Consider the following 72,089-nt stretch of genomic DNA (forward strand, 5'->3'; position numbering starts at 1 on the left):
TGTTTTCTTGTTTTTTCTCTACATCTTTTGGTATAGGTTACTTACTGAAAGTGAGTGAAAATGTTAGTTGCTCGGTTGTGTCTGACTCTTTGCAAACCCATGGACTGTAGCCCACCAGGCTCCTCTGTCCATGTAATTCTCCAGACAAGAACACTGGAGTGTTTAGCCATCCTCTTCTCCAGGAGATCTCCCCAACCCAGGGATAAAACCCAGATTTCCTGCATTGCAAGCAAATTCTTTACTGTCTGAACCATCAGGAAAGCCCATGTTACTTACTACTAGTATATATTATGATACATTTTGAATCTTGATTCTTCTTAATCTTCTTTGGTTTCCGGCACCTTTAATTGTCTCTTCTTCTCAACAATGTTTGTTCTGCTGAAAGAACCTTCCCATGTATTCTTCTTCAACTAGTTAAATTATGCTTTTTCTAAGACTGCAACTCAAGTATTATTTTCTTAGGGAAGTCTTTTATCACAAACTCAAATTATGCTGTGAGAATGTATCCTTCATAACACCTATCACAACTGAAATTTTGTATTTCTTTGTATGAGCCTTTAATCTTTGATTAAAGTCACTTTCTTCCATTAGAGAAAAGCTAAAGAAGAGATGTAGAGACTTACTTGGCCAGCTGTTGCTTAGCAAAGAAAAGATTATTCTACATTGATGTCACAGAGAAGCAACTACCAGAAACTCACTGCTCTTACTAAGGCTAAAATTATATTCTTGCTATCGATCATAGGGAAATATGGATGGATCTGACACTAAAAATATCAGTTTTCTTTTTTCTGTAATTGTCATCACTATCCTTTCTGCAAGAGTATAACTTCCAGGGAATATTTTATTATGCACATTTACTGAGTATAGAAGCCTTCTTTATCAAATGTCAACATCCTAGATAGGAGGACACTGCCTTTCTTCTCTAAGCCTCGGATATATATTTGAATCCCCTAGTTGACTTGTAAATTTAAAGTTTCAAAAATGTCTGTGAGTGAACAATTTATGCATTCAATAGCACTGAAGAGGTGAAACAATGCCTCATCTAGAATCAGACATACTGTGTTCAGTGGCCATTTAAGTAGCTATACATTAAAAATATTATCATTCTCCCACCTAAATTCCCATCTTTAAATGGAAAAATTTGTTTCTCAAAATTCACATCAGGAATAAAAGGATAATAGAAAAATAAGCAGCAGTACTGTCTACTAGCATCCATCCTTGTAATTTTTCAGGTCATTTCTAAACATTTCCTTCAGATGGGTGACTGGTAAGGTAGAAAATCGGCTTGATTTCAAACAGACAAAACGAGTCCTAAAATGAACTAACATAACTCAAAGTGTTCCTTCAGTTTTGGCCTTAACTTCTGTGTGAAATGATGAGTTTAATGGCAATTAGACAGAAACAAAGGAAAGCACTTCAGGCACAATTATCAAACCGCTAATATCCTTAGTGATGCACAGCATGATTCGGTTGTGTTGCCTTGTTCCATTCTATTTGGCTACAGTCCCAATTTTTCCAGGCATTCATATATGGCTGAAATCAGTGAAAATCTCATGCTTCCAGATTTTTCTTTGTTCTTCTTTGTCTAATACAGCACCTGCATTCTTAGTGCTTTCTTTTCAGATATAGAGAGTCTGAGAACTGAAGTATGTAGGCTCCTTTCTATTCTGATCCTTAAAGGTCATTTTCCTTCCTGTTTTGCTCAACTTTCAAATTTATTCACCATTAAATTTAACTCTACCTATACCTTGTATTTTGTGCTGTTTGCAATTCTACAAGAGCTGAAATCTTTTAAAAAATATCTTGGCTCTAACTACAGCTAATTGAATTAGCATTTCCCATCTAAGAAATAGTTTAATAGAAATGTTATTTAGAAATACTTCTATAGCACAGAGTAACATCCACTGAAAGGAAGCAAATACAGAAGGTCACACTTTCAACTTCTCTGATTTCTCTTTTCTCTTCTTATTCACTCTACAGTCATTCCACTGAGGAAGAAACTTTAGCCAGCTCAATTCAGTTCACATCATTTAAATAGGTAAAAGGCCAACTGAGGAGACACAACCAATTTCTAGTTCAAACCTTCCTTGTTGTTGTTACTTCAAATATCTCTGAGAGTCAAAAAAGTCTTGCTCAATTTTTGGATTCTTGTAGAAAATGTAAAGTTTAAATATGGCCAGAATCTAATACTGACTTCAGAAGCATGCAGGTCAAACATACATATAAATGATGCCTGAAAATGAAAATGAAATATACAGAAAGCTTTTGAAAATTATGAAAGAAAAAAGCTGAAGGGAAAGTGACAAGACAAAATTTTAAAATTTGTATTATAAATATGTTACAAATCTTCTCTGTTTCTCATTATATATATATAATACACATTTTATATATTTGTATATAATATATAATCTTTACATCAATGCAGTGTTACAATTAGGAAGTGCAGAAAGTTAGATTCAGTTTTTTGCCATAAAGCATAAAATTCAGATATACAAGGTACACAGAATGAAGACTCTAGGTGGGTGCAAAAGTTCATGCTAATGGTTCCCTTAAAATTAGAGATACCAAAGGAACATTTCATGCGAAGAAGGCCACAATAAAGCGCAGAAACAGTATGAACCTAACAGAAGCAGAAGATATTAAGAAAAAGTGGGAAGAATACACAGAAGAACTACAAAAAAGATCTTAATGACATGGATAACCACGATGGTGTGATCACTCACCTAGAGTCAGACATCCTGGATTGTGAAGTCAAATGGGCCTTAGGAAGCATCATTATGAACAAAGTTAGTGGAGGTAATGGTATTTCAGCTGAATTATTTCAAATCCTAAAAGATGATGCTGTTAAAGAGTTACACTCAACATGCCAGCAAATTTAGAAAACTCAGCAGTGGCCACAGGACTGGAAAAGGTCAGTTTTCATTCCAATCTCAAAGAAAGGCAAGGGTAAAGGATGTTCAAACTACCACATGATTGCACTAATTTCACGTGCAAAGTAATGCTCAAAATCCTCCAAGCTAGGCTTCAACAGTATGTGAACCAAGAACTTCCAGAGGTACAAGCTGGATTCAGAAAAGGCAGAGTAACCAGAGTTCAAATTGTCAGCATCTGTTGGATCATAGGAAAAGCAGGAGAATTTTTAAAAAAAGGAAAAAAACATCTACTTCTGCTTCATTGATTATGCTAAAGTCTTTGACATTGTGGATCACAACAAACTGGAACATTCTTAAAGAGATGGGAATACCAGACCACCTTACCTGTGTCCTGAGAAACCTGTATGCAGGTAAAAAAAACAACAGAAGAGATCATGAAACAATGGACTGGTTCAAAATTGGAAAAGGAGTACATAAAAGCTGTATATTGTCACCATGCTTATTTAACTTATATGCAGAGTACATCATACAAAATGCCAGACTGGATGAAGCACAAGCTGGAATCAAGATTGCAGGGAGAAATATCAGCAACCTCAGATGTGAAGGTGACACGACACTTATAGCAGAAAGCAAAGAGGAACTAAAGATCCTCTTGATGAAGGTGAAAGAAGAGAGTGAAAAAGCTGGCTTAAAACTCAACATTCAAAACCTAAGACCATAGAATCCAGTCCTATCACTTCTTGGCAAATAGATGGGGAAGCAATGGAAGGAGTGTCAGACTTTCTTTTCTTGGGCTCCAAAATCACTGCAGATGGTGATTGCAGCCATGAAATTAAAAGACACTTGCTCCTTGGAAGAAAAACTATGACAAACCTAGACAGCATATTAAGAAACAGACCTTTGCCACAAAGGTCTACAAGGCTTCCCTTGTGGCTCAGCTGGTAAAGACTCTGCCTGTAATGCAGGAGATCTGGGTTGGATCCCTGGGTTGGGAAGATCCCCTGGAGAAGGAAATAGCTACCCACTCCAGTGTACTGGCCTGGAGAATTCCATGGACTGTATAGTCCATGGGGTCACAAAGAGTCAGACACAACTGAGCGACTTTCACTTTCACTTTCCATATAGTCAAAGCTGTGTTTTTTACAGTAGTCATATATGAATGTGAGAATTGGACCATAAAGGAGGCTGAATGCCAAAGAATTGATCCTTTCAAGCTGTGGTGCTGGAGAAGACTCTTGAGAGTCTTTTGGACTTCAAGGACATCATACCAGTCAGTCATTGGAAGTACAGATACTGAAGCTGAAGCTCCAATACTTTGTCCACCTGATGCAAAGAACCAACTCACTTGAAAAGACGCTGATGCTGGGAAGATTGAAGGTAGGAAGAGAAGGGAGCGACAGGGAATGGGATGGTTGGATGGCATCACCGACTCGATGGACATGGGTTTGAGCAAGTTCCGGAAGACAGTAAAGGACAGGGAAGTGCTGCAGTCCATGGGGTCACAAACAGCTGGACATGACTGCGTGACTGAACAACAACAACAACAAAAGGTCTCCTTGTGTTGCTTTAGGAGAACTTTCTTAATTGAGGGAGCAAGGTGCTTAAATGTCCATATAAAATATAAAAATAAACACAAGAAGAAATTTAATTGTGAATTGATACATTAAATTTCTCAACATAACCCCAGCCTTGTAACCCCTATCAATCGTTCCAGCAAGAGTTATGGAAAGCTGAAAACAAAATGACTTTGAAAAGAATGTGTTTTAGGTAGAAAATATTCTCATTTATGGGCCTACAAGGGGCAGTACTGATAGAAATGGGAACAGGAAGGATTTCCCTCAAAATGAAAAGCAAATGAAAGAAGTGGAAGATTAAAAATAGATTTTCAGATTAAATACTTTGAAGCATAGTATCTGTTGGGTTTTTAAAATGCAAAAGACACATGGCAGTATTTTGCTTTAAGCTTGATAAACTTAGGCTAATTTGGGACACCTGTCCCTACTTCTATTTAATATAGAACACATAACTTGAATATATATGCAGAAACCTGAAAAGCTTAAGTAAATTTAGTATAACAAACATTTTGTAAGATTCTAGATGCAGGTGTTATGGTTAAAAAAAAAGTTAGCTTGCGAAACACTGACATGAGTAAATAGAAACTGAAATGATCTTGTGCTGTTGGAGTATAGAATAAAGCTACTGATTACCGTACCTGGCATTTTCTCTTAAGCTATAAATTTTTCATTTATGAGAATGCAAAATTAGCTTTTCATATGTTTAGGTGCATGAAGCCATTGCTTCTGAATGCCAGGTGTTAGTCACTACTATGATTATATCCTTGTAATAAACATTTTGTCTCTAAAATTTCCCTGTATTATCCTGCACAGAAAATAGAATCACAGTATAATAGGTGCCTGTTTTATTGGCATTGCCCTCATTGCCAGGCATGCATTCAAGCTTATTAACCTTATTAATCATTAACAAGTTTATTAATCATCCCACTACTGTCAAATCTTGTGTTTAGCCAAAGACTAGGTTGGAAGAGCAAACACCTGGATTCTGGGGTGCTTTCTTTTACCATTTACCAAAATTACCTGGGGCTTCGTTTTTTTACTCTCTATTGTTTCCAAGAATCTGAGCCATTTTGATCTCTTATTATGACAAGATATCCATGGCATCTGAAATATTTTTCTCCCCACATATTTCCAATTTGTCAGGATTTTTAGTTTCTCTGCTACTTACAGAAAATTTCTCATATCCACTACTTCATTTTCAAAACACATATTAAAATGTGCAAGAAAAAAATTCCAAAATCAGACTTTTCAGTATAAGCTTTGACACCAGACACATGCACACACATACACATAGCACACATCTATAAAACTGAGCAGCTCATCATAATCCAAGGAGGCGTTCTCAGGTACTTTTAGTTACATTGCTCAGTAGAGCTGGAGGAAGAGATAGATGTATTTATATCTTTTCTAAGTGGTTCTTTATAACTATTAAGATGTCTTTAAATTAGAAAATGTAGGAGTTGGCATTTTAGAATTCATTCTGCCTTTTGGGTGATTTTTCTTTTACACAGTCTTTGGGAAAACGTATTTCCCCTAAAGGAATTTAAGGGAGTTGATGGCAACTTAAAATAATAGCAATCCTATGTCAATCAAACGTTAGTTCTACAATGAAATTCCATTCAGCAGGTTTTACAGTGGGCCTAATTACAGTACTGAACTAAATTGGTATAATTTGCAGAACTTCATCAGATGGTAAATATCACAGACAAATACTGCCTAATGCACACTTATGAATCCGCTATAGGAGTACCTATCTGTGTTCTCATTACTAAAAAGAAAAAATACAGAAAACTATATCTCTGTATAATGCATTGACTACAGATGTTAAAGTTTACTTTGAGAGAAAATTCACCTCACAAAGAATTTTTAAAAACCATATGGAAATTAAGTAATACATGAGTTAAACTGTCTTCTTAGATAAAATTCAGTACTTAGGTAAGGACATTAAGACCCTAGTTAAGTACCTAAGTCCTCATGGTGAAGACCAGAAGTTCAATTTTTAACCAATTATTTCTATATCAAACAATTGATTTTACTGTATATTTTCTAAATCCTCTATTTACACTGACATTAATTATGTCAATTTTTTCTTGCTGTGACATACTGAAACTTTCTGTCAAAGGATTATCCTACTTTCTTTATTTCTAATTCTTTTTGCTAATAATTAGTCATCTTCATTAAACATGATATCAAAAGAATTCTAAGACAATAGTCAAAAATCATAAGCAGGAATATGAGCTCTGAGCAGTAGCTATCAACACAGTTCTATGAAGTTTTCAAGACAGTCTATCAAACAGATTTAATTAATATGCTATTTTTGTGTAAAACTGTCCCCAAATTCATCAGTTTAAAACAATGACCGCATGTGTTTTTGAGATCAGGAATCTAAAAATGGTTTAAATAGCTGATCCTGTTTCAGGGTCTTTTGCAAAGTTTTAGTCAAGCTGCCAGCCAGGACTCTAGTTATGTTAAAGTGTGACAGGGACTGAAGAATCTGCTCCCAGGTCAATGACACAGAGCTCAACTATATATCACGTGGGTTCCACCATTGAACTGTGCTACATGGCAGCTGGCTTCTTCCCAAGTAAAGGATGTAAAAGAGGGAGATATACCAAAATGGAAAACACAAAGTCTAATATAAACTAATTTCAAAAGTAACATGCCATCAATCTGTGACATTCTGTTATATAGATCAACCTAGTATAAACTGGGAATGGAATACACAGTATATAAATACCAGAAGGCAGAGGAACAGTGGAAGCCATTTCAGAGGTAGGTGGCCACAGTGATGACCAGGATAAGCACATATTGCTTGTTATTTGAGAATTAAAATAAATTCCCTAAAAGTATCCTCCAATTAGCATACTAGGGTTATAGGTTAAAATACTACTTTAAAACCAGTTTTCAAAAGTAAGCATGTGTTACGCTACTTCCTATCCTTTTGGTTACCTCTGTTATTTCCAGAGCCTTTCTTCCATCTGTCGTCAAAGCAATCAGTGGAGAGTACATAACACTACTCAATTTGTGTAGTTCTGAATATTTAATATCCCTCTCCTATGCAAGATAAAAATTCTAAGTACAATTTCCCATATTTCCCCAATTCTAAGTTCCCCATATTTTATTTTTTCAGTCTGGTTATCCAGGTTCATCCTAGAAGCAATTTTATGTCATTTTAATAAAGTATTTCCATTCTTAATTTCTGTTTTTGCAACCAAGTACAAGAAATTTGAGAGATGTGTCTAAATGTAGATAGCAAGTATACACTTGCCCTAGATGGAACTTCTGAATATAAAGATTAAAAAGTCAAAAATCTATTGAAGCAAAGAGAAGGTTGAAGCACTCAGTTTACATTGCACCATTTATCAAATAAATATGGGTTTGGAAATTCTATGTCAAATTCATTGCATGATATAATATAGGAAGATATTATGATTGTTTATTTCTTTTCAAGTCTACTCTAAACTGTCAGTATTTTATGGAATAGTTGGTAGAAGTTGGAGCAGCATATAAAACATTGAGTATTGCAAGTAGATAAATCCTAGGGTTGTAAAAATTTGAAAAGACTTACTAAGGTTCTTTGTTAGATCACGAGCCAACTTTTCAGACTCACAGTGCCTGAGAAAATTGTATTTATCTTAGTAATGTGACAAGAAATGGAAAACAACAATGCCAAAAGATCAGACCTAAAAAAATGTTTTGCTGTTTTGTTCAAGAGAATATAAAACTTTGGCTCTTTTCAGTTGCTTTTTCTCAAGTTTCTTATTGTAAGTACTTGCCACCTATGCTTGATCTATAAATATTATTGTGCTCCAGGCTCACCTATGGGCTCATTTTTTATTTACACTTTGTCTTATATGATCTCGTCTAGCTTCATGACTTTAAATAGCATCAATATGCCAGTGCTTCCCAAATCTCCCACTGTCAGAACTTTTATTGGAATTTCAGACTCATATATATATATATAGCTACATACTTTTGGGTGATAGAATCGCATGAAATTGATGATAAAATCACATTAATTTTATTGTTTTTTAGGTTACCAATAAAAGACAATTTCATACATTTCAATCTAATCAATATCTTCACTTTGATGTTGAATAGTCATCTTTAGTCACAATATTTAACATTTCTAAAATTTAACTCATGACTTCCCATGCCTTTAACTCCTTGTCAAACTATTCCTAATCTAAGCTTTTCGTTTTAGTAAATGGCAAAACATTTTACACAATTTTTCATGGTCAAAACCATGGAGTGATTCTTGATTTGTTTTTCCCTCACGTAACTCTGGGCTTCCCCGGTGGCTCAGACAGTAAAGAATCCACCTGCAGCGTGGAAGATCTGGGTTCGATCCTGGGTTGGGAAGATCCTCTGGAGGAGGGCATGGCAACCCACTCCAGTATTCTTGCCTGGAGAATCCCCATGGACAGAGGAGCCTGGCGGACTACAGACCACGGGGTCGCAAAGAGCCGGACACGACTGAGCGACTAACCACAGCACAGCTCATGCCTCTAAGTATAATACATTAATAATAAGCTCTATTTTCTCTACCACTAACATATCCTATGACCACTTCTTTCCTTCACAAAGATTAAAATTCTGTTGAAAACATCATTACTTCTCATTTTAGCAGCTACTGCTTCCTCCTGACGTGCCTCTCTGTCACTGCATATGATCAGTTTTAGAAGGCTCATTCTAGTCATATGAGGCGGCAGGGGTCAGTTAATGTAAATTACATTATGCTATCCCTTGCTTAAAACAACTAACATCTTATCAAATTTAGATGGTAAATGTTGATTATTTATCATGGTCTATGAATAGCTCCACATTCTGAGTTCAGCTTATTTCTCTGACTTTATTCAGCATCATTTTTCTCTTTCTCATTATACTCCATTCACACTGATTTCTTTATTCCTCAACAGGCCAAGCTTGTTCTTCTTCTAGTATCTTACTGGAGCACTCATCTCAGATTTTTTCTGTAGTGGCATGTCTTGTCATTTATTTTCCTGTTCAAATGTCATGCCCTTAAAGCAGGCCCTGATAATTCTATCCCAAGTGCTGCCTTTAAAAAAAAAAAAAAGTGCTGCCTTTAGATAGAATCACTGTCTCACTTCACTGTTTTCTTTGCTTCGTAGCACTTTATTTGAACTTTTCTAAAGAACTTTCACTTATTGTCTGTTTTTACCCATTTCCCTCCCTTACTTTCCAGAATAAAGTGCTTTACAATTGGCTATCTTTCTTGACTCTCTTGATTGCTATTGTAAACACTGTGTATGTCAGGTATCAGGTAGTCAATCTATAAATACATTGAAAGAGTGAAGAAAATATATTCTATGAACTATTAAAATGGCAAATGAAGATTATGTTTATTTCTTAAGTGGGTGATGCACTGAGAGTTCACTGAGAATGCTTTAGAATAATATATTGTGAGCAATTGTAGAAATACTTTGTGGTATTTTTTTCAGAATATTTTATAATTTTATCATGTACTTTTATAAGTATGAGTTATTCTGTAAGTTATTGTGGATGCACTTAAAATGTAGGTCTACTTAAGTTATTGTTTAACTGCCTTAAGAGTTTGGTGTCAAGAATTAAGTTTAAATTGCAAAAGTTTGGGACTTGCTTGGTATTCCTTTTTAGCAGTTTAGTAGACTGGGCAAACTCTTAAGTTGAGTGTCTGGCCCCTCCTGTTACTAAGAGAGAGTACTATGTTTATTGAGACTTCTGGATTTTGTAGGTCACAAACACATTTGGGCTTGCTGCTCCAACTCTTCTACCACAGGTGTAAATAAGAATCTTTCCCATTACCCCTGGCGATACACTAGGGAGATTTTTGCTTTCCATCCTCAAGTGCCCAGAATTTTGGACTCTGCCACATACAGGCATTAGTTCCTATGGGAGAAGGCTTTACCAGAGACCTCAACAATGTTCCCAGTGAATTTGAGTTTGCTACTTGGCCACTTTGGACTTCTTCTGCAAGTGAATCATTGTTCAAAGAAAGAGTTACTCTGATAGCTGAGATGTTTAAGATGAGGGTTCCAGTGCTATTTTGGGAAATTAGGTTGCTCCTTCACAGTGGTTTAAGGAAGATTGTGTTTGGAATGTAGGTGATTCCCTCAAGTTCCTTTAAGTCTTCCCATATCCTGTGCATAAACAGAGTTTAAAACTATAACAACCCAAAGTCAGTAGGACTGTTCGTCACCCAGAACCTTCAGGAATAAAGTTTGACTCTCCTGAGTAAGACGCAACAGTAAAATACAACAGTTAAGGTGGTAAGTGCAGGCAGAGAGTCAGAAATAGATAGGTAAAGATAATAGCTATGACCACATGGACTGTTGCAGAGACAAGGACTAGATTTGTTATCTGCATTCCTTCCTTATATTGGTATGAACATAGTTGAGTATATAAAGAAAAACACTTCATTCTCTCTATCCTTCATTCCCCTCCTATCAAACTCAAGAAGTGTTAATAGAAGCTCAAATCATATCTTGATATTTCAGTTAAAATAAATCAAAGAAGTGTGTGGTTAAACTAGAGGAGAAGTATGTTTTACAATAAGATTGTCAAAATGAGTTTATCCTCTTGTGAGGATATGTTAGTGTGTTTTCAGTTGTTATGGTGCAAGGTTGCATAATTATAGTAAAGTATTTTTTTGCTATTGCCTATAATTGAAACTTCTGTAAATATAGTGCATATATCTGCCAAGACAACAAGGAATTGATTGTGGAGGCTTTAAAGTGTGCCGATTTATCTCAGCTCAAACTCTGTCTAAATCCTGAATTTCATTTCCTGTGTAGTTCTGGTGTAATGTTGACCTAACCTAGAGAAATTTACAGATTTGGAGGGCAAAGCAAAGCAACAGTCATGCTAATGCTTAGCAGGTAGAGTTAAGGTAATGTTGCTGCTCATGTATCCTGTTGAGATTATGTTGACATGCCTTTTAGGCCTGAAGAAGCAGCCAAGTTCCAGCTCCTTCCCTCCTGTCTAGTATCCTCTTTCAACTTCTCAAATCCAGGTCAGAGTTTCATGGTCAAGTGCATCAGCATTTTTGCAGGTCCCTTAAATTATCATATTGGAAGCTTGGGCTCCAGGTTTAACTTGTAGATTCCAGCTCATTCTTACACATTCCAGGTTGCTGCTGCTCCCTTCTTCTTCATATCATGTGTGCTTTCTTTCCAAACTGCAGATGCTGTGAGACTTTAAAGCTAGCCGCAGATGCAGGAGCCATGGATTTAGGCAAACTGCAGCACAAATAATTCCATAAGATTTAATTCCTATTATAATCTACTCACGTCACTCATACTGGTGGTGTTTCTTTGACTGAAACACAACTGACACAATTATGATCAGATGGATTAAATTAATCAAATTCAGTATTTTTTAAATTGCTTACATTCTGGGTTTATTCTAGTTTTTGAAGTATTTAAAATGAATAGGACAGTTTTAAAATACTACCTGAATTTAGCCTGGAAGACAGATACACATGTAATAATTCTATGATAATAGGGACTTATATGGGCTTCCCTGGTGGCTCAGACAGTAAAGAATCCACCTGCAATTCAGAGACATGAGTTTGATCCCTGGGTGGGGAAGATTCCCCAGAGAAGGGGATGGCTACCCACTCCAATTTCTTGCCTGGAGAATCTAATGGACAGAGGAGCCTGGCAAGCTAAAGTCCATGAGGTCACAAAGAGTCAGACATTACTGAGTGACTAACACTCAACTCACAGACATGTATATTTCAGTTCAGTTCAGTTCAGTCACTCAGTCGTGTCCAACTCTGCACTCCATGAACCGCACCACACCAGGCCTCCATGTCCATCACCAACTGCCAGAGTATACCCAAACCCATGTCCATTGAGTCGGTGATGCCATCCAACCATCTCATCCTCTGTCATCCCCTTTTCCTCCTACCCTCGATCTTTCCCAGCATCAGGGTCTTTTCCAATGAGTCAGCTCTTCACATCAGGTGGCCAAAGTACTGGAGTTTCAGCTTCAGCATCAGTCCTTCCAATGAACACCCAGGACTGATCTCCTTTAGCATGGACTGGTTGGATCCCCTTGCAGTCCAAGGGACTCTCAAGAGTCTTCTCCAACACCACAGTTCAAAAGCATCAATTCTTCAGTGCTCAGCTTTCTTTATAGTCCACTCTTACATCCATACATGGCTACTGGAAAAACCATAGCCTTGACTAGATGGACCTTTGTTGGTAAAGTAACATCTCTGCTTTTTAATATGCTGTCCAGGTTGGTCATAACTTTCCTTCCAAGGAGTAACCATCTTTTAATTTCATGGCTGCAATCACCACCTGCAGTGATTTTGGAGCCCCCCAAAATAAAGTCAACCACTGTTTCCCCATCTATTTCCCATGAAGTGATGGGACCAGATGCCATGATCTTAGTATTCTGAATGTTGAGCTTTAAGCCAAGTTTTTCACTCTCCTCTTTCATTTTCATCGAGGCTCTTTAGTTCTTCTTCACTTTCTGCCATAAGGGTGGTGTTATCGGCATATCTGTGGTTATTGATATTTCTCCCAGCAATCTTGATTCTAGCTTGTGCTTCCTTCAGCCCAGCATTTCTCATGATGTACTCATGATGGACACATATGTTTATGTATACATAAATTTTTGTAATAAAATATAAATGTACATATATCTATATTTTTAATCACCTTGCATGATTATTTCTGTATGATTATGAATATTACTGTATAATTATATACACACACACACACCCTGCATCATATACAGTGGTATGGGAAAACATATGAGCAACCAGATCTACTAATACCATTGTAAGTGGGCTGAGGGGAAGTTAACATCTCAGATAAAGAGAAGTGATAAATTAAGTTGACTTTTGAAGACTGGATAAGACAGTGCCAGATTGATTGCCAACAGAAGAAATAACACCAAGATCCTGGATGCAGTGTCTCTAGCTATGTCTCCAAATTCTGAGCAAGATCTGGGTCTGCCTTGATCCCTAAACAAATATATTGAATACAAAAAATTGAGATCCTGCAGTGAGCCATCATCACTGGTATGTCATAGTAAGGTAACATTCACTGAGCAAGTATGTAATGAACAACTATATAACTAGCATACAAAACTGAACAAATAAGAAGACTAATTTTCATAGAGCTTACTGTAGTAGGAAAGTCAAGCAATAAAATAATAAACTAGTAAACATACAATGTATTCAGGGTTTTTTTAAATTTTCTGTTTTACAGATTTATTGATACAAAAGTAACACATAATATTACTCTGTACAACATAAGTTTTGACATATGTATAGCTATAAAATAAAATCATCATCACAATCAAGGTAGTGACATTAACCATCATCCCCCAAACTTTCCTCCTACCCCTTTGTCATTCTTTTCTCCCATCCCTAAGTAATCGCTGATCTGCTTTGTTATTTTAGACTAGTTTGCATTTTCTAGAAATCTTACAGAAATAGAATCCTGCTGCATCTACACTTTTTTCATCTAGCTTCTTTCAGTCAACACAGTTATTGTGAGATTCATCCATATTGCTTACTGTATCAATAGTTTGTCTTTATTGATCTGAGTTATTGCACAGAGGAACCATAATGTATCTATTTACAAATTCATGGACATTTAGTTTTTTTTTTAATCCAGGTTTTGTTATTGCGAATAAAGCTGCTATGAATATTTGTGCACTAGTGTTTCCATAGACACATGATTTCATTTCTCTTGAGTAAATACCTTGGAATGGAACGGATATATCATTTTGTAACTGTATATTTAACTGTTTAAGAAGCCATTAAACTAAAATAGTTGGATCATTTTACTTTCCTATCAGCAGTGTACCAGTCTTTTTCAATTTTAGCCTTTCTAGTGAGTTTGTAGTGTTATCTCACTGTGATTTTAATTTTTATTCTCTTAATGACAAATGATTTTGGATATCATTTTATGAGTTTAGTTACCATCGGTATACTTTCTTGATTAAGGTATATTGTTCAAATCTTGTGTCCATCTTTAAAATTGAGTTATTTGGTTATTCTTATCAAATTGGAAGTGTTCTTCATGCATTCTGGTAATAAGTCCTCTGTTAGATACTGTCTGAATCTAATTATGAAGTCACAGTAACACTAAGGTGTTTTCATAAAGATAGATAACTTGATCATTGGAACATGATAGAGAGTCCGTAAATAAAAGTGGCACATTCTTTGTGTTTTTTCTAATGCAGTCACTTTTTTCATAATTTTTTTGCAATTATTTTTTCACAACATCATTTACTTGGAGCTGTCTCTAACATTTTTAAAGGGAGAAACAGTTTCTACCATAGAACATAACACGTTAACATCTTTGAACAATATTATGATGCATAGAATATTTATGGTAAGACTTTTCTTTTTACATTAGACCAAGACAACAAGTTATTCAAGTTAAATGATAATAAAATGAATGAAATGAAAATTCTCATGGAAGTTATCTGAAGATAGTGGAAACAGTCCATTTGCTATTTTTTTTCCACAAAAGTTGATGTGAATCGTGTGTGTGTGCATGTGCTCAAACATGTCTGACTCTTAGCAAGTCTATGGACTGTATCCCGCCAGATATAGGGATATCTGTGGAATTTTCTAGGCAAGAATACTTGAGTGAGTTGCCATTTTCTTCTCCAGGGGACCTTCCTGACTCAGAGATGGAACCCATGTCTGCTATGGCTCCTGCATTGCAGGCAGATTCTTTACTGCAAGTCATCAGAAAAGCCCCAGTAATGATGGATAAGAAAATATAATACAGTAAGTTTTATAGAATATTTAAGAAGAATAATTCATTCATTGGTGAAAAGGAAAATTAAATTATGTATATGTAATTCTCTTTAATGTCTTAGTCTCCTAATTTGTTAACTATAGATATAATTATTAATACATCATATTAATAGTGTATAGAATATAGATAATGTATAGAATATAGATGAGTAGTGATGTATAGAATATATATAGAATAAAATGTGTTTATTAATCTATTTTATGTATTTATTCTCATATATTATAAATTCCCTTTGTCATAAACATATAGAAATAGAAAACTTTTAAGAAATCTATGATATCTGAATAAGAAATATCTTTATTTCATAACAGAAAAAGCTGTGGTCACTAAGTATATATTACAATTATGGTACATACCCATTTGCTCCCACTCTAGTTGGAGAGAAATCGGATCTGTCTAGACTCGTTTCTTGTTTGTTATGAAAAGCAAAAAGACTGTGTTTTGGTTAATAATTATCTTTTAAGTGTTTATAATAAGTGAGGTGAAAGACAGTGGGACAGAGAGGCACAGCATGTTTAATTGACAAAACCGCATGATCGACAATATTGTGTTATAACCGAAGAAGACTAAAATCAATTAGCAGAAAATTGTCTTCAGTCTGACTGTTCACAATAAACAATGCATAAGACTAATATCATAGTAAATAGCATTTCCCAGAAGATGGGAAACAGAATGTTCATCTTTTCATTTCTGAAAAGTTCAAAGATGATGAAAATAGGAGCAATAAATGATAAATTATAAAAAAGAAAGCATCACAATGATATTATCAATTTTCTTATTCAAGTGAGAAAAGTCATCTGAATAATACAGATTCATAAGTCTTGGATGGGAAGTTTTGTGTTTTTTTTATTTTTATTTTTTAATGAGACCATGTCAGGTAATGATCCCTATCCTATCTTTTTTAGTTAGTCTAAGAATGGTGAAGAAAAATACATGTTGAATGGTGTGTAAGAGTCTAAGTGTTGAAGAGTATGGGGAGAAAATAAAGAGCTTTAAAAAGTGACTAAAGTATCACTGAAAACCTATTTTGTACTCATCATTTTTATTTAGGTTCTAGATGAATTAAAACATGTACATTTGCAATGATGATCAGCAAGTAGATAAAGCTGTACATATCCTGTGCAATAACTTGTGATTCAGACACATGATAAATTTATGGTTTATAATTGATTTTCCTTTGATATATACAGAACCCAAATTATGACATAATGTGTTGTAATCTTATTTTATAGACAAAGTGAGATTTGAGATTAACTTACTTATAAAAACAGGTATAAGGGGCCTAGTTTATTATTAATTGTTTTCATATTATGTTTTCTGATCAAGAACTAGCATAGTTATTTCAGAAAACATTATGTTAGACTTCATGAGTTCTTATATTTTAATTTTTATTTTGGTTTGGCTGTTCGTTTTGACTAGCATAATTTTATCATTTTGGATAGTACACACACACATTATATACCCACATACATGCATACACAGTAGTTTATATCTAGTTTTACTAAAGTATTTCATGTTTATTAGAATGTATAATTTAAATTACTACATATTTTTATTTTAGTTAAAATGACATAACAAAAGTTCAGATTTAAATTTCAAGTATGTCAAGATGAAGTTATTTGACTTAGCATGTTTTCCAATTAAATAAGATAATATGTTATATAGCTGTATGAGTTCAAGTTTTTCTTCCTCTCATTTTCATTAGATTAATCTACCAAATCTAAAAATATTATAATCTCTAAACACAACAATTTTCAACAATGTGTTTATTTTATTTTATTTTTGGCCACACCCTGGGATTCATGGCATGTTAATTCTCTGACCAGGGATTGAACTTGGGTCCTCAGCAGTGAAAGAGCCAAGTTCTAACCACTGGACAACTAGGGAATTCCCTTTTTTAGAAAAATAAAATATATTTTAAAGAGAAGTAGTAAGTTCCATGAGGTCAAGAATACTTGTTTCATTTGACTATAAATACTGCTGTCATCTGCTCATTTTTTAAATTTTTTTAAATTTTATTATGCATTTATTTTTATTGACATACAGTTGAGTTATAGTGTTTCAGATGTAAAGTAGTTCAGCTATATATATATATGTATATATATATAGGCTTCCATGGTGGCTCAACATTAAGGAATCCACTGTTTCAGGTGTACAACAAAGTGATTTAGATATAGATAGATAGATACACATATACAAATATGTATTTTATATCTATTCTTCAGAATTTTTCATAGGTTATTATGAAATACTTAATATAGTTCCCTGTGCTATACAATAGGTCCTTGTTGTTTATTTTATTCATCTATTCCCTATTGAACTTTCCCTTCCCAATAGGGTAGCAACCATTTAAATTACATATTGGCCTAATTCCATTATTTTCACATAATTTCTGGCAGTCAGAACTGTTTGTTTTTTGTTACTTGTCATTCAGTTGCTCAGTCATGTCTGACTCTTTGTGACACCATGGACTGCAGGGTGCCAGGGTTCCCTATATTTCACTGTCTCCTGGAGTTTGCTCAGACTCATGTCCATTGAGTCAGTGATGCCATCCAACCATCTCTTCCTCCGTTGCCCTCTTCTCCTCCTGCCTTCAGTCTTTCCCAGCATCAGGGTCTTTTCCAGTGAGTCGGCTCTTCCATCCATTTGGCTAAGTTACTGGGGATTCAGCTTGAGAATCAGTTTTTCCAATGAATAGCCAGGGTTGATTTCCTTTAAGATTAACTGGTTTGTTCTCCTTGCAGTCCAAGAGACTCTCAAGATTCTTCTCTAGCTCCATAATTTGAAAGCATCAATTCTTCAGTGCTCAGCCTTTTTTATGGTCTAAGTCTCACATCCATTGATGACTACTGCAAAAACGCTTTGATAATACAGACTTTTGTCAGCAAAGTGATGTCTCTGCTTTTTAATATATTGTCTAGGCTTTTAATCTTTTCTTCTTATACACTAAGATAGTTCAAGCATACACAAAAGAACAATTTTAGATTATTGTGACATATTCTGGTTTATTTTCAAAGTGTAAGTTTTCAAATCGTTTCAGGGCTTTATCTTTTCCCTTCTTTCAGCAAAGACTCAAACAGCTTAAAGGAGAGTGTATGTGTTGGGGGTAGGGTGTGTGTGGGTGTGGGGTGGGAGTAGGGTTTTGGAAAATGGAATGTGGCTTGTTCTGAGCCTATATTCTATGTTGCTTTTCTCCAACCTGATTTATCTTGAGTGGGAAGCAGGAAAGAAACATGAAGAGAGCAGCAGGTTCCCTTTGAGAACTGTGATTATGAGATAAAGTCACCTTGGCTTGGCTCTGGTCCTGCCTGGTACCTTCTGAGGCTGATGGCCTCTGCATATGTCTTTTTCTTCATCAACATTGCCCCAGAAAGAATACATAATGGACCCTCTTAAAATATGCACAAAAATCAATTTCTCATCTTCCCTCCCTAATCCACTTTTTATCCAGAGCTCATTATCAGTAGGACAATCTTTATAGTTGTTTTTAGCTAGGAAACCTGGACTATATTCTGCCACCCACTCACTTATTTTCTCTCAATCCCATACAGATCTGTGGGGAGCGGCTTGAAAGAGCTGACTCTGGGAGCTGCCTTGATTGATTATCGAGGGTCTGTTCGCAGACATAGCTCTCTGTCCCGCCACCCCTCTGAAATTTACTATCCAAGTTAACTCCTAACAGACCATTAGTGAGCCTTGAATGCACACAAGGTGCAGATAGATGGCTTTGCACGACTGCCCTTAAGATAAGTAGGATGCCTTTGGAGCCAGGAGAGAGCTCTGGTGACTGTTATCTTAAAGATGATGTACATGGGGAAGAATTTTCTTTGGGATGCCTCTCTTCTTGGTTTAGTATATATGTAACCCTGAGAAATAAAGAATTATCGTTGACTGCAGCGATCCTCTCGACCCCATCTGTTCTGTCTCCTTGTTTCTTAGCCTAAAGGAACGCGTCGTGTTGCTCGCTGAAATCTTCCGGCTGGCCCGGCACAGATCTACCAAATCATCAAGTCTTCTCTATTGTAATGCATATCATTTAAATTTGTTTATGCTTCTCCATCTCTCTTTTTCTCTTCAAAGTTAGATGTTGTTCTGTATCCAAGTTTTGTCCTGTTCTTTGTGTATATCAGATAAAGTGTGTCAAAGTCAGAGAGCTATCATCTCAAATTTTCACAACTTTTCAACCTGTATCCCTGACATCAGAGTAGGTCATTTCCTCTCCCTTTTTTGAACTGCAGTCAAAATAATTTTAATAAAATATTTGCATGTCTCAGTTTTTAACACTTCAGTGGGTATGCTGTCTAGCAGAAGTACAAAAGTAATAAATATAATTTTGTCCCTTATGATCTAGTTCATCTTATTCTCCAACTTCTTATTTTTCCCATGTGTGCATGAAAGCTAAGTCACTTCAGTCGTGTCCAACTCTTTGTGACTATATGGACCATAGCCCACCAGGCTTCTCTGTCCATAGGATTCTCTAGGCAAGAATACTGGATTGAGTTACCATGCCCTCTCCAGGGAATCTTCCTGACCCACAGATCAAATGGATGTCTCTTACATCTCCTCTTACTGGGTCCCATTGGCTCCCTTTAGTCTCAAAAAAGAAAGTCAGGGTTCAATTTTTCCCTCTTGGCCAGGTTTTATTTACCCTGGGCTTTGGCTCTGTAATTTCTTTGTTATGCTTGAAATACTTTATCCTCTCACTTTGTCTAGTTAACATTTACTTCTAGTCAAGTCTTAATTTAGAAATGATTTTCATCAGGTGTTGTTGTTCAGTCGCTAAGTCGTGTCTGACTCTTTTTGAACCCATGGACTGTAGCACTCCAGGCTTCCCTGTCATTCATTATCTCCCAGAGTTTGCTTAAACTCGTGTCCATTGAGTCGGAGAGGCCACCCAACCATCTCATCCTCTGTTGCCCCTTCTCCTCCTGACCTCAAACTTTCACAGTGTCAGGGTCTTTTCCAATGAGTTGGCTCTTTACATCAGGTGGCCAAAGTATTGGAGCTTCAGTATCAGATTTTCATCAGGGAATATCCTTAGCCCTCCCCCTACCTCTTGAATCCTGGGTGGATGAGTCCATTGCTCTTCCAGCACCCCATCATCTCCTTTTATTTATCCTTCTTGGCCATAATTTATAGTTTATTTTCTGTAACAATCACTGGACTGCAAGTTCACTGTGGCAAGGGCAGAATCAGTTTTGTTCACCACTAAGCCCAGGTATCTAAGTATTTCTTATGTCTTAGGAACTCCTTAAATATTGGTTAAGTGAATGAATAAATAAATGATTAAATTATACTCATTTGTTTTCTAAATTGTTAATATAGTATTTCCTTTGAAGTTTCTTAAATAATTGTGCGTGCATGCGTGTACATGCACACACACACACACCTTTCCTAACTAGATTTTATTTTAACCTGGTTCTGACATATTATGATTTCTAGTTATTATCCTTTCCAGATGCAACTTAGCATTTAATGCTTTAGTGATGATGTACATTTACCTTGAGTGTCTTCTCCAATGCAAATTTGTTTTATATATAATAAAAATATTCTGAAGTGAGATCACTTAATAAATGAATTGAAATATAACATTATAAGGTACAAGTTAAATATGATAATCTACCAAGGAAACAATGTTGCTTGTCTTCTGTTGTATACCTCTTCTGTGAGCTGTTTGTGGAAACGCACTGATAGAAGCTTTAGTGACTGTACATCACAAACTTTTCACACAGCATTGTCAGTTCAATTTTTCATCTTTCTATTTTCATCTACCTTCATTTCAGTGAAATTGCCATAGGCTACTGATCTTGAATCAAATTTGTCTTAGAATAAAATATAATGAAAATGGGAATTGATAAATGGAAACTAGTCTCAGCCATCAATTTAGATCTTCAGCAAATAAATTCTTCAGGTTATGGAACATCAACACTTAATGCCTGTAGAAACAGGAACAACAAGATAAATGAACATCGTTGTGATTTTCAACTAATTAATATCAATATTGTATTCATTTACTATAGTATTATTTAAATATCAACTGAATTAAGTTGTTATCATTTGGAGTCCTATTTTACCTACTGAAGATCTCAAATGTCCTTGACTTATCTTCAGTGTTTATTATGAACCTAGAATACAAGATATATGTTATAAATGGGAATCAGTTTGTAAGTATCAAATCAGCGTCACATAAATTAGTGTATATTTTTCTCCCTTTTGGGAGATAGAATGTATATACATTTCTGAATGAGAATGAAAATAAAGAAAAAGAAAGAATCATGTTTTTCTCAGCCTCTTCTTGGGTCCTAGTCAAGATAAATTCTGAGAGGACCTCTAAAAAGCTGTAATCAGAGGATATAATTTCCAATGAAGAGAAATAGCTACAAATATTTTCAAACGTGATGATGGGTTTCCTGATTGAATGTACACGTTTCACAGATACTAAACAAAGTGGAATTATTCCAAATTAAGCTGACACTTATTCAGATCACAGAAGGTTTATATACAGACATGATCAATATCATTGAATTCTTTATTATTTACTGATATTCAAAGATGTACTAAGCATTTTGCTAAGATTTTAAACCTTAATTTCCTTATTTAGTACTCCAAAGTGCATCTTTACTAGCAAAGTTTATTTATACCAGGTATTAATGCCAGCTTCCCTGATAGCTCAGCTGGTAAGAATCTGCCTGCAATGCGGGAGACCCTGGTTTGATTCCTGGATTGGGAAGATCTGCTGGAGAAGGGATAGGCTATGCACTCCAGTATTCTGCCCTGGAGAATTCCATAGACTGTATAGTTCATGAGGTCACAAAGAGTCAGACACAGTTGAGCAACTTTCACTTATATATCATCAGTTTCCATTTAAGAACATACCAGAGGCTTTGATTAACTTATGTGGAAATGTCTTTTAAATCTCTGTTCTTAAATCACTGATGATGTTAAATACAGAAATCTCAGAATAGATCATTGGAAAATAGAATTTCCTACTTTATTTTCAAACATTCTCTGAGTCACATCACTCTAGATTTAGGTAGCTATGGAAATACACCGGTATATGCCAGCCATTATGTTTAATAATATTTTTGTTGTTTTAAGATATGTCCACATAGCCACATATCCACTAAAATTGTTTGATAAGAAAATTCTAATCTTTAACACTGCTCAAAATGACTATTAAACAAATCCCAAATTTAATAAATTAATACAATAAAAAGTAAAATAGGGCTTATGTGTTAAACAGAAATAAAACAATTTAATTGTGTGCCTTTTAATGCTCGAAGTTCTTCTCTTCAGCATTTTAAATTACTATTTTCTCAAGTGTATGCCAATTAATAATGTTTTCTGTTCATTGTGGATGCTTTTTGATGGGCTATCAATTTTCAAAAGTACTTTAAAACCTTAGCAAATTTGTATAATGTTTTGAAGAAACTAATAAAGTTGAGGTTATAAATGCAATCCAACTATTAAATTCCAAAATAAATTAAACAAGGGCAATTTATTTTGATGTGGGCCAAAATTTTAGCATCTTTTACTCTACTTGAAATGATGTTATCATAAACAGATTTCAGAAAGCAAACATATTTGCTAATTTTCTCTAAAATCAAGAAGATGCTAGCCTTTGTATTTTCTTAAAATAAAATGGTAGTATTTTAAATTGACCTTGCTTACCAATACTCTTATAATAATCTTAGTATAAATTAGTCTCCACTTCTAAGTAAACTACCAAACAAAACATTGCATAACTCTTTGAACTTCATCCTATTAATGTTGAGTTATTTAACACTTTAATTTGTGGCTTATTTTAAAATATGGAAATGTGATAAGATCAAAAAATTTCCAAACTTTAAAACAACCATAAAATGCAGGCCTTGCATTTACTTTATGAATTTGCAATCTAGTAGGTATTAGAAGAGGAGAAGGCAATGGCAACCCACTCCAGTACTCTTGCCTGGAAAATCCCATGGACAGAGGAGCCTGGTAGGCTGCAGCCCATGGGGTCCGAAGAGTCGGACACCACTGAGTGACTTCACTTTCACTTTTCACTTTCATGCATTGGAGAAGGAAATGGCAACCCACTCCAGTGTTCTTGCCTGGAGAATCCCAGGGACGGGGGAGCCTGGAGGGCTGCCGTCTATGGGGTCGCACAGAGTCAGATACGACTAAAGCAACTTAGCAGCAGCAGCAGCAGCAGGTACTAGAAGAAACTGCCTGCAATTCAGGAGACCCTGGTTTGATTCCTAGGTAGGAAAGATCCACTGGAGAAGGGGTAGGCTACCCACTGCAGTATTCTTGGACTTCCCTCATGGCTCAGCTGGTAAAGAATCCACCTGCAATGTGGGAGACCTGGGTTCAATCCCTGGATTGGAAAAATCCCCTGGAGAAGGGAAAGGCTACCCACTCCAGTATTCCGGCCTGGAGAATTCCATGGATTGTATAGTCCATGGGGTCGCAAAGAGTTGGACACAACTGGATGACTTTCACTTTCAGGTAAAAAAATAGTTAAAGACTGTCTACAACAAATCACAAGCATGCTTTTAGGGTAAAATTCTGCTTCCTGTGAATATGTGTATGTGAATATGTGAACAATTGGTTTGATTACTTGTGTTCAGACAGCTTAAAGATAAAGAAGCAGGTGCCCTGCCTTATGCAGATTCCAACAGAGAATACTAAATTTACCTTTTCCAGTGGGCTCACCTAAACCAAAGAAGTTTTTTTTTTTTTTTGGAACGTCTATCTTCTCGTGGCTTCAGTGAGGATAATCTGTGAGACAGGGCAGAAAAAGACTTATCATCAACAATGCTAGCAAAGTTTGACTCCCTCTCTATTTCTCAGTTTTGTTTAAACTCTGAGAAGATTCTTTAGGGCAGTGGTAGACCATTACAATTGTACTCTGTGCTGCTATTCTAAGCTGCTTCAGTCTTGTCCGACTCTTTGCAACCCTGTGGTACTACTTCTTTATAGACTATAGAAGAAACATCTAACTCCAGTTGTTAGACAGCTTTCTTCAAATACCCCTTAGGAAGATTGGAGTATTTGTTATCTTCTCATCTCCAAATTTGGGCCCTGGTGTTCAATTGTGGAACAGTAATGTGCTACTTTTTTAATATCCTTTGAGTTGTCCCTTCTATATTGGTCATGATACACTCTAAGCTGCTATAACCAACCAACCAAACATGCCAAAAAATGTCAGTGATTCAAACAAAATAGAATTTTATTTTTCTATCATGTCATAGAGTGAACAGAAAATAAACTTAGATGTGATGTATCTGACTCCATAGCTAAATTCCTTTTTCAAACATTTCTCCATTTCTACTAAGAATAGTCATCAGAATTCAGAGTCTGTGAGATAAAGTTCAGATACTAGAAAGCATACCATGAGCTTTAATGTAATGAATATACTATTGTATTAATTGGAAAAGTCAATTTTGGAAAATTAGAATATGATAGATAAATATGTGTGTCTCAATTTCTGTAATTTCTTTCTCTACTGATATTGGATGTTTATTTAACTCAGAAATAAGTATTTATATGAATAATACAAAATTTGTATATTCAGTGTATTATCTTTTTATCTTAGTGTTTTGTCTTTTTTTGTATTGCACTAGTCCTAAGAATTCAATTACAAAGGAAATGAACAAAGTTGTAGCAATTGTGAAGTTTATGGTTAGTGAAGAACTAATAGAAGGACCGTCAGGAAGGAGGGAGACAGACATTATAAGAAATATAGGAATAAGGCATCTTTAGACAGTGTTAAGTGATATTTAAAACAATAAAATAAAAATAGAGGGAACTTTGCTGACATTTCAGTGGTTAAGACTCTGAGCTTCTAATGCAGGACCACAGGTTTGATCCCTGTTGGGCAACTAAGATCCCACATAATATGTAGTATGGGCAAAAAAGAAATTAAAAGAAAAATGAGAAAAATAGCATGATAGAATAGAAATACTGAGGAAAGCATTCAGATTGGGTGGTCAGGAAAAATCTTTCTGAAGAGGTGACATTTATTTAAGATTCTGGAGCACAAGAGAAATATCTGGGCTTGAGATAAATACCATTTGGAAATACCCATCTAAAGAAAATATGGGCATATATGAATAAAAGAGATGAGGTTTGAAGATTCCAGTTACTGGTCCATCAGGAAAAAATACATTTTGCAAAACAACACAAAGGAGTGGCCACTGAAAAGGGGAACAACAATAACTAAAGATTATGAAACAAGGAAACAAACAAGCAAAACTACTTCCAGAAGGAGGGAGAAGTCAACAGTGAAAAACGCTGCTCAGCAAAAGAATGCAGTAAGGACAGAAACCATACCTCTAGGACCCACACCTTTAGGACAGACGCAAGTTACTCATTGTTGTTCAGTTGCTCAGTCGTGTCCGACTCTGTGACCCCATAAACTGCAGCACGCCAGGCTTCCCTATCCTTCACCATCTCCTGGAGCTTGATCAAACTCATGTCCATCGAGTCAGTGATGCCACCCAACCATCTCATCCTCTGTCATCCCCTTTTCCTCCTGCCTTCAATCTTTCCCAGCATCAGGGTCTTTTCTAATGAGTTGCCTCTTCATATCAGGTGACCAAAGTATTGGAGCTTCAGCTTCAGCATCAGTCCTTCCAGTGAATATTCAGGATTGATTTCCTTTAGGATTGACTGGTTTGATATCCTTGCTGTCCAAGGGACTCTCAGGGGACTCTCCGTGCAGTCCAAGGGTCAAGTCCAAGTTACTCATGCCATAGATAAAATTTACTGTAATGATGAGAAGGGACTCTACTAGAGAAAGTTAAAAAACAAATGGGAGATGAAGACATTGATATAGTGATTTATGGGCAACTCTTCCAGATCTTGTGCTATAAAGAGACTCAGGAAGAGACTTGATATAAAAAAAGGGATACTTTGCCTCCCTGAACCTCTTCCCTCTCTCTCTGTCTTGTTTTCCTTCCTTTCTGCCACCTTCCCCCCTCTCCTGCCTTCCTTTCCTTCCCTCTTTCCTTCATTTCTTCCTTCCTTTCAAATAAATTATATTTTACTTCATTTTTTTTTAGTTTTATATTTACAGAAAAATGAATAAAATGATAGAAAGAGAAAAGTTTTTATACCCCATACAGTTTTTCATGTTAGTAAATCATAGGGACCTTCTCCAATCAATAGAAATCAACTGGAGGCCAGACAAGAAATTCAGGCAAAGTTTTATTAGGATCCCTGTTTCCCTGTTGGCTTAGTGGTAAAGAATCTGTCTGCCAGGTTTGATCCCTCGGTCAGGAAGATCCCCTGGAGAAGGAAATGTCAACCCACTTTCAGTATTCTTGCCTGGAAAATCCCATGGACAGAGGATCCTGGAAGGCTATAGTCCATGGGGTCGCAAAGGAGTTACCACAGTAACTAAACAACCGCGCGGTAGGGAGGAGTGAAGCTAAACCACAGATTCCCTTGCTGCTCACTCCCTGGGGGTTGGAAGTTGATCTTTTTATATTGTCCAGTGTTTGCCCCAACCTCCCACATGTACACTTATTTTTAAAACCTGATGGTGTTTTTGTATTTTGTTGCTGGAGGAGAGCTTTGTCCAGGTGTAAGCATTTCAATTCTGCAGCAAAGGGTCCCATTTCCCAGCCTATCTCATTAGTATGAAAATTTGTTACAATTAATGAGGCAATTATTATTGACTATAGTCAGTACTTTTTACAGATTTTCACATTTTTAATCATCTTATTTCTACTCCAGGATCCTAGGCAGGATACTTTACATGTAGTAGCCTAGTCTCCTTAGATTTTGCTTGGCTGTACTATTTCTCAGTCTTTCCTAGTTTTTAATGACCTTGACTGTTTGGGGATATTGGTCAGGTATATTGTACACTTTCCTTCTGTTGAGATTTGTGTTATTTATCTCATGATTCAGATTGGGGGTGGGGTGTGGATCATTCTTGTTTTCTCCCCTTGCTTATCTGTACACTCCCCTCCCCAATAGTAAGAAACCTGGTTCCCATCATTCACCATTTACTTATTTACTCAATTCCAGTATATATATAGAGTGGTATCAGAATTAAGACACATCCTCATGGAAAATAGTTTGTCAACCAGAATACAATGTTTATATACATCTTTGGCATTTAAACTTAATTTCCTAACATACTTACTTCAGCACTTTTCCCACCAGCATCACCTATAGTGACATTACTTCACACATTTGTAATACAGTTAAAATATTTTGAAAAAGAAAATGAAAGTGTTAGTCACTCAGTTATGTTAGACTCTTTTGTTGACCCCATGGACTGTAACTCACCAGGCTCTTCTGTCCATGGAGTTCCCCAGGCAAGAATACTAGTGTGGGTAGCCATTCCCTTCTCCAAGGGATCTTCCCGACCCAAGGGTCAAACTCAGGTTTCCCACACTGCAGGCAAATTCTTTACTGTAAATTTGATCCTATAATCCTTCAAATTCCTATTTTTTTTTAATTGAGATACAGGAAAGTTATATGTGAAATCTAAAGTAGTCAAAGCCATAGAAACAGAGAGTAGAATGGTGGTTGCCAGGGACTGGGGGAGAGGAGGAAATGGGGAGGTAAATTGTCTGAAAGTACAGTCAATTGTGCAGCATAGAAAAGCTCTGGATATCTACTATACAAAATAGTGTCTACCATCTTTTTAAACTCCATATATATGCGTTAGTATACTGTATTGGTCTTTATCTTTCTGGCTTACTTCACTCTGTATAATGGGCTCCAGTTTCATCCATCTCATTAGAACTGATTCAAATGAATTCTTTTTAATGGCTGAGTAATATTCCATTGTGTATATGTACCATAGCTTCCTTATCCATTCATCTACTAATGGGTATAAGGCGAGGGTGGGATGTTCTGAGAGAATAGCATTGAAACAAGTGTACTATCAAGGGTGAAACAGATCACCAGCCCAGGTTGGATGCATGAGACAAGTGCTCAGGGCTGGTGCACTGGGAAGACCCAGAGGGATGGGATGGGGAGGGAGGCGGGAGGGGGGATCGGGATGGGGAACACATGTAAATCCATGGCTGATTCATGTCAATGTATGGCAAAAACCACTACAGTATTGTAAAGTAATTAGCCTCCAACTAATAAAAATAAATGAAAAAAAAATAGTGTCTATAGCTAAAAATACTTAATTACACATAAAATTTCTCAAGAAAATATAATCTTATGTTAAGTGTTTTTAATGCAAAATAATAAGAGAAAGAGAAAAAGGGGATGGGGGAAGGAGGAGAAAATGGGTGGTGGGCATCTTTGGGAAGCACTGGATATGTTTGAGTCCTTAATGATGGTGATGATTTCATGGATGTATACTTATCCCCAAATTCATCATGTAGTATACATGAAATATTTTTACATATCAATCATATATTTATAAAATATTTTTGAAGAGATATTTCAGAAGGTTTCTGATTTAGAAAAGAAACCAAGACTTCAAATACTGCCGTGTGAATTATTCTGACCTAATTCTACTTGACTTTAAATGTACAATTGTTTACATGTTCCATTAAAAAAAACCAGACAATGGTACCGTTTGTTTAGAGGCAGAATTGATCACTTACTTATTAAGAATCTGTCTTTATTTTGTCAATTTCTTAAGTATAATTAATGAAATGATACTGATAGTTAACAGATACAAAGTATGATCTAGTTCTACAGTTTAACATTATTGGAAAGTAAAATGCATTTTGGATCTTTGCCTACAAGACTATTCTTTTGCATATACTGCTTTATTGTATAAAAAATGTGAAATATAGAGTCTGACATTGTTCAAATAAAATATTTGGTGCTGATATTTAATAGCTATAGACATTAATGTACTTAACCTTCTTAATTTCTGGATTTTTTTTCTATAAGTTATTGAAAATACAAAGTTAGTATAGTTTTTCTGAGCATTAAATGCAGTAACGGGAGCAACTTGAATATGGAAGAATCTCTTATTAATCTCTTTTAAAACTGTAAACATTTTTGAGGTGTAGTTGATTTATAGTATATATATATATAAGTTTCAGGTGTACATCATTCATCTTTTTAAAGGTTATACTCTATTTAAAAGTTATAAAATATTGGCTCTATCTATTTTCTGTGCTGTGCAATATACACTTATAGTTTATATATTTTACATATAGCAGTTTGCAGCTTTTAACACCCCACCCCTTTCCATTTCTCACTCCCCACTGGTAACCACTAGTTGGTTCTCTATATCTGTAAGTCTGTTTATTTTTATTATATTCACTCATTTAGAATTTTTAGATAGAGGTGATATCATACAGTATTTGACTCTCTCTGACTTATTCTACTAAGCCACTAAGCATAATAACGTCTAAGTCCATCCATGTTGTTGTAAATGGCAAAATTTCTTTATTTTTATGGCTCAGTAGTATTCCATTCCAAAATAACTGCAGATGGTGACTGCAGCCATGAAATTAAAAGATGCTTACTCCTTGGAAGGAAAGTTATGACCAACCTAGACAGCATTTTAAAAAGCAGAGACATTACTTTGCCAACAAAGGTCCATCTAGTCAAGGCTACGGTTTTTCTAGCGGTCATGTATGGATGTGAGAGTTGGACTACAAAGAAAGCTGAGCACCAAAGAATTGATGCTTTTGAACTGTGGTGTTGGAGAAGACTCTTGAGAGTCCCTTGGACTGCAAGGAGATCCAACCAGTCCATCCTAAAGGAGATCAGTCCTGGATGTTCATTGGAAGGACTGATGCTGAAGCTGAAACTCCAGTACTTTGGCCCCCTGATGTGAAGAGCTGACTCATTTGAAAAGACCCTGATGCTGGGAAAGATTGAGGGCAGGAGGAGAAGGGGACCACAGAGGATTAGATGGTTGGATGGCATCACCAACTTGATGGGCATGGGTTTGGGTGAACTCTGGGAGTTGGTGATGGACAGGGAGGCCTGGCATGCTGTGGTTCATGGGGTCTCAAAGAGTCAGACATGACTGAGTGACTGAACTGACTGAGTATTCCATTATGGATATGTGTGTGTATGTTTGTTTATATGTATATATGTATATGTTTATTTATGTGTTTGCTTTTCTTTATCAATTGATCTGTTGATGGGCACTTTCATTATCTTGACTATTATAAATAATACTGCTATGAACATTGGGGTGTGTATATATTCTCAAATTAATGTTTTAATTTTCTTAATACATATATACATATATATATATATGTATATATACACACACACACACACACACACACACACCCAGGAATGGAATTGCTAGATCATATGGAACTGCTAGTTCTAGGGCTTGCCTGGTGGCTCAGATGGTAAAGAGTCTGCCTGCAATGCAGGATATCCAGGTTTAATCCCTAGATTGGGAAGATTCCCTGGAGAAGAAAATGGCTACCCACTCCAATATTCTTGCCTGGAGAATTCCACAGACAGAGTTGTCTGGTATCCTAAATTGAGTCCATTGAGTTGCAAAGAGTCAGACACAACTGAGCAACTAATGCTTCCACTTTTTCACATGGTAGTTCTATTTTTAGACTTTTGAAGAACCTTCATACTGTTTTCCACAGTGGCTGAACCAATTTATAATCCCACTAGCAGTGTATGCAGGTTTCCTTTCCTCCACGTCTTTGTCAACACTTGTTATTTGTGGTCTTTTCGATGATAGCCATTCCGACAGATGTGAGATGATACCCCATTGTGGTTTTGATTTGTATTTCTCTGATGATTAATGATGTTGAACATCTTATCATGTGCCTGATGGCCTTTGGTATGTCTTCTTTGGAAAAATGTCTCTTCAAATCTTCTGCATATTTTTTAATCTGTTTGTTTTATTGGTATTGAGTTGTATGAGCTGTTTGTATATTTTGGATTAACTGCTTATTGGCTCTATTGGCTGTATTGGCAAGTACTTTTTCCCCCATTCAATAGATTGCCTTTCCATTTTGGCATTGGTTTCTTTCACTGAACAAAAGCTTTTACGTTTAATCCCATTTGTTTAAGTTATGGAAGAATCTATTATTCATTTTGAAAGTATGTTTTTTGCTACCATATAAGAAATTCTGTATCATTGTCTCTCTTGCCTTTAGTTTGTTCTGGTACCAGGTGGTAGCTATTTGTGGAGCATCTGTTAGCAGGCAGTGATTGTCACTCTGACTAGGAATCCACTTTGGCCCTTATCTTTACCGACCTTCATCATCACCAATTCCTCCCTTAGGTGATGGTGACAAACAATGTCCCTTTGCTGTCTCTCCCCAACTAGTCAGTCTTCTCCAGATCTCCAACACCAGCCTGCTTTGGTTTTCACACTATTTTTAAGTTATATGTTAAGTAAATCTGAGAAAATAAGTAAAGTCTATGAAAAAAATAAGATGCTATGTCACCTTAGTCAGTTCCTCAGTCTTGTACCCCAACCAATTCTTCCTTCAGAAGATGCCTCTACTCTCCATTTTCAGAGATGTTTTCACATATAGATCCTTTTCAATGTCATGTTAAAAAAGAATGTCCCCCATCTTTGTTCTTCTTCCTTCAGTTGTGTTTAGAGTCTTAGAAAGAGTAGATTTAAGATCTATTAGTGTTTTTTAATATAATCCTCTTAGTTTATATATGTGGATAAAATGCATAGGCAAAAAAATTGCTATGTGTATAGAATATTTGAGCAATGTCAGTGAACTAGTGAATTTTGTAACATATTACATACAAAGTCCATAAAGTGCAGACTATTTTAAAGCATAGCTGGACATTTAATAAGACAGGTCATAAACATGTCCATAATATAATCCTCAATAAATCAAATATTTTAAAATATTGAAATATTAGATAATATATCCTCTGCTGACAAAAAATTAAAGTAGAATTTACAAAATGGTACACTATATAAGAACTTTCCATGTTTTTAGTGTATCCGCCTGCCAGTGCAGCAGACATCAGAGATGTGGCTTCCATCCCAGGGACAGAGAGTCAAGAAGATCCCCTGAAAGAGGGCATGGCATCCCACTCCAGTATTCTTGCTGGGAAAATCTCATGGACAGAGGAGCCTGGCAGGCTGCAGGCCATAGGGTCACAAAGAGTTGGACATGACTGAAGTAACTTAGCACACATGCACACACACCATATAAGCAGTAAGTATAAGAAAGCTTAAATAATATATTAATTTTAGATAAAAAAATATTTCAAATTAAAAAGTATTATTAGAGGACAATAGGAGAACTTCATAATGTTGTAAGGGTTAATTCAACAGGTAGACACAGCAATACTAAATAAACATTTGCCAAAAACATCACTGCAAATTTTACAGACCTGAAAAATATATTAAGGCAATATTATCAACATCTTTTTGTTACTCTGATCCCCCAAATTTATACACTACTCTTAAGGAGAAAACTATAAGCTAATATCCTTATACAAAAATGCAATAATCTGAAAGTACAATATGAAATCAAGTTGAACAATGTGTGAAAATGATAATATATAATGAGCAAGTAAAGTTTATTTTAGAAAGAAATACTGGCTTTATATCTATATTATCAGTCATTGGAATTTGCCATACTAATAGATTCAAAGATCAAAAACTGCATAAGAATTTATTTTATGTATATGACTTTTGATAAAAGGCAGAATCCACTAATGATAAAAATTCTCAAAAAACTAGTAATAAATGAGATTTGTGCCTCTTGATAAAAGGCTACTATGAAAAATTGTAGCCAACATTATGATCAGTGGAAAAAGACTGCTTTCTAAGATGAGGATCAAAGCATAGTTGACTACTCTCATTATTTGATGCAACATTGTACTGCGGGTCTTGTCAGTGAACAATACAAGAAAATTAAGTAAAGTTTAGACACATGAGGAAAAATAGCCTTTATTTATAAATGATGATTGTATATTTAGAAAACTGTAAAACTATAAAATCACTGATAAATCTTAAAAGTGAAATTAGTACATTTTCAGGATACATGGTCAATATCTAAATTTCTATTATATTTCTCTCTATATTAACAAGTATGGATATAAGAATTCCATTTATATTATCAACATAAAAAACTAGGCATGAATTTATGGAAAATTTGCAAGATGTGTGCACTTAATATATCAAAACCTTGTCAAAAAAAAGTAAAGAAAACTAATAATTCAAAAGATGTTCATGCTTTTAAAAAATTCAATATTATTTGTCAGTTTTCCTCAAATTCATCCATAAATTTAATATAAAGCTTATCAAATCTTAAGCTTTTTTAAGAAATTAATCTGCTAACTCTAAAATTTATTTGATGAGGCACAGGAATTAAAGTAGTCAAAACAGGAACAAAATTTGAAGATTGGCCTTACCTGATTTCAAGACATATTATAAAGCTATAGTAATCAATACAGTGTGTTCCAGGTGTAAGTTAGAAATATAAGGAGTAAAGGGCTCAATGGCATCATCAACTCGATGGACATGAGTTTGAGCAACTTCCAAGAGATAATGCAGGGTAGGGAAGCCTGGCATGCTGCAGTCCATGGGGTCACAAAGAATCAGACATGACTGAAACTACGGCGCATACAAAGAAAAGTCGTGTGAGGATACAGTGAGACGCCACCATCCGTAAGCCAAGGAGAGAGGCCTGACCAGAAGCCAGCTCTCCCGGTACCATGGCCATGGCCTTCCGGCTTCCAGAACTATGAGGAAAAAGAAGTGCTAAAATAGATTTACTTTGTTCAATATTCATAAAGCTGGCTGCAGCTAATTTGAAATCATGAACTTTTGGATCTTGTTCTTTAAACTGACTACCAAGTGATTAATGAAACACAGTTTTAATTCACTTGATCATGTGAGTTGCTGAGAACTTCAAAAGCTTAACCCAAACCTTACACTGACCTTGTGGTGAGTGAAGCTTGACATTATATCTTGCTAGAACAACAGCAACAAAAACCTTCTCCTGAGCTTCTTAAAATATGATTATATCAATCACAGGTAGAAGACAATAATACCTGTACAGTTTACCAATGTAAATGGAGAAGAAGACTGCACGTAGGTGAGACAAGTAATTCCAGAGCTTACCTCAGCCCCATGGACTAACCTGGGACAAAATTTAGTGAGTCATGCCTCTTTGGACTGAATTTACTTGTGAGTAGACCAAGTGCTATTAGGCAGAATGTTAAGAGCGAGGTTAAGTGTACTTTATGGAAAAATAAAATTATGCTTTTGCCTACTTGAATTTTTTGAACCTCATTGTTTGTGAAATCAAAATTCAACCCTTGCCTACCATTAGTGATGCAGTCAAAGCAACTGGCCAAGATATGGTTGAAATTTGAATTCTACCCTTAGGACAAAAGCTAAGACATCCCTTTCCAAAGACCAAAGTAGTTTCCTGGCTGTTCTGTCAACTTCAACTTTTCACTGTGAGATTAATTCTTAGTTTTCGGCTTCTATCTGTTTGTAATTATTTATTGCAGTGCATTAGAGAACAATTAAGATAAGAGCAGGAGTCCAAAGAATAAGCATTCAAGGACATAGAAAAAAAAGAGTAATTCAGTGTGAAACAATGCAAATTGACAGGGGAGTTGCACAGTCATTTTGTACTCCGAGAAGAGGAATGGTAGCTAAGTGTGACATGACTTTCAGGATCCTAAAATTTTAAATGTGTTTTGCTGTATCACATTTCTCTTATTGGACAGATTTTAAGTTGATTAGGGTCAAAGGCTAGTGAGCAGCAATGTGGCCGTTAGTTACTGCTTACTTAACACATTGCCAAATTGGCAATTTTTCAAACCAAAGTCTGCCATGCAGAAAACAATTTAAATATTTAAACCATTCATTCTTTTCTATTTTTCTGTTCCATCTCAGAACTTAAGTTCTTTTCTTGTCCCCTACCAAAATACTTTTTCTGAAGCAGCCCAAGGACTTGTAAGTTGAAAGCTTGATTCTGATGTTCCAAATATGATTGGTTGGGATGAGACAACCATAGATGTGAGAGAAGCACATATATCTGTGACAATACTTCTTTCCCCTGGCACAAATAAACAATTTATCTCAAGGATTTGGGATTTTTGTTATAATGGAATAATTGCAGCATTACATGAGATGAATTCTGAGTTCTAAGAAGTAATTAAGTGAGGAAATGTATATTTTATTGGCATTTTGATGTGTGTGTGTGTGTGTGTGTGTGTTGTGTGTGCTCAGTTGTGTCTGACTCTTTGAAACCCCAAGGACTGTAGCCCACTAGGTTCTTCTGTCCATGGGATTTCGTTGGAGTGGGTTGCAATGCTCTCCTACAGGGGATCTTCCCAACCCAGGGATTGAACCCATGTCTCTCAAGTCTACTACATTGGCAGTCAGGTTCTTTACAATTAGCACCACCTGGGAAGCCTGGCATTTTGATTGATGATTTATTCACCTTTCATTCACTACATGTGGACTATCTAATGTTTGTTACCTGAAATTGCATTTCTTTCATGTTTGCATTATTAGTGAAAAATAGATGTTTTTCAATCACCCTGTACTCTCCTAAGCTGTCTTTCCCTACCCTTGATAATTATGCTCAGGGAATCAACCTAATTTGAATATTAGCCTGAGCAAAACATAATTAAGAATGTAAATCTGAGGAAAAGCAAAAACTAATGGAATACAAAATCAAATATACATGCTGTTATCTTATTACTGTTTTTTTTTTTTTTTCACCTCAAGAACTGACTCTGTACTAAAAAGATTGTGTATGAATGTATCCCTTGGTGAATAAACACCAGATATTATAAAGTGTGACCTGAAAACCTGAAGCAATGATGAAAAATAATATGTTCTTATTGCATATTCACTAAATTCCAGGCAAAAGAAAGAACTGCTTACTTCTGGGGTTTAGTAAACTGAAACAAGTGACTACGAATGAGTGTAAATATCCCCTGGGAGTCTCTAAAACTATAATGGGCATGGAATAGCCTACCCTACATTGCTTCGAAATTGAGACAGATTAAAGAATCCTTCACCATTTTCATATAATTTTAAGTCAAGGGAAAAGACGATGGAACTTTTACTAGCTATTTACTAAGCATAAAAAGCTTTATACACTTATATTTTATGGCCACCCATGTGGTGAGTACATTTTCATTAGCTTTTATTACAGATGTAGGAAATGAGGCTCAAAGAAATTAAACAGATTATCAAAGATCATACAACTGGTAAGGGAAGAGCTTGGACTTTGATTTATTTTTTTATCCAAATATTATGATTTTTTCCATAATGCTGGGGAAAATTATGAGAATTTTAAAAACTTGTATGCAGTTCTAAGTGTTACTTTTCTACAGAATATTTCAGATGCTTCAAAATGCATTTAAAAATTTATTTCCATGCCACTTTATTGAATTTTCATACAGTTCCTATGGAGCAACTAGAAGCTGATATTGTTCCCATTATCCTTCAAAAGTGAAATCAGAAAAAAAAAAAAAAGGGAAGAGGGGCTTTTATTTAAAATCATCCACAAGGTCTACAGTAGAACGATCGGTTTTCCCAGGACCCTGGAATAACATCTTAGACCAATATCATGCCTTTGACTGCACTAAGCATATAAGAAGTTATAAATTAGCATTTGCTCAATTGAATGACCATCCTAGATCCATGAAACAAACTGTTTATTCATCCTGGAATCGTTACTTTTCCATTTCTCTTTAAGCAGCAAGAATATATAGGATATATTTTATTTGTTCAGGTTTTTTGGTCTTCTAAGAAAAGTAAGTTTATGATTTTCAGGAATGTGGAGACCATGTGACCAAGTCCTATTTTTCAGATAAAATTGCACGAGTTCATGAAGTAGCCCTATATCTGGAATTCACATCTTATGATTTTATCTTTTTTCTTCCTCTTGTATTCCACTAACTGTCACTTGCCCATGCCATTAATTATTAGCTAGAAAACCTTTTTAATGTTTAAGAGTCTCTTAGGGAAATTCTGTTGTTGTCAAAGTTTGCAAAAGTGTTCAAAATGCCACCATACTGTGTACACTGCTGAGATAAAAGGCTATATAATAGAAGTCCTTTATTGTCAATAAAGCAGAACTTTATTGTGAATTTTAAAAACCAGCAGCACAGCCAAATGCAACGAGCTCTGAAGTCACGTCATGGAACAAATGGACTACTGAAATGGTTCTCATTATTCCTCCTTGATAGCTTGTAAGAGAGAATTTTGGTATTTCATTTTGTCTTTATTTTACACTTGCAAGATCAGTTCATAGACATTTTACAATTAGTGTATATAAGAAAGTTGGCCACATTCTGAGTAATAGAGAAGTTTATCAGAGAAATGCCCATTTCAATAAAAATTCTACCTAATCTTATACCATGATTCCTATAGAAAGTTATCAAATAAAAAAAAGAAATTACAAAACTAATCAAAGTACATGTACAGTATGTACAATTTACTATGACAGCAAATACTTCAGGGTTATTTGAAAAAAAATCCACGGTGCAGAATTTAAATAGTACAATTTGTGGTAAATGTCAAGGAACATTATTCTGATAAATGTCATTGTAATAATCAGGTGAAAATTGTTCTGAATATTACACACTATATAATCAGTTTTGATAAAAGGATCAAAGGTGTAAATTTCATGAACACTCAGTGAAGGCATTTATCAGAAGCCTTACCAGGGAGGACAGAGGTAGGGAGGATAACAATTTACGGTGAAATCATCCTATTCAGCATATTGGTGTGTAGGTTTATTTGAATACAGACTTAATCTGCTCTTAAGAGTACATAAAGCCAAAAATAGAATTCATTAAATTATATTTTCCAATTATGATATAAAACAAACACAAAAATATGATTTCTAAATTTATAGTGCAGGTACTAACTATGGGGAGCAATGAACGTTTATAATTTGCCCATGAAGCAGAACCGGTTATAGTTACTAAAGGAGTTCATTTAATCTCTCTCTGTTTACTATGGAACCAGCAGTGTATAGGTGAATATGGGAAAAAAACAAAATATGGAGGATGCTCTCAAAAAATATATTGGAGCACTATGTATGAAATAATCTATACATAAAAAAGTCAGAGCTTCTCAAAGTGTGAGATGGTAATCTCTAAGCATCAGAAAAGCCAGGGGCCCTCCATTTACCCTGCGTTTGTTCCATATGCATAATACGTGTTTTTTGATAGTACAAATGTTGAGAAGGATAGGCCTGGCAACAAATATGGAAAGTCCAAAAAAGGAAACATCATTATGGATTTCAGGACAGAAGGAAGATAGAAGAGGTTTTTGGCAAGACTAGCATAGTATTCAGGAGATATATCTTCTCTCTCTGCTTAGCTCAAAAGAACCATGGCTGGCTGACATCCTGTGTCTGGCTTCTCAAGGTATACTTTCTAGCTGCCTGTGTATATGTGGGCGTAAACAAGAGAGAAAGGAAGATTGGGTGGGACAGAGCCAAGGTGATTTTGGAGCACTATAATTGATTCGTCTATTCAGGAGTCCTATAGAAATCAAGGCCAATCTAAATCTAAGGCAGAAAACCCTGATCTATTGTGCAGTGACTGAATGCTTGCACAGTCCAGGCTTATCCAAACCCATGTGGGAGAATCTGTGAGATGAGTGGGTTTAGTTTATGAATCAAGTATATCTTTTAATGGTGCACAAAATAACATTTTACTTTTCCCAGAGGTGACAAAATGTGGTTTAACTGAAAATATAAAAAAAAAGGTACTTGTCAATAACTGTTCAAAAATGGAAATAAACACAAGACCATTCTTGTTTTAATTCAAAGCTTTTTGCAAACTTATGTTTCATCCTTCATAGAAATTCTAATTTTGTTATATTCATTTTAAAAATCCAGTATACAAAAATTAAAATAAATAAATAAATAAAAATCCAGTATATTTCTAGGTCATAGTTAATAAATTCACACTCCCAGTATATTTCTAGGTCATAGTTAATAAATTCACACTCCATGATTTTAGGTGATCTAGCCAAATTTATTTTAACTACAAGAAACATAAAGTAGAAGTAAAAATTATACTACTTTGTGTTAGCTGGAATTCAGTTAGTTCATCTTACTATTACCTTTGCAACATAAAAAGTTCTTTATTCCAGATCTATTTGATTTATTTATTCAAGAATAAATCAAATTTAAGGAAATGTTCTCATATAAAAAACCTGTAGTGTATTTTTATTTTAATAAAATTGAAACATTGTTTAAAATAAGCTTAAGGAATGTGAAATTTATTATCATACAGTCTCATGTGCAAAGCAGTTACCTATACGCATTTCACAGGAGTCTTTTATATTTAAAATTCTTTTATTTCTCTGAGGCCACTGTTCAAATGGTTGACAGGGGATAATTTGTTTTGTTCAGTGGATTCCTGATTGTTGTACAAGGAAAAGTTCTTTCACCTTTCATTCAACAATTCATCTTCCTGTGGTGATTTATTTTACTATTTCCAGACATGCTTTATAACCTACAGACTTAGCATGCACTTTTTTTCTTTCTTTCTGGGAACCAGCTGAGCCTTAAATAAGTATGTAGGTTATAACAAGTTGTAAGCTTCTTGAATTTTACATTATTGTAGATAATTTGTTGTCTTGTTTTGCACATTTTTACAAATATGCCAACATGGTATTGCCTAAAGTTGTGAGGAACATTTAGATCAATTATTTAGAATTATCTTCGGTAAATGAGATGCAATTATAATACGTATGAGGTAGCAAAATCAATGGTGAAATAATATTTGGGGATATAGGAAATATTTGTTGCTATGTCATAAGGCTGTAATTTCCCTCTAACTAGAATGACTCCAAGATAAAAGTGGCATTTATAAGGGAGAGAAGGAGAAAGAAAGAGATCACATCAGATTCATTATATATGCCAATGCTATTTCAATTCTGTTCAAATTACAAATGAAAATATGTACAAGATTCTAGAATTCAACTGCTCAAAGCGGTCATACAGTTCTTTTTTGTATTATACTTCTTTTTCAATAGAATCTACATATAACCTGTCGGTGTATAGCAACTTATAAAATTATACATGTTTATTTTATGATAAAATTATCACACTTTTCCTTACTAGTTTACTAGTACATTTTAGCTGTACCAATGCCTAATTTGGAAAAAAAAATCTTAAATAGAATCAACATTCATAGCAGCTTGTATAGTAAAATGTGTTACATAAAACCAACAATTCAAAGTGTGCCAAGTCTCTCAAGTTTTTCATTGTTTTGATAACTATTGAAATTTCTGAAATCTTATAATTGGATCTATATAGTCCCTTCACATAAAATAAAATTTGCTAATGAAATTTTTCAGGAATTTTGTTCCCATTACATTGTGTTTATCCTGATAAAATAAAGGAGAATAATTGAATACGTTGATTAATAAGATTTTTAAAAATGCGGTCCAAGGGATATAAATTTCAGTGCTCTTCAGTTTAAGTGTGGACTTGGCAAGATCATGGTCCTCAATCTTATTCTCTATTAAATGATCCATTCTAGCTCTCAAGTTCTATAAATCTCTGTCACAGGATTTGGTTCTGGATTTCTAGATTAAATTCTCAACTCTTTCTTTTGCTTTATTCATAAATAGATACAACATATATTGATTTATTGGGCTTCTCCAGTGGCTCAGTAGTAAAGAATCTACCTGCAATGCAGGAGATGCAGATTCAAACCCTGGGTCGGGAAGATCCCCTGGAGGACAGCATGGCAACCCATTCCAGTATTCTTGCCTAGAGACTCTCAAGGACAGAGGAGCCTGGTGGGTTAGTCCATGGGGTCACAAAGACTCCAATACTACTGAAGCAACAGAGTACACACACACGTATTGATTATCAAACAAACCCCTGGATGTGTAAAATTATTTTTTAAACTAACTACTGTTCATTTGGACTCTGCTCCACATATGCACCTGCTTACAAGTTCATAAAAAATAAGGCAGTGTTTCAAAAGGTCAAATTTAAGTAAGAAAAAAATTACATTAAAGAGCAGCCAGTTGCTTTTGCACACTGTTTAATCTGTTCCCATATCAGAAGCTCTTTAGTGAAGTTGTTCTATAAAGTGGTGCTGTGCATTTGTAGTGTGATAGAAAGGTTGTGGAAAGTCATATCAAAACAATCAATGAAAGTATACACATGGAAAATTTCTCTGCTTTTGGCCCAAAATTAGTTTTACCAAAAAAAGAAAAAAAAAAAAAACCCAGCAAGTCCCCTTCTCTTAGGCCACCACTAATGTATTTTTCCATCTCCAATGTTCCTTTCATAACAAATGGGATCACTTTTTTCTTTCAACATGCTTCATATGCAGTTTACAACAGTTCCCATATAAAGGGTTTACAGAGGTCCATCATGAATCTCAATGCTATCATCTCAAGCTCTGCCAAGATATAGGCAGAGATATAATGATCATAGCCATAAAAATTATTGCTGAATTATGGAGGGGGGCAAAATCATAAAGGGAGAGACAGAAAAAGACAGAGAGACAGAGAGAGGACACCTATTGAGGTGTGGTATTCTGATTGGAAAAGGAAGAGAATGTGTTGTCTTGAAACATGAGTAATAGGAAAGTCTTGATGATGAACAGTTAATCCACAATGGCAGATTCTATGCATTTCAGTTAAAATCAAGGCTGTCATTCACACTAGGATTACGCAAGACAGAGAATTAATGTCTGTGATAAAGACAGGTTGTATAGATTTAGGAGCGAAAAATGCAGTGTATTCTGAGTTGAAGAATAAACATGAGTATGAGAATGTCAGAAGGTCTAAAATACTCTCAAAAGATTAACTATGTATTAGTAAGACTCTAGAGCTACATCATAATAACTGAAAGATGCAGACAGAAAGAGATTGCTTTATTTTGTTTTACTTAGACGTCTGAACGAACGGCTTCCTTGTTGGCTCAATGGTAAAGAATCCACCTGCCAACACAGGAGACACGGATTCCATCTCTGGTCTGGGAAGATCCCACACGCTGTAGAACAGCTAAGCCCATGCGCCACAACTACTGAGCCTGTGCTCTAGAGCCCCGGAGCCACAACTATTGAGCCCTGGGCTATAGCTACTGAAGACCATGTACCCATGCTTCGCAACAAGAGAAGCCACCGCAGTAAGAAGCCCATGCACTGCAACTAGGGAGTAGCCGCTATCCTCCACAACTAGCGAAAAGTCCATCCAGCAATAAAGACGCAGCACAACCAGAAATAAAATTAATAAATAAATAAAAATTTTAAAAACAGATGTACTAAGATAAGGGGCTTGTGAATATATTTAATAATCAAGATATAAGGAGGAAGACATTAAAAATACACGAGAAATAAGGATGGCACTTGGGTCAGGAGAAAAGCATTGCACATAGAATTAACCATTATATGGAGCAAAAAAAAAAAAGCGGGGGGAGGGAGTGGATGCAGATACAGGAAAGTGAAAACACAGGTGGGAATAGGGGGCTGAGAAACTGCACTCCTACAAGGAGATCCAACCAGTCCATCCTGAAGGAAATCAGTCCTGAATATTCATTGGAAGGACTGATGCTGAAGCTGAAACTCCAATACTTTGGCCACCTGATGGGAAGAACTGACTTATTTGAAAAGACCCTGATGCTGGGAAAGATTGAAGGTGGGAGGAGAATGGAATGACAGAGGATGAGATGGTTGGATGGCATCACTGACTCAATGGACATGAGTTTGAGCAAGCTCTGGGAGTTGGTGATGGACAGGGAAGCCTGGCATGCTGCAGTCCTTGGGGTCACAAAGAGTCGGACACAACTGAGCAACTGAACTGAACTGAACTGAACTGAATGGATTCCCTTTAGACAGTGTAATAAGGACTTTCTCTTTTTGCTTAAACCATACATTTTTAGTGATAATGTTATAATTCAAAAAAAGTTATAATTCTAGTTCAAGTCATATTTGTTTCTACTTCCTCTTCAATGTCTGCTGGCACTGATAAGTATATATTTAGTAATATGCTCCATCTTCTGGATATTAATGAAGAAACTAGTCTCCATTATAGATGTATATGATTTAACATTCTAAATAGAGTAAGGTAGTATCCAAAAACAGATAGATTATTAATGTGCTCTTTTGCAGGTAATATTATCCTGTTCAAATGTATGTTATTAAACCATCCTGAAAAAAGCCTTTTAAAGTTTGTTAATTCATATTCACTCCTTACAGCTGTGATGTGAATAGCCTTTGGGGTTGCAGTGTAGCAGTCTTTTCTATGACCTGGGGGTCACAAGTTTTTGCCCTGTTCACCTTGTTACTTCTTTCTCTGATTACTGAATGTTAGATTCATGTATAAAGAAAGAGCTCTAATTTGGTGTATTAAATAACAAAGGATGATAGTTACCCAGTCATAGACTCAAGATGGCTTTCCTCACTTCCTCTATGCAACTGTTAGTAAAAGGATGTAAGATTCTTCTAAAACTATATGTTTACATTCATATAAATGAATCTATTAAAAAGCTCTTTAAACCATAGAATTATCTCATCTTCAAACTCATAATATGTATTTTTGAGATAAAGTCCTGAAATATTTTTCTTACATTTTTTAGCTGATAAACAATACTTAAATATTGAGAATAATTTCATCAGTTTCTGTTCAGTGAAACTCTTCAACAATACTAACCTTAATTATAATAAAATAAATTTCTAGATTTCTAGATTTTTCCTTCCTTTTAACCATTTATTATTTTTCATGTATTTATTGAATGCAAAATAATTATAAATGCATGAGAAGAATGACAAAGAAGCAGGATATATATTTTCTATACTGCCATAGATGATATCATTGCCATTAATTTTGCCTAGAAGAAAAGATCTCATCTTTCTCTTTCCTCTAAAATGCACCAATTTTTTCTAAGACATTATAAGTTTTTTGCATTGGTAAGGAATGCAACCACCCTAGAAATGTCTCATTTGTAAGCAGAGAACCTTAATAATAGTTTGTAGATTTTCAGATGAGGGTACAGAGCTTAGACACAGGGTTGGAAGATAACTACAGTGTGAACTGGAGCTTAGCAATAGAAAGGAGAGGCCCTAGAAATATAATAAGGGACCTGAATCTGAAGAGAACAATTAGGCAGTGAAAAATCATCTTCTCTGGGAAATGTATGATGCAGTTCTAGCCAGAGTGATGTCTAACCCTGGATTTACAGCTATTTCCAGCTCTATGTGGTAATTGCATCCTGCTACTTCCTAACCTTTAGAAACATCTGCCAAACAAAACCACCTGGTGTTAGGGTAAATTTAGGGGAATGAAAGAACAGTGATGAAATCTAGCAAAGGACAACACTAGATGAGCAATTTAAAGCAGAAAAGATATACTGGCCGACTCAGCAATAAATATGACGTAAACCACTTGTCCTCCATATAATAGAGGAAAGAAGGGCGGATAGTGGGATGCTGCTTAAAATCTGTAGAAAATCCTAATGGTGCCTTGCTTTCCTTATTGCCAGAGGAACATGATACATGACTGAGGCAGCAGAACACAGACACAGGATTCGTTCTGACATATTGTTTATCGCTAATGTCCTCTGAATCTGAAAAGTGCTGAAAATTCTCATGCAAGATGGTTAAATTAATTAATCTTAGGCAAGCTACAATTAAAAAGAGAAACAGATATACTTACAAAAAAGTAAAGGTTTAAAAATGTGTGTCACTGGGAGGGTTTAAGTGGTGTCAGCTTTCAAGAAGAGGATAAAAGCTTTGAGAAAGCTTGAAGAAAGTAAATAACTAAGAAGTTACTTCCCAAGCAAGAACAATATGTTCCAAAGCATGAGAGAGGGTTAATTTTGAGCCTTTTATACTACTATCAATTGATGTTTCCTAACGATTTGACTGCTCTAAGAAAAATCCAATGTGTAACAGTAAACAAAAAGAGAGAGACTTTATTTCTAGTGTAAATATTTAAGGCATTTTGAAGCTGAAAAGACATTGAGAAACATCCCAACATTCTTGCAAGTTTTGATATTGAAACAGCTTAGTCAAAATTCTATTGATTACTTCACTTGATTTCTACTTCGTACATACTATGTGCCAGACGTTGCGGAAGCAGCTGTGAACAGATTTTGTTCTTGCTGCTATAGAGTTTATTTATATACTGGTGGAGCAGAAAAACAATAAGAATACTTCTGCTCTACGTTCTAGTTACTATGACTGCATAAACAAGTACCCCAAAACTGAGTGGCTTAAGACAATAACAAACCATGTTGTGCATAGCCTGATATTTGCACAGGACTGAGGCAGTGAAAAGTTTCAAAGTTTAAATCATCTGAAGGCTCATTCATTTAAGGGTCTATGTTTGAAGCTAGCTGCGAATCAAAATTTTTCTGGAACTGTTGGCTGGAATACCTATACACAACCTCTCAGTATGACCAGGATTTCCTTAGAACATGGTATATGGGTTCAGCCCTGGCAAAGAGAAAAAGAAAGGAAGAGCAAGAAGGGAGAGGAGGAAGAAGAAGAGAGAGAGAGGTTGATTTTCAGAATATCTATGTGGTCCTTTTTTATTTAGTCTTGGAAATCACTCAGATTTATCCTTTTCAACCCATCTTATTTTTTGGAACAGTCATATCCCACCTAGATTAAAGAGGAGGGGGAAACTGACTCCACTACTTGAAAAGTTGCAGCATTCTAAAAGAGGATTTGTGAGTTGAAATATCACTATGGTCATTTTGGGAACATAAAATCTGCCACATTCTCTTATTTTAGTTTCTGGTTTAATAAATAAAAACTCAAATATGATATTCATGAAATTTTTTTTTATTTTAAAATCTTTCCATACCTTTTTTGTGTCTGTTTGGAGTTATTCCTCTTATTGTTGTTGTTTTATTATTACTATTAGCATTATTGACTTGTGAGCTTCCAAATCCTACTTCCCTTTAACTTTTACTTTTCACCAATCTAATAATTTGAGTGATGTATTTGAAAGTTAGTATTGTAAAATATCTAGTTAAAGTACTATGTTAAACCTTTTGGTTCAGAACATTTAATTAATAATGTTCATTTGAAAGAAAGGAGTACTTTACCAAGTCATTTTTAGGATGAGTATATGATTCACAATGGGTTTCCCAGGTAGGTCAATGGTAAAGAATCCACCTGATAATGTAGGAGACACAAAAGATGCAAGTTCAATCCTTAGGTCAGGAAGATTCCTGGAAAAGGAAATGGCAACCCACTCCAGTATCCTTGCCTGGAGAGTCACATAGACAGAAGAGTCTGGCAATCTACAGTTCATAGTATTATTGAGTCAGACACTACTGAGCACACACACACACATGTGATTCACATCAACTTGTGTAGAAAAAAAAATATAGAATTGACTGTATCCACTATCCACAGATAATCTCCATGAGAATTTTCATTTCATTTTATTATTATTTAACCTGAGTAACTTATTGACTTGGTCTAATGTAAAAATACGAGAACCATGAACTTCCAGATGTTCAAGCTGGTTTTAGAAAAGGCAGAGGAACCAGAGATCAAATTGCCAACATCCGCTGGATCATCGAAAAAGCAAAAGAGTTCCAAAAAAACATCTATTTCTGCTTTATTGACTATGTCAAAGCCTTTGACTGTGTGGATCACAATAAACTGTGGAAAATTCTGAAAAAGATGGGAATACCAGACCACCTGACCTGCCTCTTGAGAAACCCATATGCAGGTCAGGAAGCAACAGTTAGAACTGGACATGGAACAACAGTCTTGTTCCAAATAGGAAAGGGAGTACTTCAAGGCTGTATATTGTCACCCTCCTTATTTAGCTTATATGCAGAGTACATCACGAGAAACACTGGGCTGGAAGAAGCATAAGCTGGAATCAAGATTGCCGGGAGAAATATCAATAACCTCAGATATGCAGATGACACCACCCTTATGGCAGAAAGTGAAGAGGAACTAAAGAGCCTCTTGACGAAAGTGAAAGAGGAGAGTGAAAGAGTTGGCTTAAAGCTCAACATTCAGAAAACTAAGATCATGGCATCTGGTCCCATCACTTCATGGGAAATAGATGGGGAAACAGTGGAAGCAATGTCAGACTTTATTTTTGGAGGCTCCAAAATCACTGCAGATGGTGATTGCAGCCATGAAATTAAAAGACGCTTACTCCTTGTAAGGAAAGTTATGACCAACCTAGATAACATGTTAAAAAGCAGAGACATTACTTTGCCAACAAAGGTCCATCTAGTCAAGGCTGTGGTTTTTCCAGTAGTCATGTATGGATGTGAGAGTTGGACTGTGAAGAAGGCTGAGCACTGAAGAATTAATGCTTTTGAACTGTGGTGTTGGAGAAGACTCTTGACAGTCCCTTGGACTGCAAGAAGATCCAACCAGTCCATCCTGAAGGAGATCAGTCCTGGGTGTTCATTGGAAGGACTGATGTTGAAGCTGAAACTCCAATACTTTGGCCACCTGATGTGAAGAGCTGACTCATTTGAAAAGATCCTGATGCTGGGAGGGATTAGGGGCAGGAGGAGAAGGGGACCACAGAGGATGACATGGCTGGATGGCATCACCGACTCGATGGACATGAGTTTGAGTAAACTCCAGGAGTTGGTGATGGACAGTGAGGCCTGGTGTGCTGCCATTCATGGGGTCGCAAAGAGTCAGACATGACTGAGTGACTGAACTGAACTGAATGTAAAAAAAAAAATCTTACCATAAATAAATACTCTATGGCTGATAATATTGTTCAAAGATGTTAATACGTTATGTTTTGTGGTAGAAACTGTTTCTCCCTTTAAAAATGTTGAGACAGTGACAAATAAAGGATGTTATTTTAAAAAGTGATTGTATTAGAAACAACACAAATAATGTGGCACTTTAGTTCAGATAAGGTAAGAGTTCATGAAAGTGGAAAGGGTCATTGGTGAAATGATTATACTGCTCATAATGACATCATCAGGCTGACACTTCATCATTGTTTTGAACATTAGTAGGCAAAGAACTATTTCTGCTCTTTGAAAATGTCAAATAAAATGCTTCGTTTCCAAAGTGTGAACCAATGTTAATCTAAACATTACAAGCATAAATGATGTTAAGGAAACAAATTTAATATATACTATTAATCAGACATTATCACATATTTCTAAAATGTTCAAATGTACTTAGAGAAAATTTGAAGAAGATTAAAAGTCCACAGTTATTATTATTAGAAACATTAACTATACCTTTGTACACTGGAGGAGAAAGAATAATGAAAGGCTTAGAAATTCAAGTAAAAGGAAAATTATCTTACTTAAACTGAAATAATAAGATAGAACTAAATTCACAATTAATTTGAGAGAAAACAACATGATTTACTGTATTAAGAATAGGTGACTACTAATTAGATAATAGGGTACTACTAATTAGATATAATTTATCCTACCTCCCTGTACTTCATTGTCTTTGTTGTAATAGTAATTTTTTCCAAGGGACACCTGGCAAGACTACTGTGAACTAACAAGAGACTATCTCTAATACTTTTACATTAATATTGAGACTGTTTCTAAACTTTGTAGATATTCTTATGCATAACCTGGAGAAGGAAATGGCAACCCACTACAGTATTCTTGCCTGGAAAATCCCATGGATGGAGGAGCCTGGGAGGTTACAGTCTATAGGGTCGCAAAGAGTTGGACATGACTGAGCGACTTCACTTTTATGCATAAATCTTTTATGCATATGCTAATGTATTAATACAATTAGTTCTTAATAGTGGAATTGCCAAATCAAAGGTTGTGTGTATTTTATTTTTAGAAGATGTCCAACATATGGTTTATCTTCTGTGATATTTTCAGATGGCTGTCCATGTTCTCCTAATAAAAATCAGTGAAGTCTGTATTTCCAACTCCCTATGTTATACAAACAAAGAAATATTTCTTGGGCTTTTTCCTCCTGAATCCCCACCAACTACAAGAAATGTAGCATATACACACCTTATCTCACCAAGGGAATGGACCAAGCAGAGGAGAATTAGGGAACCAAGAGATTAAAGATGTTAATCATCTTTTTTTTTCTCATTTATTTTTATTAGTTGGAGGCTAATTACTTTACAATATTGTAGTGGTTTTTGCCATACACTGACATGAATGAGCCATGGATTTACATGTGTTTCCCATCCTGAATCCCCCTCCAACCTCCCTCCCCATGTTAATCATCTTTAATTAAAATTCTTGTGCATGGCTAGCACTGAATTATGTCTCAATGAACATGTCTCTTGACAAAACTCTGTTAGCCTTTGCCCTACTTCATTTTGTACTACAAGGCCAAATTTGCCTGTTACTTCATGTATCACTTGACTTTCTACTTTTGCATTCCAGTCCCCTATGATGAAAAGGACATCTTTTGGGGGATGTTAGTTCTAGAAGGTCTTGTAAGTCTTGTTCAGTATCATTGGTTGGGATATAGACTTGGATTACTATGATATTGAATGGTTTGCCTTGGAAACAGACAGAGATCATTCTGTTGTTTTTGAGATTGCATCCAAATACTGCATTTCAGATTCTTTTGTTGACTATGAGGGCTACTCCATTTCTTCTAAGGGATTCTTGCCCAGAGTAGTAGATATAATGATCATCTGAGTTAAATTCACCTATTCCAGGCCATTTAGTTCAGTGATTCCTAAAATGTCGATTTTCACCCTTCCCAACTCCTGTTTGACCACTTCCAATTTACCTTGATTCATGGCCTAACATTCCAGGTTCCTATGCAATATTATTCTTTACAGCATCAGATTTTACATCCATCACCAGTCAAATCCACAACTGGGCATTGTTTTTGCTTTGGCTCTGTCTCATCATTCTTTCTGGAGTTGTTTCTCCAGAATTTATGATTTTGATGAATTGATGCACTGAAGAACTGATGTTTTTGAACTGTGGTGTTGCAGAGGACTCTTGAGAGTCCCTTGGACTGCAAGGAGATCAAACCAGTCAATCCTAAAGAAAATCAGTCCTGAATATTCACTGGAAGGACTGATGCTGAAGTTGAAGCTCCAATATTTTGGCCACCTGATGCAAAGAACTGACTCATTGGAAAAGACCCTGATGCTGGGAAAGATTGAAGGCAGGAGGAAAAGGGGATGACAAATGATGAGAAGGTTGGATGGCATCACCAACTCGATGGATATGAATTTGAGCAAGCTCTGGGGGTTGGTGATGGACAGGGAAGTCTGGCGTGCTGCAGTCAATAGGGTCGCAAAGGGTCGGACATGACTGAGTTACTGAACTGAATTGAACATATTCTCACATAACATGTTTTTTTCAAATGACATCTTTTTTTCGTATCACAAAACCCATTTCTTTTCAAAACCCATATATGCCTTTGTGAAAATGTTATATATAATTACATGGTGTACTTCAATATATAGTACCTTATTCTCATTTCATAGGCAGTTGAAATATATAAATGCACAAACCATAATCAAGCAGAAATCCATAGTGATATTTAGTATCAAAAATGAATCATGGACTTTGAGTTTCCAGTCTGACATGTAAAGAGCATGGAACTCGTCACTTCTCTCCTTACAAGAAGAAAACAGCTGAACAAATTGAAAATCAACAACTCTTCTTAGATCCACAAAAGAATTGTTTTCACAGGGTAGACTTCTGCCCTCAAAACTAGACAGGCCAGCACAGAAAGCAACCATTTTGAAATACCCTCAGAGCTCTCTGCTGTCTTTAGGAAGAGAGGCCTTCTCTCAAAGGAAACTATTTTATCAGAGCCTAAACAACTTGGGTTTTATCAAAGCCTAGCCAACCTGAAAGAAGGGATCTATTTAATTCCAACCCCTTCTGGTCTTTAATTTGTTGCTGTTCAGTTGATAAGTCATGTCCAACTCTTTGTGACCCCATGGACTGCAGCAAACCAGGCTTCCCTGTCCTTCACAATCTTACAGAGTTTGCTCAAACTCATGTCCACTGAGTCGATGATGCCATCCAACCATCTCATCCTCTGTCTCTCCTTTCTCCTCCTGCCCTCAATCTTTCCCAGCTTAAGATAATTTTCAGTGAGTTGGCTCTTTGCATCAGGTGGTCAAAGTATTGGGGCTTCAGCTTCAGCATCAGTCCTTCCAGTGAATATTCAGGACTGATTTCCTTTAGGATTGACTGGTTTGATCTCCTTGCAGTCCAAGAGACTCTCAAGAGTCTTCTCCAGCCCCACAGTTTGGAAGCACCAATTCTTTGGCATTAAGCCTTCTTATGGTCCAACTATCACATCTGTACATGACTACTGGAAAAACCATAGCTTTGATTACATGGACCTTTGTTAGCAAAGTGATGTCTCTGCTTTTTAATATGCTGTCTAGGTTTGTCATAACTTTTCTTCCAAGGGGCAAGCCTCTTTTAATTTCATGGCTGCAGTCACTATCCACTGTTATTTTGAAGACCAAGAAAATAAGGTCTTTCACTGTTTCCATTTTTCCCCATCCTCTGCCATGAAGTGATGGAACTGGGTGTCATGATCTTAGTCTTGGAATGTTGAGTTTTCAGCCAGTTTTTTCACTCTCTTCTTTCATCTTCATCAAGAGGATCTTTAGTTCCTCTTTGCTTTTTGCCATTAGGGTGCTACCACCTGCTTATCTGAGATTGTTGATATTTCTCCCAGAAATCTTGATTCCAGCTTATGATTCAGGTAGTCTGACATTTTGCATAATGTATTCTGCATATAAGTTACATAGGCAAGGTGACAACATACAGCTTTGGTGTATTCCCTTTCCAATTTTAAACCAGTCTGTTTCCATGTCCTGTTCTAATTGTTGTTTCTTGACCTTCATACAGGTTTCCTAGGAGGCAGGCAAGGTGGACTAGTATTCCCATCTCTAAGAATTTTCCATAGTTTGTTGTGATCCACACAGTCAAAGGATTTAGAGTAGTCAATGAAGTGGAAGTAGATTTTTTTTTTCTGAAATCCTCTTGCTTTTTCTATGATCCAATGGATGTTGGCAGTTTGATCTCTAGTTACTCTGGGTCTTTTATAAATCCAGCTTGTTCATCTGAAAGTTCCCAATTCATGTACTGTTGAAGCCTAACTTGCAGGATTTTGAGCATTACAATGCTAGAGCGTGAAATCAGTAAAATTGTATGATGGTTTGAACATTCTTTGGCATTGCCTTTCTTTAGGATAGAAATGAAAACTGACCTTTTCTAGTCCTGTGGCCACTGCTGAGTTTTCCAAATTTGTTGGTATATTGAGTGCAACACTTTCACAGCATCATGTTTTAGGATTTGAAATAGCCCAGCTGGAATTCCACCACTAGCTTTGTTTGTAGTAATGCTTCCTAAGGCTCACTCGACTTCACACTCCAGGATGTGTGGCTCTAGGTGAGTGACCCCATCATTTAGGTTATCCGATCATTATGACCTTTTTTGTACAGTTCTTCTGTGTATCCTTTTATTTGGGGTGAGGGAAGTAACCAACTGAGGCTCTTTCTAGAAGATTGAGACCAGATTTTAGGAGTATACAATACGTCCTTCCCTCCCCATACACACATCTTACCACCACATCAGCAGAGCCCCTCTATAGTAACAGAGGACAACAGATAAAAGAATTGTGGGCTCATACTTTAAAGAGTCCTAAGGAAAACAAAAAACAGGGGAAACTAAAACAAGGATATGAGGAAATCTTAGTCTCTGATAACAGAGCTACAGCTAATAGTAAATAACACAGCCTAACTCCTAGCTAGATAAACATGAAAACTGTCAATGTAAAAATCAGTCACAGACTGAAAGTAGAGAGTATTTTATTCAGTGGGAGAATCTTAGGACTTCAAGCCCAGGAGATAGCATTTCAAGTAGCCCTAAGAGACAGCTCTGAGGAGGTGGGGAAGGAGTCAAGATATATTGAAGTTTGCAGCAAAGGAGGTAGGCAGTCTAAACATCAAAGATTACTGCTAATTAAGGAAAACCAGATATCTCAAGGAATTTAGCACTCTTCTATGTATGGGAAGATGCAAGAGTCTAGGATTATTGAAGTCATTCCTATCGCATGAATCTCAGCTATCTGGGACCAGCATCCTGTTTGTTTGTTTGTGTGTTTTTTAACTATTTTTTACCACCAACCCCCCAGCTCTTCAGCAATCACTGTGGGAGGGTGGGGCGGGATGGCCTCTGTTGAATCACTGACATTATTTCCCTTTTGGGAGACTTCATTCACATTTGGAGGCCCAAAATCACTGATGATTATTACATCCTTGTTTATTGATTTGGCAGGAGATATTCCATTTCACAAGCCTTACACTAAAGTCGCCTTCATTAGTTCACTTTTACTCAATATACTATGTTCAGGTTTCAACAACAACAGCAAAAATCACAAGGCATAGTAAAGGACAAAAAGCACTGTCTACTGACACAAGGCAAGCATCAGAGCCAGACTTGGATATGGCAGAGCTTTTGGAATTATCAGACTGTGAATTTAAAATAATCATTATCAATGCACTAATGGCTCTAATAGAAAAGGAAGTGAATAGTATACAAGTGAAGATTGGTAATATAACAGGAAGACAGAAAATCTAACAAGAGATCAAAATGACATGACAGAAATTAAAAAGACAATAAGAGGAATGAAGAATGCCTTGATGGGCCCATCAGTGGACTGAAGATAGTGGAGGAAAGAGTCAGCGAGTTTGAAGTTATTTTAGTAGAAACTTCCAAAGCTGAAATGTGAAAGAAAAAAGAATGGAAACACAGGACAAATATTCAGGAACACTTATAGAATGTATAACATAGATATAATGGGAATATTAGAAGAAGAGAGAAAGGACCAGAAGAAATATTTAAATCATAATTACTGAGAAATTTCCAAAATTATGACAGACAACAAACCATAGGTCCAGAAAGCACAGAGAACACCAAGAAGGATATTTTCTGAAAAATCTACACACACACACACACAAATACACAGACACACTGCACTTTGAATAATATCATTTTCAAAGTGCAGAATATTAAAGCAAACAGAGATCTTTGCTTTGAAAGAAGTTAAAAGAAAAAAAAGAGTGAAACCTTACCTATAGAAGAACAAGGATAATAATTACATTTGGACCTTTCTTTAGAAACCAGAAAGCAAAAAGAGTGAAGTGAAGACATTGAAAAAAAATGTAATCGAAACCATCAACCTCTTTGATAGAACAGTTGTCCTCTTCTCTCCTCCTTACTTCTGTTTGCTGTTGTTGTTATTGTTGTTGTTATTTTATCGTATCATGATGTCTGGTGCTATGGCAACCATTTTGCAATCAATCAGGAGACAATCATGAATTTAAAGGCCTTAAATGATAATAGAGTCTTCTCTATGAAGATAGAGTCTTCTCTATGCATCTTATGGACACACAGAAAGAGCCTGGGGGCCCTGCTGACTTGAAATAATATACCAGTCTAGGCTTCTAATAAAAAGTCAATAGTCTCATGATTTCAGTAGTTGCAAATCAGATGATTCTGTCAAAATGCCATACTTCGCCCAACTGTTTACCGAAACAAAAGTGTTTAATAGCAAGACTTACACATATTTTGCTGAACAAAAGCACTACAATTTTAAAACAAAAGAGTGAATAAATTGTTGCTTCTTGTATTTTTCTAAAAGAAAAACACAGTACATAACTACTACTCTCTAGAAATGAGGGCCAGAAAGAAGTAAGTTTTAGGAAAAAAATAGAGAAGGAAAGCACCAGGAACCCTAAAAAATTTATCTTCTTCATAATTTTCTAATTATGCTGGAAACATGAGAGAGGAAGGAATAATTATAGTTAAAATTGATGTTAATCAAGAACCCATGTCCAGGTATCAGATTGTCTAATTTTTTTCTATCAGATTTTTTAGATTTCTCACCACTTATATAGAATTATGTTTGCCCCAAGCTTACATGCCTGAAACACAGAATAATTGATTTTAAAAGTAAACTTTACACTGTTCTTTCCTTTCAGCTCCCAGTTGCAATATCAATTTGATATTAACAAGTTTTCTCTATGAGTTTTCTATCATAGATGCACATATATAGATGAGATTGATGTATGTTTAAAAGTATGAAGGGCATGCACAAAATTGAAAAGCAGTGTTCATTAAATCAATGTTTATGAGGTGTTCAGGGATATTCTCTAAATGGTTTTTTCTATTTTCTGTTGTAACAACTGGTTAGTAAAAAGTGAACTATAAAAGAGTGAAATAGAATGCAAGGCAGTTTTCCCTGGTGGCAGCCACTATACTATGTCCAGGAATGTACCGTCTTACTGACACTAAAAAATCATACACAAAAACACTTAATGTGTTTGGGTTACTGTTGATGATGGATTGTCATTCAGGTCTATCTTCTGTGTAATTTCTCCTCCAAGTTTATCTTCTTAAAAGGCAGATGCTTCAAGTATTTTGGGACTTACAAATTTAATGGGTTACTATTTTTCTGTTGCAATTGGTGTTTCCAGAATGATGGTGTGAGTGTTCAGAATAGCTCATGTGATGGAAATCTCTGAAATTATAATTATGTGCTTTGATTTTGTTTATAAAGAAATGAATTTGGTAGCATCAGTTTCTTAAAATAGACAAAATGTCACAAGACTCTAGTGCATACTTGTTTAGAAATACAGAGAGTAGGAGTTAGAGTGAGTTGTTTATAGTCAGGAGGACTGGTTAACTTCATGATCTGTTACTAAAGGACAGTTAACCATCTCTCCTCATGTTTGCCTTACCCATGTACAATTCATCTCAGAAGCACAAGGACCAATGAAATGAAAGACTTAAGGACAAAATGGGGCTTTCCAGGTGCTTCAGTAGTATAGAATTGTCCAGTAATGCAGGGAACACAGGTTCAATCCATAGGTCTCAAAGATCCCCTGGAGAAGGATATGACAACTTACTCCAGTTTTGCTACTTTGGGTCCAAGTAGTTTGAACTAATGTTCTGATTATCAAGTTTTATTTAAACTCCCTGTCTTTTCACATATAGTTTGTCATTTCAACATTCCATCCCAAACCATGTCATAGACTAAAGTTTATTCAGTCCTTCAGTCCTTATTAATCCCTTCAGTCTTCTTATCCCAGAAGTCTTTTTCTCCACCAAATCCAGGTTAAATGCCCTTCCTCTAGATTCTATACAACCATTTACTTCTTCTGACCTATTACATTATATATTTAGTTTGTCTATCTCTTTGTGGTCAGTATTCAAAATTATTTGCATTACTATTGTATTCTTATCACATGATATAAAATATATTTAAATGTTTAAAAGATATGTAAAAATGACTTTTAGTCATTGAACATTAGAGAAAAAATTTACTTCCTATAAGAGTTACTACTCAATTTTCTCTATATTAATTTCAAACCAATCCATTAGTTTTCTACAGCTCCCCTAATAAATTACCACAAAGTTAGTGGCTGAAAACAACACAAATTTATTATCTTAGAGTTATTAGGTCAGAAGTCAGAAGCAGGTCTCATTAGATTAAAATCAATATGTTGACAGGTTTGTTCCTTTCTGGAGATGTGGGGGAGAATCAGTTTCCTTTCTTTTTCCAGCTTCTAGAGGCTACCTTCCCCCATCTTTAAAGCATAAAATTTGCAGCTCTCTGAACTTTCTTCCATAGTCACATCTCCTAGCGATTTTCTTCTTCTGACCTCCTTTTACTTTTAAGGAGCATTGTGGTTACTTTGGGCCGACATGGATAATCCACAACAGTCTCCCTATTTTAGAGTCAGATTTTTAGCTACCTTAGTTCCATCTGAAACCCTCACTTTCTTTTGACACAGTAAACTAACATGCTCACAAGATTCCAAGGATTAAGAGATAGACATGTTTGGGGAGACCATTATTCTGCCTACTACACAGGTTGAATTTGTTTCTTTTGTTTAGTTTGATTTTGTGTTTTCCAAAATGAGACATCTATAGATACTTTTTGTATATATAAATACTAAACAGTATTTTTTTAACTGGAAAACAGTTAATAGTATATAATTCATAAATGGTCATTTGAGGAGGCCTTACAAATAGCTGAGAAAAGAGATGCAAAAGGCAAAGGAGAAAGGGAAAGATATACCTGTCTGAATGCAGAGTTCCCAAGAATAGCAGGGAGAGATAAGAAAGCCTTCCTAAGTGAACAATGCAAAGAAATAGAGGAAAAAAAACAGAATGGGAAAAACTAGTAGAGATCTCTTCAAGAAAATTAGAGATACCAATGAACATTTCATGCAGAGATGGACACAATAAAGGACAGAAGCAGCAAGGAACTAACAGAAGCAGAAGAGATGAAGAAAAGGTGACAAGAATACACAGAAATGTACAAAAAAGGCCTTAATGACACAGATAACCATGATGGTGTGGTCACCCACCCAGGGCCAGACATCTTGGAGTGTAAAGTCAAATGAACCTTATGAAGAATTACTACAAACAAAGCTAGTGGAGGTGATGGAATTCCAGCTGGGCAATTTCAAATCCTAAAAGATGATGCTGTGAAAGTGTTGCACTCAATATGCCAGCAAATTTGGAAACTCAGCTGTGACCACTAGGCTTCAATGGTCAATTTTCATTCCTATCCCAAAGAAAAACAATGCAAAAGAATGTTCAAACCACTGTACAATTGCCCTCATTTCACATGCTATCAAGGTCATGCTGAAAATCCCTCAAGATAAGCTACAGCAGTATGTGAACTGAGAACTTTCAGGTGTACAAGCTGGACTTAGGAAAGACCCAGAGGAACTAGAGATCAAACTGCCAACAACCATTGGATCATAGAAAAGGCAAGGTAATTTCAGAAAAGCATCTACTTCTGCTTCATTGACTATACTAAAACCTTTGTGTGGATCACAACAAACTATGGAAAATTCTTAAAGAGAGGAATACCAGACCACCTTGCTTCCTGAGAAACCTCTATGCAGGTCAAGAAGCAACAGTTAGAACTGGACATGGAAAAATGAACTGGTTCAAAATTGAGAAAGCTGTACTTCAAGGCTGTGTATTGTCATCCTGCTTGTTTAACTTATATGCAGAATGCAGTATGCAAAATGCCAGGCTGGATGAATTACAAGCTGGAATCAAGATTGCCAGGAGAAATATCAACAACCTCAGATATGAAGATGACACCACACATATAGCAGGAAGCAAAGAGGAACTAAAGAGCCTCTTGATGAAAGTGAAAGAGGAGAGTGAAAAAGCTGGCTTAAAATTCAACATTCAAATAACTAAGATCATGGCATCTTGTCCCATCTCTTCATGGCAAATAGATGGGGAAACAATGGAAGCAATGGCATTATTTTCTTGCACTCAAAAATCACAGTGGATAGTGACTGCAGCCATGAAATTAAAAGACACTTGCTCCTTGAAAGAAAAGCAGTGAGAAACCTAGACAGTGTATTAAAAAACTGAGACATTTCTTTGTCTACAAAGATCTGTATTGTCAAAGCTATCGTTTTTCCAGTTGTCACACATGATGTGAGAGCTGGGCAATAAAAAAGCCTAAGTGCTGAAGATTGATGCCTTTGAACTGTGGTGCTATAGAAGACTCTTGAGAGTCCCTTGGATTGGAAGATCAAACTGAGATGGGAATCCAAGTTCTTTTCTGTGGAGCTGAAGAGTGGGATCTGCGAATGAACATGCAAATAAATGCTCATGGTAGCAAGCAAATATAATTTATTAAAGAGGAGAAAAATATAAACTCTCAGCATAGACACTGATGAGGGTAAAGAGTTCTTCAAAAATGTAAGGATTACAAGTTTTATATCTTTACCAGTATTAATCTGTACATTTTTGGTTGGCACCTGTTCTTAAATCACCTTATTTCTAACCAGTCAATTTAAAGGTCAAGATACTTAACAACTTTATGGCTTCTCTTGAACCTCCAGTTAAGTTACCACCCTTTTTCATTTCCCCTGGCCATTTTACAATGGACTAGATGGGTTTAAGATTAATGATCACCAGTTGTTTTTCTCTCAGGCATATGGAAGTTACTGCCCTTCCCTGGATCTGAGTACTGATATTTATAAGACCAAAGACATATTCAATGAATTCAGCACAATGGAGCAGGATGTTTACTGAAAACAAGACCAAGCAAGGTCTCTGAGTTCTCCCCTGACTGCTAGTAATTTCTACCTCAAAACCAGTCAAGCCTAAAGGAAATCAAGTCTGAATATTCACTGGAAGGACTGATGCTGAAGCACCAATACTCTGGCCACTGATGTGCAGAACCAGCTCATTGGAGAAGATCCTGATGCTGGGAAAGATTGAGGGCATGAGGAGAAGAGGCAACAGGGGATGGGATGATTGGATGGCATCATTCCCTCAGTGGGCCTGAGTTTGAGCAAACTCATGTGTATCTCACTATTTGGGAAATCGTGAAGGACAGGGAAGCCTAGTATGCTGCTGGCCATGGTTTCCCAAAGAGTCAGACAGGGCTGAGCAACTGAACAACAACCACAACAACACATTGAGGTGGGAATCTGAGTTCTTGTTAGTGGAACTGAAGAATGAACTTCACAAACAGGCAAGCACTCACAGTAGCAAGCAAACGGAATTTATTTCAAGAGAGAAAGAAAGTACAAAGCTCTTAGCATAGAAACTGAGAGAGGGTGAAGTGCCAGAAAAGATGGGACTTACAGCCATTTATATCCTTACTAGTATTGATTTGTATACTTTTGCTTGGTTCTTACTTTTAACATGTGTCATTTCTAACCAATCAGCTTAAAGGTCACAGTGTTTACCTTGACATCTGTGTGGCTTTTTTTGATCCTAGGATTCTTAGTTTTCTTAGACATTAAATCACCATCCTGTGACTTTTTCTCATGACCCCTGGCCATTTTACAATGGGCCAGATGTATGGGCAAAAGATTAATGATCACCAGTTGCTTTTCCCTCAGGTATATGGAACAGAAGTTAGCTACTACCCTTTCCTGGATCTGAATGCTGATAACTTATCAGACCAAAGTCACATTCCTCTAAGAGCAAGGAATTCAGGACAAAGGGTATAGTGTTAAGTCAATGGAGCATAATGATTATTGAAACATGCAGAGGTCTCAGAGTTCCTACACTAACTGCCTAACCTCAAAACCATCACAGTGGGACTTCCAATGTCAATATATATACGTTTTGCCAAATAACTTACAATCATATCTTAAGTAAGTAAGAATTACTTATTTCCATTCTACACAGGAGTTTGTTTGCTTTTTCATTATGAATATGAGAGAAAATTTAAGAACAATGTTAACTGAAGTTTATATTTGCAACTAGAAGAAATCCAATGTAATTGTCCTTCAGGTCACTGAAGAACATTATATTAAATATAAGCAACACTATCTGAAATTTTAGAGGCTCTCCTATTTCTCAGAACTGGAATCCAGAACTTAAACAAGGTCAAAACTTACTTCCTGTCTCTTTTTCTCTTTGAATCCACTTCATTCTTTTCATTCAAGCTTTCTCCTCATAATAAAGAATGTGTCCTTGGATGGTTTTGAATTTTACATCTCACCACCTTAATTACTAGAAAAAACTTTACCATGTAGTTTTGGATCATGTGAAGTTTAATAAACCTAGACTAGAAACTTTTTTTTTCCCTTGATGACTCAAATGGAAAGAAACTGCCTGCAATCCAGGAGACCTGGGTTTGATCCCTGGGTTCAGAAGATCCCCTAGAGAAGGGAACAATGACCCACTCCCAGGATTCTGGCCTGGAGAATCCATGAGCTGCATAGTCCATGGGGTCACAAAGAATTGGACACCACTGAGCGGCTTTCACTTTTGGTTTAGTTATCTTCTGTCAGCCTATCAACTGAAGACATGTGTTAAAATCAGACAGAACCCTGTAGCGCCCTTTCTGGTACAAATCTTTTTCACATCCATGTTTCTGTGGAAGAGGCTTTGTTCACCCTATTAACCTTCCCTGAGTTCCAAAGTGCAGATTCAAATAGTTGCTAATCAGGGAACAGAAGGAAGGCAGAAGCAAAGGAGGAGAAGTTAAGAAACAATAGTGAAGCCTGGGGCAGGGTCCTGGTTCCACCAGAAAGAATATACATAACAATACCTTCAAGTTCTTCTGCAGGAAGTAAAGCCTAGTCATAGCCTATGATTCCTCAATTCTTAATGTTATGAAAGTAAACCAGCTGATGCAGTGTTAAAATGCATATTTAAGGATAAATTCTTTTTAGTAACCATATACGTAAGATTGGGAAAAATAATTGGTAAATAAGCAGTGACCAAAAAATGACCTTGACTATTTCAAGCAATTTCCACTTGCTTCTTGATATTACTTAACTCTTTTTAAGTAGTTACTTCTAAAATTAATATTGGCAGATGTAATAATGTTTTAATTTTCATTGATAGATTTCATGAAATATGAAACATCTTATAGATACGCTGAGTTCTTTGGCAGGCTACAGTCCCAAGGGTCACAGAGACAGGACTGAAGTGATATAACATGCAGGCAGCCTATGAAAAATAGTATCATTTGATATTGTTTGAATGAAACTCTGATTTAGATCACTAACAGATGTGTTCTTATTTATGTGGGAGGTAATAGTTATTGTTGATGGGAATGATAACTCAATTTAAAAAATAACTTTCAATCACTGAAAATGACATAATTCCTCAGAGATTATTGAAGAAATTCATTCAATAAAACTCACTGTGTAGTTAATGCTCCACATTGTCATCCACTATTTAGCTCCCTTCATGTAAATTCTAGAGAATTTTTAAAAAGGATGGCAAAAAGGCATATCAAAATCATTACAAACAAAATTAATAATATACTGACTTAAACTGCGATCAACAATAAAATGTCTTCAAGGAGGCAATCAGACAGCTCACTCAACAGGAGTGTATCATGGGCTGTAAGCTGATTTGGAACTCAAGCTGCAATGTAATTGCACATCTGAGAATCAGAAAAGCTGTTTTCTGAGTCATAGTCCAGAATATTCAAGCAACTGTTTACTGATAATTTGCGCTTTCCCTAAGTTATCAAAATTATTCATTTTATATCCAGACCTTACAAGTAAAATATAACTCTTTCATTACATTTTAAAGAGAATGCTGAAAAGATGTGTGCAATTGCACACTATTTTTGATAAAGTAAAGTGAATTCTTGGAATACAGAAATCTGTGAATTTTTTTCAACCAAAATTCAATGTGCATGTAAAATCCCTTCTAATCTTTGAGATATAAGAGGGCTTAGACAATGAGGCACATCTGATTCCAGTGTTTCCATTGGGAGACCAGAAATCTACTGATTCCAAAGAGAATTTTTACAACCTAGCCGTGATTTTTAATTTCATGTGTAAATTTCACTGCCTAAGGGACACCCAGATAACTGGTAAAATGTTATTTCTGGGGGTGTCTTAATGGTGTTTCAGGAAAAGATTAGCATTTGATTCAGTAGATTGAGTAAAGCTATCTCCTCACCAACATAGATAGGCATCATCTAATAGAGTAAGGGCCAGATTAGAACAAAAGTTTCATGGAAAAGTAAATTTCCATTCTCTTCTTAAACTGAACGTTCACCTTTTCCTGCCCTTGGACATTGGAACTTTTGGCTCTCAGGCCTTCAGATTCTGGGAATAACTCAGTGGCTTCCTGTTTCTCAGGCCTCAGACTGAATTATACTGCAGCATTTCTGGCTCTTCAGCTTGCAGAGGACAGATTGTGGGACTTCTTAGCCTCCATAGCCATGACAGCCAATTCCTATAAAAAATATCCTCTTGTATATATCTGTATATATTCTATTGGTTCTGTTTCTATGGAGAATTCTAACACAGATTTTGATGAGACTAGGGTTTTTGCCTTAGGTCATTTGAGTTACTATAATAAAATATTATAGATTAGGTAGCTTAGTTTAGAAGCAACAGAATTTTTTTTTTTCCACAATTCTGGAGACCAGGAAGTCCAAGATTGGTGTTTTTGCCTGCATACTTAGGTGAGGGTCTTTTTCCTCATTCATAGCCAGTGTCTTTTTGCTGTGCCCTCACATAATGGAGGGGGCCAAAGAATCTCTGTGAGGTCTCTCTTATAAGAAAGACATAATTCATGAGCATTCCACTCTCATGACCTACGTACTTCCCAAAGGCCCTACTTTCTACCATCACATCACATCAGGCTTTAGAATTTCAACCTATGAATTTGGGGGGGGCAAACATAGTGTAACATTTCATATAATGATAAGACACTAAAATAAAAATATTTACAAGATCTTTGATAGCAATATATAAGATGCAATTATTTTGTAAATAAGAGCAAGCATTTATGGTATATATTTATGTCACTCTGAGTTATTCCTTGTTTTAAGCATTTCTTTGTATTTTCTTTAAATACTCCAACTTGTAATATGTCATTTATTTTTAATATTATGAGCCTAAATTATATTATGGAGTTAACTTGTTGCATTAAATATTCATGCTATAGAAATAGCAATTAAAGTCAGGTTAATTTTGCAGCCACCAATGTAACAATTGATGCAGGAAATAATCAACAATATATATTAAATCCAGTGGTTGAGAGTTTGTTGAGGATGGAATTGTAGTCTAAAAATATCGCTTAAAATTACATATGAACTTATCTTTGATGAAGGAGCAATGTATTACAATGGAGAAAAAAATAGCCTCTCAACAAATGGTGCTGGAACAACTGGACATCCACGTGCAAAGAAATGAATCTAGACACAGACTTTTTATCCTTCACAGAAATTAACTCAAAGTGGAGATGTAAATTGCAAAACAATAAAACCCCTAGAAGATAAGAGACAAAATCTAGATAACCTTGCATTTGGTGATGACATTTTCGATATGGTGCCTAAAATTCATATTTTTAGATTAAATGAATTTAAAGAGATTCCTAATAGCAAAACAATCTTGAAAAAGAAGAACAAAGTTGGAGATTTCACACTTCATTTCAAAATTTACTGCAAAGTTATGGTAATAAAACCCATGTGATGCTGACAGAAAGATAGGCACATAGACTGTTCTTGTTCTGTAGCTCAGACATGTCCAATTCTCTGTGACCCCATGGACTGCAGCATGCCAGGTTTCCCTGTCCTTCACCATCTCCGGAAGCTTGCTCAAATTCATGTCCATTGAGTCAGTGATGCCATCTAACCATCTCGTCCTCTGTCATGCCCTTCAATTGACTTGAATCTTCGCCAGCATCAGGGCCTTTTCCAGTGAGTCCGCTCTTTGCATTAGGTGGCCAAAGCTTTGGAGCTTCAGCTTCAGCATCATTCCTTCCAATGAATATTCAGGGTTGAATTCCTTTAGGATTAACTGGTTTGATCTCCTTGCAGTCCAAGGGATTCTCACGAGTCTTCTCCAACACCACAGTTTGAAAGCATCAATTTTTCAACACTCAGACTTCTTTATGGTCCAACTCTCACATCGTACATAACTACTGGTAAAACTGTAGCTTTGACTATATGGGCCTTTGTCAGTGAAGTGATGTCTCTGTTTTTTAATATGCTATCTAAGTTTGTCATAGCTTTTTTCCCAAGGAACAAGCATCTTTTAATTTCATGGTTGCAGTCACTGTCTGTAGTGATTTTGAAATAAAGTAAATATGTTCAACATATACTAATTTAGCTAACAAACATGAAGTAGATGCTTCTACAGGAAAGATTAAAAAATGATTAAGCTACACATTTATAATCTCAAGGAATTTCAATTTTGTGAATGAAACAAATTAATAGGTTATTGTTCTTGTTGCTTGTCACTGTGCTAAGTCATGTCTGACTCCATGGATGGTGCCCTGACAGGCTCCTCTGTCTGTGGGATATCCTAGGCAAGAATACTGGAGTGGGTTGCCGTGTCCTACTCCAAGGAATCATCCCGACACAAGGATCCAAACCAAGTCTCTTGCATCTCCTACATTGACAGGTGGATACTTATACCACTGCCCCACCAGAGTAGCCCAATAGATTATTATATTATAGTATTAAGAGACTAGCCTAGACTAGGGGTGAGACAGGCTTCCAAGAAGACATGTTGCCTGCACATGTAAAAAATTTTTTAATGAATTGCTTAATTTCACAGTCCCATGCAGCACCCCTCCCTCAACAAGGTTTACAACTAAAATATCTGATTTTTATTTGTACCTGTGCAAAAGGCTTCCCTGGTGGCTCAGATGGTAAAGCGTCTGCCTGAAATGTGGGAGACCGGGTTTGATCCCTGGGTTGGGAAGATTCCCTGGAGAAGGAAATGGCAACCCACTCCAGTACCCTTGCCTGGAAAATCCCATGGACAGAAGAGCCTGGTAGGCTACAGTCCATGGGGTCACAAAGAGTCGGACACGACTGAGAAACTTCACTTTCAGAAGAAAACTTAATTAAATATTCATTTTCTAATAGTAAATTCTAATGTACCTAGAATAACTTTGAGGACAGTGGCAGATAAAAATATGTATTATACCTACACAGAAAAGATTGTATTTTAATGTAAGTGGAAAAATGAGAAAGCTATGCAGATGTAATTCAAAACCTTTAGAGCCATTGAGATTCATTGCTTGCTATTTGACGATAATAGTTTGGCTTAGGGACAAGAATGTAGATACTTAATAAAAGAGCTTTAAAACTTTTTTTGTTTGTTTTTCTTTATTTGAAACAGATTGAAGTATTTCAAGTCAGAGGCGGCTTGAATATTAATTCATAAGCAGAAGAAAATATATTTGGTAATAAATTGACATTGGGACTGAATAATCTGATTAAATACTTCTTTGACTATAAAGATAGGGTAATCATATTTCAACTTTTCTGGTTTGATTTATGCTAAACAATTCCCTTGGTTTAAAATAAAAAAAGAACTGTTATTCAAGGGGAAAACTGAAAAGAATTGCCGAGATCCATACTTTCTAAGTGAATGGGACCAACTTATTGTGAGTAATTTATTGACAAAGATAAAGGCTCATCAATTCAGATATGAAACTCATTGCCAAAAAAATAAACTGCCATTTTACAAAGCTAGAATCTTTCTAAAGGAAAGCACAAGTGAAACACTTAACAATCTGATTGATTTTCACTTCTGATTTTCAAAAGGCATAACTTGGAGTACAATGTATATCAACATGCTAGAGTTTGGGGTTTTATTTTTTCCTCTGTTGATGGTACATATCTGTTCCAGCCAATTTTACCTAAATCAGTCAGCTGAGGCCTGGATACATGGTGGTGCAATCAGTGGGGATTTGCAGTGCTAGGCTCTTCAATTTCTGCAACAGAGAAAAACTGCAGTTGAAAACTATGGCTGAAACAGCTCTAAAGGCATTGTGTTTTGAGAGTCAATGTGAGTTCCAGAAACTGATTATCATCTCTCACTGATTAAGAAATCCTAATGTGAAGCTCAGCTTCACCTCCCACCAATCATTGTCTCCATTTTTAGATTTATAAAGTTAAAAAAAAAAAAGAAGCACAGTGATTATGGGAGAAATTTGCATATCATATGTGGCAATTTCTAAATTGATATTTATTTTGTTCTGAACAACATTCAAATCTGACTAGAAATGAATGTTGAATATTAATAGACTTTGTTGTAATTTTGTGGGGAATGATGCCTTTGATGTGGTAGGTGTTCAATAAGCAGTTCCAATAAGCAACTAATGTTAAAAATGGACAAAACACATACACAGACAAAATTATAGGGACAGAAAACAGATAAGTGGTTGTCTCAGACTGTGGATGAGGGCAAGCATTGGCACCAAAGGACTATCATTTTGAAGAGATCCAACTGTTTTTATGTTGGTGGTGATGGTTACATGGCTGTACATATTTATATTGTATTTGATTTGTGTGTCTGTGTGTGTGTCAAAACTAAGAACTGAGGTGAACTATTATATATGTAAATTATTTCTCATTGTATCTGACTTTAAAAACAAAAGCTCTAAATATCATGCAAGCTGCTTTATCTAAATGTTTTATATTTTGAGAAGCTTGTAGAGAAGATTCTACGCATGTCCTTAAAATGTACATTTGCCTCAAAAAATCTATGAAATTCTACCTCTATTCTCTTTATTAAAATTGAAGTATAGTTGATTTATAATGTGTTAGTTTCAAGTGTACTGTTAAGTATATATATATATGTGTGTGTGTGTATGTGTATATATATGTGTGTGTGCAGTTGCACGTATATATATATATATACACACACACAGTATTTTTCAGATTCTATTCCATTATAGGTAATTACAAAATACTGAATTATTGAATATAACTCCCATAGCATACAGTAGTTCCTTGTGGTTTATATTTATATACTATCTATACAGTAGTATATATCATTTAAACCCAAAATCTTAATTTATACCTCCCCTCCTTTCTCCTTTGGTAATTAGGAGTTTTGTATATATGTGAGTTTAATTCTATTTTGCAAATAAGCTCATTTATATCATTAATTTTAGATTCCACATATAAATGATATCATATGATATTTGGCTTTCATTGTCTGACTAACTTCACATAGTATGATAATCTCTATGTCCATTCATGTTGCTGCAAATGACCTTATTTCATTCATTTTTATTGCTGAGTAATATTCCACTGTATATACATACCTCATCTTTTTTATCCATTCCTCTATCAATGGTCATTTAGCTTGCCTCCATGTCTTTGCTATTGTAAATAGTGCTGCTGTGGACTTTGGGGTGTGTGTATTTTTTTTTCTTTTAATTAGAGCTTATGTGTTTTCAGGATATATGCCCAGGAGTAGTATTACAGGATCATATGGTAGCTCTATTTTTAGTTTTTTAAGGAATATCCAGGAGTTTTATAGTATGTGATTTTACCTTTAAATCTTTAATTCATTTTGCATTTATTTTTGTATATGGCATTAGAGAATGCTCTATTTTCCTTTTTTTTCACATGTAGCTGTCCCAGCATCACTTATTGAAGAGACTCTATTTTCTCCATTGTATATTCTTGCCTCCTTCATCCTAGATAAATTGAGCATAAATGTGTGAGTTTATTTCTGAACTTTCTATCCAGTTCCATTTAGCTATGTGCTTGTTTTTGTGCCAGTACTGTACTGTTTTGATTAGCCTAGATTTGTAGTAAGATCATGGCATCTGGTCCCATCACTTCATGGCAAATAGATGAGGAAACAGTGGAAACAGTGGCTGACTTTATTTTGGGGGGCTCCAAAATCACTGCAGATGGTGATTGCAGTCATGAAATTAAAAGACGCTTACTCCTAGGAAGGAAAGTTATGACCAACCTAGACAGCATATTGAAAAGCAGAGACATTACTTTGTCAACAAAGATCCGTCTAGTCAAGACTATGGTTTTTCTAGTGGTCATGTATGGCTGTGAGAGTTGGACTATAAAGAAAACTAAGCACAGAAGAAATGATGCTTTTGAACTGTGGTGTTGCAGAAGACTCTTGAGAGTCCCTTTGACTGCAAGAAGATCCAACCAGTCCATCCTAAAGGATGTCAGTCCTGGGTGTTCATTGGAAGGACTGATGTTGAAGCTGAAACGCCAATATTTTGGCCACCTGATGCAAAGAGCTGACTCATTGGAAAAGACCCTGAAGTTGGGAAGGATTGAAGGCGGGAGGAGAAAGGGACGACAGAGGATGAGATGGTTGGATGGCATCACCGACTCGATGGACATGAGTTTGAGTAAACTCCAGGAGTTGGTGATCGACAGGGAGTCCTGGTGTGCTGCAGTTCATGGGGTCGCAAAGAGATGGACACGACTGAGCGACTGAACTGGATTGAACTGTAGTCAAGGAACATGAGTGCTTCATCTCCATTCTTATTTCTCAAGATTGTTTTGGCTATTTGGGGAGTTTTGTGTTTCTATACAAATTTTTTAATTATTTGTTCAAGTTCTGTGAAAAATATCATTGGTAATTTGATAAGGATTGCATTGAATCTGTAGATTGCTAAAAGCGATCTACCAACTCTTGTCTAACATTGACTATAAATATTCCATGATGCAATGTAAGTTTTACTCTTTCTTGTGGCTGTGGCTATGGTGGACTAGAAAGACAGTAGACAGAAGAGAAATGGGACTCCAGCAAGTGTCCTTTAATTAGAGCAAAACAAAGAAAATGAGCAACCACAGGCTAAAACATATTGTACACCTCCAGAAACTCAAAAAACAAAACATAAGGCTTAAACTACAGTGAACTCAGGTATAAAATGCTAAGATATAAAAGGTTTTCTATACCAGAATGTTCCTCAAGTATATGATCTTCATGCTATGGAAAACCTCTCCCACTAAAAAGGATTTTCATAAGTATCAAAGATCTGAGGAGAAATATGAAAAAGTCCTACTACTGACTGATCCAGTGTCTTATTGGACCTCTGAAACTTGAGTAACCTATATTTGAGTTGCTTTAGGAAGATCTTCCTTCCTTTTCTTGATCATCACTACTGTCTGTCATCGTTTGTAAATCTTGCTTAGCTCTTGATGGATTGTGTTTCTCTCCAAAAACAAGAACCCACAAACACCTGTGCTAATCATTTCTCCCCACACATACACTAATGTCAACCTGACTATATTAGAATGTAACAAAATCTTTAAAAATAGCAGGTATTGAGTAATTTGTATTTAATAAGATAAAATAAATCAATTGGAGAGTTTATTTTTCTGTCAATTTTATCATTCCCTTGCATTCCACACCCTAATTCAGAGCGCAATTTAAATAAAGAAAAATTCCTTTCAGACAAGGCAAGCAAGATGCTTTGTAGATGTTTCAGTAGTTTATTTTGAGTATAGTTTATTTTGAGTGATCCAGATACTCTTTCTCATTATACATATTGCTTGAAAATGCTAGTAGATTTTAAAATTCCAGGCAAGAATAGATCATTCTAGGACTTCCTGCAGATTCTATTATGTGTATAGAAATCATGTCCCACTGAAACACTCTGATACAATTACTTCAAATTTGGATCAACTATTCATGTCAGTAGCTAATTTTGTTTTGCTCATAGCAAAATGGTTTATTTTGGGGTGGTAATATTTTACTCGTGATATTATCAAATTTAAAGTAATAGTATTTCTATGTCAGTTTGGAGAACTAGATATTAATAAAGCCCTTTTATTACTAATAGAATGCAACCACCTCTGAGATGTTACACATACTTTCATGGCATTGCTGAACTCACATGAAAGAGAGGTATCCTCTCCATAGACAACCGAAAGTAACTCTGGACTAAAATGGGCACCAAGTGAAGCTTCCTGGCTGGCACAAAGGAATGCTCAATAGATCCCAGAAATGGGTATGAAAGCTAATGTTGCACTATGAGCAAATACCAACAAAGAGCACTGAAAAAATTTAGAGTTGTATTTTTGCAAAGTTGAGAGAAAAAAACTATCAGCTTAGGGTTTTTGAAGTCAGGAAAGAAAAAAAAAAACTTTTCAAAATGAGGGTGGGGACTTCCCAGAAGTCCAGTGATTAAGGCTGTGTGCTTCCAATGCAGAGGGTGCCAGTTTGATCCTGCTTGGGAAATGAAGACTCATGCCATACAGTGTCATAAAAAAGAGAGAGAGAGAGAGAGTGAAAGAAGTATATTTTCAAATTTTCAAGTACAACAATATGAACAGCATATACAACCAAAGGCATCACCAAGGAAATTTCTAAAGAATGTAATTTTGGTGGAAATAAAATGACCCCAGAATTGAAATTATGAGATAAAAAAAGAGAAATGTGAGCCAAATAAAAATAATGTGAACATGCAGTTAAAACTAAACCAAAGTTGCAGAGATAAAATAATACAATAACATTGAAGTGTCTTAGGAAAAAAAAAAAGACAAGCTGAACTATTGGACAAAAATAGCATGTTAGTTGGGAGCGGGTGGATAAGAGTTCATGGGTTTTAAAGTTTTTGTATTTTTTGCCAGAAGGAATAAGATGTAGTTTGATACGCATGTTAAGCATGCAACCAGTTATGATTAAGTACTAAACAAATAAATATCATGACTAAGTTTACTTTATCCAAGAAATATATCATTAAATTTACATTAGATGTTCAATTAATTAATAAAATCACATTAATGATTAAAATTCCTAAATCATATAATCAGCTCAATTAAAGCAGTAATTAGGTTTCATAAAATTTAATACCAATTCTTAAGTTTTTAAAAAATTGAACATGCTGCACAAAGAAGAAAAGGTGTAGGATACAAACCAAAATCCGACATATTTTTTAATGGAGAAATAAGTATTCTTTCTCTGTTATGAATTCAAAACAAGATAAGTGTAGCCATTATTAACATTTCTATTCAATGTTGTATTTTGTAGATCTTAGCCAGAAATATAAACAGGAAAGGAAAACATTTGTTATTCCCAGAGGTTATGTACATATTTTTAAAATAAACAATGTATATTACTATAAGGTTAAACTAGGGAAAAATCTAACAAAAATATGTGCCAAAACTTTCTTCAATAAATTTAATATATTAAAGAACATCTGAATAAGCAAAGAGAATGCTTGCCACTAAACAGAAACTTCACTGATAACATAGTGCCAGATCAACAAAAATTTATTTAGAGATATAATTGAAAAACCATTTAAAAATGCCCCCAAAATTTCTTTCTTTTTTAATTTATTTATTTTAATTGGGAGGCTAATTACTTTACAATATTGTAGTGGGTTTTGCCATACATTCACATGAATCAGCCATGGGTGTACATGTGTTCCCCATCCTGAACCCCCCTCCCACCTCCCTCCCCATCCCATCCCTCAGGGTCATCCCAGCTCACCAGCCCTGAGCACTTGTCTCATGCATCGAACCTGGACTGGCGATCTGTTGCACATATGATAAGATACATGTTTCAATGCTCTTCTATCAAATCATCCCACCCTCACCTTCTCCCACAGAGCCCAAAAGACTGTTCTATACATCTGTGTCTCTTTTGCTGTCTCACATATAGGGTCATCGTTACCATCTTTCTAAATTTCACATATATGTGTCAGTATGCTGTAATGTTCTAAAATTTATAAGGCAGAGCAGATGATTTAGAATAATGAGGACATTCTGGAAGAATAAGGTAGAGAGATGTCAGA

The sequence above is a fragment of the Cervus canadensis genome, chromosome 12, assembly GCF_019320065.1.
Source record: "Cervus canadensis isolate Bull #8, Minnesota chromosome 12, ASM1932006v1, whole genome shotgun sequence".
NCBI lineage: Eukaryota > Metazoa > Chordata > Mammalia > Artiodactyla > Cervidae > Cervus > Cervus canadensis.